The following is a 72,089-nucleotide window of genomic DNA, read 5'->3' as shown; positions in this document are numbered from 1 at the left end:
ATGAGATAGACAAATGGCAGAAGGAAGTTGATGCAATAGAAAGAGCACTCTACAATGTTGGTCTTGGTTTTGAGGATGAAAAGGTGGAACCGATCAAGCAAGTTGTGCGATTTGAACCTACGGTAAGTGTTCCGCCAGATCAAGTTGCAAGTGTTGAATGCAATGACAATTTGAAGCAACCTTCGGTCAAAGAAGGATCTTTGGTGCGTAGCATTGAAGAACACCTTACCCAAGTCAAGGAGGATCCACCCAATAAGGTGAATTGGCGCCCCACAGGGCACGTCAGGAAACCGCGTCGTAGCCTAAACACCGCTAGACCGGGTGAGAAACCACCCAATCAAGCGTTAGGCCAAGGATCCTAGTTATTAAAATGTGGTAAGAGGGTCGTGCGGGACCTAGATAAACCAGCGCTTTGCGGGAGGCAACCCGTATTTCTTGCTTTCTAGACTAGTTTTCCTTTTTTTTTTTTTTACTTTTATTTTAGAGAGGCGAGGAGAGTGAATTTTACCTTTCATGAGTGTTTTTGTACAGGCTTAGATCCCATAGTACAAGGGTTTCAAGAGAAGAAAAGTTAGGCAAAGAAAGAGAAGCTCCAGGCCTGAGTACGGGCCCGATCGGGCAAGGCTCGCCCGATCGGGCGCGCACCTAAGGGTCAGAGATCGAGTTAATTTTGCCCGATCGGGCGCGCAATATTGATTTTATCAGAGCCAAATTTCGCCCGATCGGGCAAGGAGTCCCGATCGGGCGCGCAAGTGAGGGAAGAAATCGAGGGAATTTTCGCCCGATCGGGCGGAATTTTGGAGAAATCAAGTGCCACAAAAAGAAATATCGGGGAAGCTCGCCCGATCGGGCGAGCAAAGGGCGATTTCTAGGTTCGAGTTCACGCTCGATCGGGCGGAGGTCGCCCGATCGGGCGTGCACCTTGAAAATTGGCATTAACCACCTTCGCCCGATCAGGCGAGGCTCGCTCGATCGGGCGCGCCTTTTTGATCCGGGTTTTTAACCCCTTTCTCTCTTTCTCCTTTCTTTTTCTTTCTTAATTCTTCTTTCTCCTTCACACTTTCTCTCTCTAAAACCTCCGTTTTCACACCTTCAACTACACCTTCAATCCAAGATCTCCTCAAATTCACCCATCAAAACCTCAAATTTCTTACATATTCTTAATCCTCACATCTTCCTCTACATTTCCCACCTATTTTCTCCCACTTTCTCTCATATTTCCTTCAAACCCTTAGAGAGAGAAAGCTTCAAACATCAAATTTTTCCACATATAATGGCCTCAAAACGTTCAAGGACTCAAAGGGGTGAAAGTTCGAGGGCACCACAACCAACGGTCAACCCGGACCTTCAAATTCTGGGATGGGAGGAGGTTGTCATAACCTCGGAAGAGCAACGGGCTAGGATGTTGAACCTCATCGATCGACAGGTAATCTCGACCCGTTTTATTCATCATCCCACACTAGCTAGACTAGGTTTAGATAAATATGTGGAAAAATTGTTCAAAGGTATAGGCATGAGTGGTTTCTTTCAAATGTGCTATGATACGTATGACTATTTAACATTAGAATTTATTTCAAGTTTTAATGTTATTAAAATGAATGCACTAATCACTCATGTACAATTCCGAGTATTAAACAACGATGTGAGACTAACTTTTAAAGAATTCGGAAAGTTGTTTGATTTGAAATCGGATAAACCGATTGAACCCTCTCAAGACCACACCGCCGTGGTCTATAAGAGTCTAACTGGAGAGGATTTGGTTAACCTCCAACATGCCAAAGGGACGTGGATGCAACATCTCGTCCCAAAATTTTGGCAAAGATTTGCCGGCCTCACTATTTTTGGGAGGCATGAACCGACAAATGTTAGGGGAGATGAATTGGAACTTTTGGCATCCTATGTAATTCCTAATGCCAAAAAATTGAACATACCTCATAGGATAGCCAATCACTTCCAAAGGGAGGCCAATGCGGCCGAGGCTAGTAGGTCTAGGGCACCTATTTATTTTGGGGGGTTAGTGACCCACATTGCCAAAAAACGCCTAGGTTGGAACTCGGATGGGCATAAGAAAGTTGTAGGATCAAACCTCATGGACCTAGCCTATTTAGGGAGTTTGAACTGGTTGCAACCCGTGGGGGGTGACACTTGGTGGATAGTCCACCGACAATCGGGTAGGAGGGACCAAGCCTTCACCTTACCCAACCCCGCCTTGACCAAATTTGAGAAGGGGAAGCCTTCTTATACAAGGTGAGGTTCAACCACCTCACCCTTCACCACAACCCCACCAATCTCCCCTAGACCACTCCCCCACTCACCATTCACCACACTACCCACCACCTCCACCCTTCACCTATGGCATACAAACTTCCTCGGTCGACTATAACGTCGACCCCAATGCCCTTATGACTTTTCGGCTTTTAGGAGCCAATTAGACCGTATCGAGATGGGGCAAGGGAAAGTTGAGGGTATGATGCAAAACCTAGATTCTAGGTTAAGCACCTTGGATGGGCGGGTAGGACACATAGAGAGGAACCTCGGGAGGGGTCTATACCCCATGTATGATGATTATGCCCGTCGGGGGGCTATTCCCCCCGATTCACTTGTTCCCGATTGGTTCCAATACCCCCAAGGAGGGTATTCTCACCCCGGTGCGTATGGTACTTATGTGGACTACTCTTCAGTCCATGGATATGGGGGTGACGCTCCTTTCAAGGGTATGGGGGGGAATGTAGACCCTAACTACTTTGCAGGTGGTTCGGGTTATGGTGGTGCTGGACCGAGCCAGGGTGGTGCCGGCTCGAGCCATGGAGGAGGATATGAGAGGATGGATGACGATGAGGAGTAGCTCATTCTAGCTACCCTCATAAGTCAATGAGGGCATTGCTTGATTTGGCTTGGGGGGAGATTTCTTGTATATGTGGTAACTTTCTTTCTCTTTTCTCTATTTTTTGTTTTCCTTGTGTAGTTTTTATTGCTTTCTTATATATGAAAATAAAAAAAAAATTGAAAAATAAAAAAATCTAAAAATACGTTCCAATGAATTGTAAATTATGCTTCCCTGTGCCCCTTACTTGAGAAAATTGTTTTTATTCTTGGTATTTGATGATAGGCATTGTGGATTAGTTAATCATGATTTGATGTTTGATTGCCTTGAAACCTTAACATGCGTCAATTTTGTCCAACTACTTGTGAATATAGTGCTTGACTAGTTGATTTGTTTAGGAATGTGTGATAGTTCCATATTTCCTGGTATGTCAATGAATTTGAGTATTGGTTTGCAACTATAAGTAATATTTATATGATTCATTATTATGCACATTGTGGAGGACGAAGGCATTTGTTCTTTTAAGTAGCCTCCAGATATTGTAGATACATTTGTTCCCTTCTTGCTACCCATGTTGTTGCCTTGACTTTTTGTTTTTTATTAGCCACATTACAAGCCTATTTTGCCCCATTGGTTACTAGTCCCAAGCTTGGCTTGGGGGAGCTATTAGTGAGTGAGGTGAGGGAGTTTGTAGTGTGCTTATTATTTGCACAATTTGAGAGGGTTTTGAGAAGTTGTTTTTGTTTTTGATAATGTTTATTTTTGATGAGTTTGAGAGTTATATTTTCTTGAAAAAAAATAAAGCATGATGTTATGAAGAAAAAAAAAAACAGAGAAGTTCAAAGAAAAAAAAATGTGAAAAAAATAAGTGAACTTCAAAAGAAAAGAAAAAAATTGTTCATTGTTCAAATGTTCTAGTTGGAGGTTGATCAAAGAAAAATAGAGCTTCAATGAAAAATTCAAGTTTGGAATATAAAGTTTGTTTATTCACTCCGCTTCTTCATTATTATATTTTATGAGTGAATTTTGTAAGAGTTGGGATTATTTATTATGATTAGAGTATATTTGGTTGATGTTAGAGTTGGTTATGTAGGAGATGTTGATCATTATTTATTTTGATCATGGGTTTTGATAGGATTTGCTCCCTTAAGCATAGCTTTTCTCTCACTTATTCCCAAATTTATCCTACCCTTTACCCTAGCCTTACATTACAAGCTTTAAAGACCTTCCGACCTTTGTGCATAGAATTGTATGAATGTGAAAGTGTTGTTTATTAATGCAAGTTATGATTTGACATATTTCGAGTCGACTAGTAGGTTGAGCGTTCATTGTTTTATACACACGAGAGTGTGAGTTGGGAGGGCATTGTTCACATAAAAGGGGTTGGGATGGAGAGCGATCGAGTACATATTTTACTCGCCACATAAAAGAGAGTTGAGTGTGTGAGCACTAGTCTTGAATTCTATATGCTCTTGTGGTTTGCTCTGTTTGATAATTGTTAGGGAAGATTGGTAATTAGATTGATTTGATTGGTTGATTTTGAAGCATGTTTATTTGAATTACCCTGGATCGTTTGTGCTTGATTTTTACTTTTGGGGTGAAGCATATTTATTGATTCATTGATGAGATCTTTGCTTAGGGACAAGCAAAGGTTTGGCTTGGGGGAGTTTGATATGTCCATTTTATATAGTAATTTACCCCCGTCCCTTGGTCATTATTAGTGGTGTTTTTGGCTCTTTCGAGCCACTTTTATTACTAATTTGTGTTTTCTAGTGTTTTCGTAGTTTTAGTTGTATTTTACAGGAAATTGCACTCTTGGAGTATTTTCCCGGGCTTTATGGATCAACTACGGAAGCTAAAAGGACACGACCACTTTTGAAGCCCAGGATCGGTGAGAGCCGATGATTAAGGGCTCGGTATTAGATACCAAGGTTATTGGATCGTTTAATCAAGACCCGATGAGGAAACTTAGATTGGGCCGAGGAATCGAGCCCAATCGAAATCCGAGCCTCGAAGAAGAAGCTTGCGCCCGATCGGGCAAGCTTGCGCCCGATCGGGCGGGCGCGCATAAGAGAGCACCAGCAAGAAGGCGCACCCGATCGGGTGAGCGTTAGCTCGATCGGGCGCGGCTGCCCCGATGGATCCTGAAGAGAAAGGCGGGCCCGATCGGGCGGCCCTTCGCCCGATCGGGCGCGTGTTTTCTCAAGACCTGATTAGTTAGTTTTAATTTTTGTTTTAGGAAACGTTTAAGTACGAGATTTGTACGTAATTTTTGGGGACCTTCTGCCTTAGATTTTCTCTCTCTACTTAGGATTTTTCTCTCTCTTAACTTTTCTCTGAACTCTTGTTCTTAATTATTTCCATTAATACAGATTTGTTTGGTAACTATTTCTCTTCTCTTAATCTTAGTTGTTTATTTCACTCCTTTCTTCATGGCTTGTTTTATTGCTTTGATTAGTTTAGTTTTTATTATGTGTGAGTAGTTTTCTCTCTAGGGTTTATGGGGATCCATGAATAATATGAAGGGGTAATTTATTGTTGTTGATTGTCAATGCTAGATTAATTTCCTATTGATTGATTTAATGCTCTGTGACTAGATTAGGCCTGATCTTTTATGCATGAGTTTGGCAATATTGATTCGAGATTCGAGAGATGAGAATTGATGTTTAGGTCTAGTTTCAATAGGCAGGTTAATTTATAAATGGTTAAGTCGAGATTCGAGAGATGAGATTTAATACCGGTAAATTAATTGTGTGATTGTAATACGACGAAAGCCCTTTATGATCTGATTAATGTATGCATTGATGAATGATTATTATATTTTACCCTGGAATAATATTTATTGGTGAACCTATGCCCTAGATCCTTTTATATATTATTTTCTCCCTATTCTTGATCTCCATAGTTTAGTTTATTATTCAAATTCACATAATTGGTTACCTAATAATCTAGATCATATTAGTTAATTAGGAATAGAAAGATCTGTTTCTCTGTGGATTCGACCCTACTTCCCTATCTACATTAGTTAGAGGATTTAGGTATTACTTTTGATTTGGGGATACGACTTTACCCTATCATAGAGTCGTCCAAGTCTTTAGTAGTAGCACCCTCACCATCTTATATTTCTACTCCTAGGATAGTTAGTAATCAAGTCCCTGAGGAGATCTCCCTTTTTGATGTAATTATTTCAGAATTTAATAATATGTCTTCTTATTCTTACTCCTCGTGTTTCTCCTTAACCCAAGATGACAAGCATTGCTTAACTAAAAATGAAAATGACAAAGAAATTATTAAATCAATGGAAACACTTGAAAAGAAAACACCGATAATTAAGGAAACTGAGACGGTTGATATCTCAAATGATTCAACCATTAAAAGAGAAGTTAAAATCGGATTAACACTTAATGTAGAAGAAAGAACCGATTTAATTAATCTACTTAAAGAATTTATCGATGTGTTTGCTTGGTCAAATGAAGATATGCCAGGTATTAATAGAGAAATAGCTCAACACACTATACCACTAATTCCAGGAGTGAAACCTGTAAAACTAATGTTGCGTCGAATAAAACCCGACGTAGCTCTTAAAATAAAAGAAGAAGTTTAAAAACAAATAATTGCAGGTTTTATAAGAGTATCCAAATACCCCGAATGGGTAGCCAACGTCGTCCCAGTTCCAAAGAAAGATGGAAGGGCCAGAATGTGTGTCGACTATCGAGACTTAAATAAGGCAAGTCTAAAGGACGACTTCCCTTTACCACACATCGATATTTTGGTAGATAATATAGCAAATCATGCACTTCTCTTGTTTATGGATGGATACGCGGGATACAACGAAATTCTCATGGCAGAAGAAGACATGGAGAAAACAACATTCATAACACCATGGGGTACATACTGTTACACGGTATTGCTATTCGGGTTGAAAAACGCGGGTGTTACTTACCAACGAGCAGCGACCGCCTTACTCCATGACATGATGTATAAAGAGGTTGAGGTATATGTTGACGACATGATTGTGAAATCAAAAGATCTCCCCGGACATCAAGTAGCCTTGAGAAAATTCTTTGAAAGGCTAAGAAAATACAACATGAGATTGAATCCATCCAAGTGTGCTTTTGGAGTCACCTCAGGCAAGCTTTTGGGATATGTCATAAGCTCTAGAGGCATAGAGATAGACCCAACAAAGATAAAGGGAATCATGTCAATGCCACCGCCCAAAACTGAGAAACAAATTCGAGGATTTATTGGCCGATTGCAATATATAAGTAGGTTCATATCAAAGCTAACAACGATATGTGAACCAATATTCAAAAAGCTCAAGAAGAATGTACCAGTAATATGGGATGAGGAGTGTCAAAAAGCCTTTGAAAAGATTAAAGCCTACCTTGAAAATCCTCCCGTACTAGCACTAGCACTTCCAGGGATACCTCTCAGGTTATACCTAACAGTCACCAAGGAGACAATGGGAGCCATGCTTGCACAAGAAGTAGAAGGTAAAGAAAATGCAATCTTCTATCTAAGCAAAAAGATGATCGAGTATGAAGTACGCTATACACTGCTTGAGAAATTATGCCTCGCATTGGTGTGGGCCACAACCAAGCTAAGACATTACATGCTTGTGCATACAGTCTTTGTAGTTACCCGAATGGATCCACTTAAGTATCTATTCGATAGATATACACTCAATGGGCGCATATCAAGATGGATAGTCAACTTAGCCCAGTTTGACGTCAGATTCATGCCTCAAAAGGCTATCAAAGAATATGTGGTCTCGGATTTCCTAGAAGATTTCCCAATAGAAGATTCGACGCCAATACACGACAATGAATTTCCAGACAAGACTTGATGATCACTGAAGATGATACTTGGACTCTATATTTCGATGGAGCCTCAAACCAAAAGGGATGTGGCGTTGGAGTATTATTAGTATCACCTAAAGAAGAGCATATTCGAATCTCCATAAAGCTAGATTTCGACATTACCAACAACGTTGCTGAATACGAAGCATGCATGGTAGGCCTTGAAACAACTTTGGCATTGGGAGTAAAGAAATTACGAATATTCGGGGACTCTTCATTGATCAATAACAAGATTTCTAAAAGATAGAAAGTAAGGAGTGAAAGTCTAGCCCCTTACCAAACTTATCTGGAAACTCTCACTAATTAGTTAGAAAAGGTAGAATACACTTATCTACCTAGAGAGGAAAATCAATTTGCTGATGCTTTGGCAAGACTAGCCTCAATAGTTAGGATTCTTACGGAAATCGAGTAAATGCCTCTAACTATAGAGAAAAGGCACAAATCGGCTTATATTCAAGCTATAGAAGACGATGAAGTGATCCAAGAAGAAGAAGAAGAACCGTGGTACACGGATATACTTAAATATGTCACCAAAGGAGAAAACCCTCCTCACGCTGACAAAAGAGAAAAACGAGCATTATGACTTTTGGCTTCCCAATACGTACTCATAGAAAACGAGTTACATGAAAGGGTACCTAAGGGCCGAGCTCTCTTATGTGTAGGGAAAAAGGATGCTCAAAGAGCTATGAGGATAGTCCACGAAGGCACTTGTGGAACCCATGTTAATGATAAAATGCTGGTCCAAATTATAATGCGAGAAGGATACTATAGGACTACCATAAATAGGGATTGTCATCAATATGTAAAAAGATGCCCTAAATGCCAAATCTACGGCATTTTACAACATGTTCCTCCATCTCTACTTTACACCTACACTTCACCATGGCCATTCTCTACATGGGGGATTGATATTATTGGTAAAATTACCCCTCCAGGATCAGGAGGTCATGAATACATCCTAGTAGCAATTGATTATTTCACAAAGTAGGTTGAAGCACAATCATATGTGAAACTCACTACAAAAAATGTAGCACACTTTATCAAAAAAAATATCATTTGTCGTTACGGAGTGCCATATGAAATTAAAAGCGACAATGGAACTCACTTTCAAGCTGAGTGTGAAGAATTGTTACAAAAATATGGCATTCAACACCATCATTATTCTCATTATAGACCTCAACCAAATGAAGCAGTTAAGGCAGCTAATAAAAATTTAAAGACTATCATCGAGAAAATGACAAAAAATTACAAAGATTAGCCTGATAAACTCCATTTCGCACTTTGGGGTTATTGCACGTCAATTCGCACATCAACAGGAAATACTCCATTCTCGTTGGTTTATGGAATGGATGCCGGATAACCTGTAGAGCTAGAGATACCATCTCTACGCATTGCATTAGAAAGTTAACTAGATGAAGTCGAATGGACTAGAGCAAGATATGAAGAGCTAATTCTACTTGATGAAAAGCGACGAGAAGCTCTACATCATACCCAATGCTATCAAACCTGTATAGCTAGACATTTTAATAAGAAGGTCAAGACAAGAAACATCAAAGTAGGAGACTTGGTGTTAAAAGCATTAAGGAAAAATGTTCTGGATCCAAGAGGCAAATTTAGGCCTAATTGGTCCGGACCCTATATTGTCAATACAATCCTATCAAGAGGTGTACTACCCATAATTACTTGAGTAGAATACTCAAGAGAGCTACGTTTGGCCTGATTCCTCAGGAAAGGATACGTATGCAACCCTTTACAGGTGCGGCCACTTTAATTTTCTCAAACCTCGCATCCCAGAAATAAAAAGAAAATCGACAGAAATTTGACAAAACAGTAGCGTTGCAGAAAAAAGCATGTCGCCGGCAGACAGACTGTAGCGCCAGTCGACAGCGCATGTGGCCAGACAATAGACGGCGGTAGCCGGCAACAGCCATAAAACAACGGCGCCGCTTTTCTGGGAGTACCTAGGCAAATTTTGGTGTTTTCGGAAAATTTTCGACTTCCGTACTCGAAAAAATTTCTAGAAAATAAAACTTTCAGTTTTCATTGCTTTAATAAATTAAATTTGAAGAAGTCGATTTAATTAAAAAGCTAAAATTTCATTAATAAAATAAAATAAAAATTACATTATTGATGGAATTTATATAAAAGCTTAATAAAAAAAATTAACTTTAAATTTAAAACTAAGTCTAATAAATTGGAAGTTAAGCAATGCTTCAATCTTTCTTCTCTTTCTTTTCTCTTTTCCAATTTTTATCTGCATCCTCTTCATCGTCCATGACTTTATCTAGTAGGCATCCTGTAGAGGACCTACATTCAATTTTAAAGTAAATGGTTTCTCCCTTAGCTAGGACTCCATTTTTCTTCTCTACCCAAACCTTCTTCTCTAAAGTGTCAGCTTTTCTTTTCTCTTTATCCTTTGTAGAGTCTTTCTTCGTAGGCATCATAGGTGTTTTGAATTCAATCTTTTCACCCAAGCGCTCCTTAACAAGAATCACTTTGTCACCTAGATGATTCTTCACATTGGTTTTATTCTAATCTTTCTTTATGTCTTTTGAAGGTTTCTTGAGAAGCCACCTTTTTACATCGTTGGGCAAGGAAGGAGGAACCTTTTGGGTAATCACTTCCCATAAAGGTCTAGCGCTCCAATATGCATTAAATTTCTCTACTTATTGTGAAACAGGGAATTTCATAGGGACGAGGAAGATCCCAGAAGGAATTGTTTGAAGTAGGCCGTACTGTCTTTTTACCCCGCAGGGATAATAAAAAGTCATCTTGGTTAAGCATGGAAGACGACAGAAAGGTTGCTTGTTGATACCAACCATCTTCTCTATTTTCCACCAATGGATGACCCACTTGATAGCAAAGTTGCAAGAGGCAAAGACTTTTTTCCATTCATGGCGCCCCATCTTAGAGAAGCGTTTCTTTCTCCTAACAAAGCAATTTGGAGTACATTTTTAAACATTGTCAGGAGGACTAATTAACTCTAGTCTCTCCATTAGCCATATCTGTAAAAATTCAATGCAAATAAATTAATATTACTTTACAAAAATATGTTTTTGATTGATGAAATTAAAAATATTATTTTTCACCCTGTAATAAAATTGGAGAGCCCCACAAAGGTGCTTTTGGATTTCTCTTCAATTCATCAAGACTAAGCATAGTTTCTCCAACAATTAATGGCATTGGATTTCTTCCGGATTCAATTTGCTCCAATACAGCTAATATAATTGCATGACCCTCGTTAGTTCTACCACTAGTGAGAAGATATTGGTTAAGCACACAAAAGAGAAAAGCCCTTTTTCTATAAACATGAAAAGATTCAGAATAAGGTCTATCAAAGTAATGTCGTACAAATTCTTTCAAATCAACTACACTACCATCTACAATATTTGTTAGATCTTTGTCTCTTAAATTAAAGAAGTGCTCAAAATCTTTATAATAATATTCATTTATTCTAGAGATTACCGCAAGATCTAATGAAGGGAAGCCTAAGATGGCACCAAATTCTTCCGGTAAAAGGCTAATTTCATTACACCCTAGTCTAAGACAATGAGTATCTGTGTCCCAATATTCTAAGGCGATATGAATAAAATCTATATCAAGATCTTCCTCCTTAACATCATAGATACCTCCCATGTGAAAAAAGTCAAGTTCTTTTTTCTCTTTAGCAGTTAAAGATCGACACCATTCACGAGTGAAATTGGTAACACTCTTAGTAACTAAAGACATGATTATTTGTTGAGAAACTAAGACAATGATTATCTGCTGAAATTATGAAGAAATTCGGCAGATTAGGGGGCTATTTATACACAAAATCGATGTAGTTTCAATCCGGAAAGGATTCGGAGTCAGCGTACTTCAGCGCCAAACGACAACTCTGTCGTCTGGTGATAGAGTATGTCGCCTGGTGACAGAAGCAACGCCCGGCGCCAGCGCAAAACGCATGGCGACATGTGGCACTGCTGCGTTTTATCAACGAGTATTTCAAACCGCGTTTTTCTGGCTAAGATTCAAACTCGTACAATGACTTTACGATTTTATCCCCTTCTATAAATGCCCTTACATATTAATTTCATATATTTTCCTTCATTTTTTCTTTTTTGGATTTATTCAGACATAATTTAATGTTTAGGTTTGTTGCAAATCCAATTTATTTTTCATTTTTTCTTTTTGGGGGAGAAAGTCAGATACCCTCCATTAATAATAAAAATGACGGAAATTTGTGCGCAAAATTATCACAATTTTTTGCACATACAAATATGCACATAAAAAATGAAAACTAAATTCAAGACAAATATAGTCATAATAGATAAAAATATATATACAAATATGTCTATTAAATGAGTCAATTAGGCAAAGTTTTATACAAGTCAAAATAAACAAAACACAAGTTTAACTACGGCGCTGGAGGACGCAGATGATGAGGGACCCCCATAATATCAAAGAACTGCGCATAACGAGGAGTATGCTCCCCACCAGCTCCACCTCCAGTCTCTCTAAGAGGAGGAAAACTCAGCTCAGGACCTGTCCACCCAAGGTCACCCTGATGAATCGACAAAGGTTGAGGCTACTGCGATGACGAGCCGACCTCGTACATCCTACCACCTCTCGAAGCCCAAAGTGACCTTTCCCTAGTCTACCGGCCCGACCTGTGCACCCTCAGATGAAGAGGCCGATCCCTCTACCGCCTCGGTCTGGAGCGTCAGATCGACCACCCCAACCGCTAGAACTAGTGCGGCGACACCTCAATCTAAACCTCGCCGGCTCTCTCCGGACCTCATGTCTCTTCTGGGTACGAGAAGGAATGGGCTGACCCTGCAAGAAGAAATCGAGTCAGTAGCAATGAAAATAGAAATATAACAATACAGAAATAAGGAGAAAAAGCTACCTCCTGAACAGCGTCGTCGCGACGACACGTAGCCACGTTCTTCAACTGAATGAGCTGGCTCCGGAAGGCGCTATACACCTCGCCATCGACGTAACCACCTCGCGCGAGTTGTGTTTGATAATTTTAAATGTTTGTCATATGCAGAAACAATGCACATGGGCACCTGAGTTAAACGACCATGTGAAGCGTACCTTCGAAGTCAAGTTCGCAGATCGGGTGAAGGACATGTTTCACGCAGTCACACATAGGATGAATGGTAAGAAGCCGAGATGGATGATCGATGAAGTCCACAAGGATATGATGGACGTTTTAAAAAATGATGATACGTACAAGAAGAGGTCCGAAAAACAAGAAGAACAGAAGAGGCGGATTAATGGACAATGTGGTTGAGCCAACCCATTACCAGGGTTCAATTTCATCTGTACAACATGCTAAAAGGATGGTGAGTTTGTTTTTTAGGCAATTGAAAAAGACAACAAATATGGTTACATTGAAATGATAAGCTTAAATTGGATTGGTGCATGTACGTTCAAAGGCGGCGAAAAACAATGGCCAGTTACCAACTGCACATGATCTTTTCAAGAAGACACACTTCAAGGAGATCCCTGGGAAAGGAAAGGTGCCAGCAAATGCCAAAGTCAAGAACATTGCGGTAACAACTTTAATATAATTTTGGCTTTAAACATATTAATTCGGCTTGAAATGTCTTTACTTTAAGAATATGGACCATTAAACTTAGTACATTTGCTTGCTTATGTGATTTCATGTCATAAAATCTTACAAATATGTAAATATGGGATGGTTTGAGAATGAATGAGTTCAAAAGTTAAGAAATAAAGAAAATAGGCATGTAAGAACCCATTTTGGCTTGAAATGGCTTCATTTTGAGGATATGGACCTAAATTCTTAAAAAATTGCTTCATTTACGTGATTTTAAGTCATAAAATCTTATAAATATGTAAATATGGGATGGTTTGAGAAAGAATGAGTTCAAAAGTAAAGAAATAAAGAAAATAGGAATGTAAGAACCCATTTTGGCTTGAAATGACTTCATTTTGAGGATATGGACCCATAAACTTATTAAAATTGCTTCTTTTACATGATTTCAAGTCATAAACTCTTATAAATATGTAAATATGGGATGGTTTGAGAAAGAATGAGTTCAAAAGTTAAGAAATAAAGAAAATAGACATGTAAGAATCCATTTTGGCTTGAAATGGCATCATTTTGAGAATATGGACCCATAAACTTAAAAATTTGCTACTTTTATGTGATTTCAAGTCATAAACTCTTATAAATATGTATATGTGGGATGGTTTGAGAATGAATGAGTTCAAAAGTTAAGAAATAAAGAAAATAGGCATGTAAGAACCCATTTAGGCTTGAAATGGCTTCATATTGAGGATATGGACCCATAAACTTATAAATTTGCTACTTTTATGTGATTTCAAGTCATAAACTCTTATAAATATGTAAATATAAGATGGTTTGAGAATGAATGAGTTCAAAAATTAAGAAATAAAGAAAATAGGCATGTAAGAACCCATTTTGGCTTGAAATGGCTTCATTTTGAGGATATGGACCCAAAAACTTAGAAAATTGCTTTTTTTAAGTGATTTCAAGTCATAAACTCTTATAAATATGTAAATGTGGGATGGTTTGAGAATGAATGAGTTCAAAAGTTAAGAAATAAAGAAAATAGGCATGTAAGAACCCATTTAGGCTTGAAATGGCTTCATATTGAGGATATGGACCCATAAACTTATAAATTTGCTACTTTTATGTGATTTCAAGTCATAAACTCTTATAAATATGTAAATGTGGGATGGTTTGAGAAAGAATGAGTTCAAAAGTTAAGAAATAAAGAAAATAGGCATGTAAGAGTCCATTGTGGCTTGAAATGGCTTCATTTTGAGAATATGGACCCATAAACTTATAAATTTGCTACTTTTATGTGATTTCAAGTCTTCACTTATATGTTTATTTGCTTTACTTGTAACTTATGTTGTTGGTTAATTGTTTAAACTATATATTATTGTATAATGTCTTTATTGTAGGAGAACTACTAGAAGAATGTTGAAGAAGCCACCACTCAAGGGATTAAAAAGAGTCCTAATGAGTTGTATTGGGAGAGTGTGGGTGGTCGCAACAAGAAAGGCCGAGTGAGGGGACTTGGCCAAAGTGCAGAGCTGTACTTTGGAAACCGGACGGGTCGAGGTTCTAGGTCTTCACAACAGTACACATCGTCTGTTGTTTGTCAGATGCAGGACCAGATGGACCAGAGGGTGGAGGCTCTTCGTAGTAAGATCCGCAATGAACTCCGGAGTGAAATACGAAGTGAACTTTGGAGTGAAATGGAAGTTGAGATGCAAGCTCAAATTCAAGCTGAAGTAGCCCAAATGGAAAGGAGAGCCGAGGAGAGGTGGAATGACTTCATGAGACGATTTGGCAACGACACATGTTCCACCATTCAGCCTCAGCGACGAGACCCTAGGGATGACCCGGGTAGTGGAGGTGCAAGCCAGGGTACCCCTGCAGTTTTTTAGCTTAGCTTAGGTTTATGTAGTACGGACAAGTAGTTAATTAGAATTTATGTAGCGTTTGATGATTTTCCCGCTTTTGTAGAATTACTATATATTATGTAGCTTTTGGATATGTTTAACTTCAGAATAGCTTTTGTGGAAATATATATATTTATATTTTCGAAATTGGTTTATGATTTTAATTTTCACAGGTATTAGGTGCAGGAACATAGGTTATTAATGCTGGAAAACTAGAATTTTGGCTTTGTGAATTATATTATGCGACGGAAATAATTAATATTTAGTTTGTCGGAAATGATTTGCGACGGAAAAATGAAGAACATTCCGTCGCTGACAGAATCCTTAACGACGAAAACTTTCCTCGCAAAAAATGAAAGTTTGCGAGGGATTTAAATTCCGTCGGAATATTGCGAGGGATTTTTCCATCGCAAATAATCTTTTTGTAAGGGATTTTTCCGTCGCAAATAATCTTTTAGCAAGGTAATTTTCCGTCGCAAACTTCCGACGAAATACAATTCCGTCACAAATTCTGAACTTTTGCGAGGGATTTTTCCATCGTAAGTGATTATTCAGCGACGGAATTTTCCGTCGTAAATCTGCGACGGATGATACTTGAAAGTCAGATTTTCTTGCGACGGAAGATATTTCGTCGGTATTTCCGTCGTAAAAGACATTTCCGATGGAATTTCCCTCGGAAATTCTTTTTTTTTTTTCCTACGGAAGGTTTTGCGACGGAACGTTACGACGGAATTTCGTCGGAAATGCTGTTTGCGACGGAAATTGGCGTTTTTGCAAGGGAAAATTTCCGTCGGTATTTAACCTTTTTCTTGTAGTGAGTATAATAATAGATAAAACAAGACAGCAGCAACAAAACAAGCAAAGAAAAGCTGAAACGAGAAAAAGAAAAGCCAAAAGCAGAGGCTAACCTTCTGCAAATCATGGCAAGCGGTAGCTGCTGGAAGGCTGACTGAGCTGCGCGTAGAATCCGCAGGGAAACGAACCCCCTGAGTCAGGCGATATCCTAGAGTACCACCCTTTTGAGGGTCGTCTACAAATAAAGACTCATCAGCCCTCACGTTCATCAAAGGCCGAAAGGGAGCGTTCTCAGCTCCAGAAGGACAGAGTATTGGGCGAAGATGAATGTCAATAGGGACCTCAGCAAACTCAATGGCCCCAGTAGGGCGACAAGTCCTTCCAGCAGAGAGTGAGGACGCAGAAAGAGGATTCTCAAAGGCATCACCCAAGAACTGATGAACGCAGCGGTTAAGCTCACTGGAGTTCTGAGTGTCTCCCCCACCAGCGCTCCCACCTGGAAATCCGGTGTTGGTAGACGTGGAAGCAAGAGGGTCTGGGTCTGGAGAAGTGTAAGCCTTTTTCGCCTCTAGCTTATCCCTAGCAGGGGCAGAAGACACAGGATCGTCCTCCAGGTCAATCACTGGACGATCCTGCTGAAGAGAGCCCGTAGCTCGGGAGAGCGCACCCCGGGTAATGCTTCAGAGCCGGCCCCTCAACCCGTAGGACCGCGGCGGAAACCTTGGAAGCTCCAGAACTGATTCATCAGGGAGCTGAAAATCAGTAGCTGCAACAGAAGGAACGGCAGTGCCCTTCGCAGCAGCAGTATCATCAGTAGGAGTAGGAAAGAGCAGAACATGCTCAGTAGAGGAAACGGGTTTTTCACCTGCAGTAGTGGTCTGAATCCCCTCAGAAGGAAACTGGAGAACACTATCAACAAAATCATAGGCAGTAGCCTTTGGTTCATCAGAATCTTGTTCACGTGGCCTTTTGGCAGCAGAAGTCTGAGGTGCCACCCGGTCGGAAGCCGCGACAGACTGTTTCTCAGGGGAAGCAGCAGGCGCCACTGACGCCTCAGAATCTGAAGCCACCATTCGAGGAGCAGGACGAGCATCACGCCTACTCCCAACAGTAGAAGACGAAGGCTCAGGCTCAGCGCGGCTGGACCCAGCACGCTCGCTAGTAGCCACGGTGCCAACAACAGCCCGCAGCTCAGCAGGAGCCAAACTCACCTCGCCCTTCAGGGAACCCGCAAACACCTCCAGCGTATCAAAGAGCTGAGGAGGGTTCTCAGGAGTGGCAGTCAGAGAGTCCTTCCAATTATCGGTCAGCCCGAGCATGCGTTTGTCCAACTTGTCATAGCCTAAAAACGCAAAATGACAAAAAGTCAAAAAAAAAAGAAAGAAAGAAGGAAAAGCAGAAAACAGTAAAAAGGCAGAAGACAGTAAAAGCTTACCAGACTCATGTGTACGGCACAAACGCATAGCAGATAACTACTCATTACCCACGATGTAAATAGAATTGGGCAGCCAGACCTTGGGAAACATAGAGTCACCTGTCCCCGCTCCCTGCAGAGCTTCAAAAGCTTCTGTCTCACGAGCAGGTTTAGAGGGAGAGACTGTGACTCCAGCCATGTTGGTGCAAATCTCTCTGAAATTACGCGGAGCGGCAAAATTAGAAGGCACCCTCACCCAGAAGAACTTGCCAGTCCAGTCCCTGAAACGCCCAAGTTTTGGGTAGGACAAGACTCTACTCTTTTTGGGAGCGACATAGTACCATCCTGATTTAGTCCCAGAGGCTGATCTTTTCAGGCTCATGAGAGACTTGAACAAATGCAGAGACTCAAGGTACCTTCGAAACCTCAAAAACCACAGTAGACAAATCAAATTATGAAGGGAGGCAGGGTGCACCAGAGATATGCAGATGTTAAAAGCACGTAGCAGCTTCTCTAAGGTGGGGTCCAAGGGGAACCTCAAGCCCAAGTCCAGTTGCGAAGCAAACACAGCAATATGACCTGCAGGAGGGGCTGATAACTTCGCACCATTAGCAGGCAGAACCAGCTCGTAGCCCTCCCCAAAACCGTAAAACTTCTTCCCAACAACAGCCAGGCCCAGTCTCTCAGCGTCCTTACGCCAATTGGAGTCTAGCACGTAGTTCTTAGGCCCACAACACTTGTCATCAAGGAAGAATTCAGTCCTGCCCTCCTCTACGGGCTCAGCAACATAAGTGGGCTGACAGCCGAAGTATGAGCGGTCACCAGGAGACTCAGCCATCCTACTTGATTGAATTGCTGGGGAAGGAGAAGGTGATGGAGTCCTAGTATTCTCACTGCGCACTACATAATGATCAAACCGATGCATGTCAGCCATGTCATCAAGCCAAGCAAAACTGTTTAAAGGCTGAACATGGGGAATGAGGTAACAAGAGACACATCAGGGGGATTGGCCTTAACAACATCAGCCAGCTTTTTATGGCGCATTGCGCGCAACCTCAGGTGAGTAAGATGGGATAAGGGAACCCCATCCAGCGTAAGCACTCACTCACAATAAGGATCAAAGAAATCAGGATGGGGTATACGCTAGAAAGCGCGAAATGCACTGACCTCAGCGGGACGACTACTGCCTGACCCAGACGCAGCAGCAGAAGTCGCAGCAGTACCCATCCCGCTTGCAGCGGGAGGAAGATCAGGAGGCATAATAGTTTGTAAAGGAGTAGGAGAAATAGGAAAAGTGCGCGCAGGACGCTCACCTGAAAAAGAAGATCGGGAGGAGGAAGAATCCGATCCTGTGGCCGTTTGAGGCTCTCTCATATTGTGACTATCAGAGGCGTCAGACATTATGAAATCTACAAAGGAATACAGGCTCGCAAAGGAAGGAAAAAGCAATGGGGCACGAGAAAAATCAAAGAATCAATGTAGAAACAATGAAGGAATAAGTAGAAAAAAGCCAAGAATGCAAATACAACAACAAAAGAGAAGAAATGGGAATAACGATAATTGTGAGGAATCAAAAGGCACAATCTTGCGAAGAAAAAGTAAAAAAGCAAAATTGGGAAAATACAAACAAAAAAAGGTACAAAGTAAGTACCTTTAAGGAAAAAGTTGCAAGAGCAACAGAGTACAACAACAATGGAGGAGATAAAAGCCCAAACAAGATAAAAGTCCGAATCTACAATTAAGAAGAACAAAGAAGGAAAAAGTTAACAAAAGAGCAAGAATTAAAGGAGAGAAAGCAAGTAAAGCGAAAGTCAGGACAAAAATAAAGACGAAGAAGCAAGAACTTACCACAACAATGGAGGATCAGAGACGCTTGACAGAGGAAGAGCAAAGAGCGAAAATTTCAAAATGCCTAAGTAACGAAGAGGGAAGATGAAAAATTGGAGGCGTAAAAGAAATAAGTGAAAAAGGGGGGACAGTGAAATTAATATGGAGTAAATGGGCAGTTAGACACAAGGCAAGGCCAAACCGCCATGTCACTTCAGTAAAATCAAACTGATAGCCCGGATTGCCAACACGTGTCCCACTCATGCAAATGCGATTCCCGCCCCCAAAAAAAAATTTAAAAAAAAAATAAAAAATGATAATCATAATAATAAAATAAAATTTTTTGAGAAGAGAACACTTCAGCGGGAGTGATCAAAATTCCTTTCTGCAAGCTAGTCATTTCTCAGACTTCAGCGGGAGTGATCGAAATTCCTCTCTGCAAGCTCGTCATTTCTCAGACTTCAGCGGGAGTGATCGAAAATCCTCTCTGCAAGCTTGTCATTTCTCAGCGGATAGCTCTTGCTGAGCTATTCCTTCCAGCTGGGCTAAGTTGAGAAGAACGTTCTTACAGTCGAAGAGTCGACATGAGTGACCTCATACCACCTCTTGAGGGGCTAGTTGTATAGGATAGCTCCCGCTGAACTATCGCCCAGCCCCTAGGGTGCGCACTCACCGCTGAATAAGCGACTAAAGGAGGGCTTGTCAGCCCGGCAGAGTCAGCCCGCAGGGCTGACCAGGCTAAGCTCTCCAGGAAGGAGATAGTACGCCTATAAATAGAGGGTAAAGTACAACAGAAAGGAGGTTAGACACTCAAGTTATTACACTTTCTATATCTCTCTAAGTACACTTTCTCTCTCTAAACACTCTCTAACTTAAGCTTCGGAGGGAAGTTCCTCGAGCCACCCCCGAGGGCAGTTTACGTGTGCTACCGTGTGTAGGTTGTTGACGGGACCCAGCTTATCCAGCAGAACCCTTGGATCCATACCTGGAACAATCTCCCGCTGAACTATCGCCCAGCCCTAGGGTGCGCACTCACCGCTGAATAAGCGACTAAAGGAGGGCTCGTCAGCCCGGCAGAGTCAGCCCGCAGGGCTGACCAGGCTAAGCTCTCCACGAAGGAGATAGTACGCCTATAAAAAGAGGGTAAAGTACAACGGAAAGGAGGTTAGACACTCAAGTTATTACACTTTCTATATCTCTCTAAGTACACTTTCTCTCTCTAAACACTCTCTAACTTAAGCTTCGGAGCGGGGTTCCTCGAGCCACCCCCGAGGGCAGTTTACGTATGCTACCGTGTGTAGGTTGTTGACGGGACCCAACTTATCCAGCAGAACCCTTGGATCCATACCTGGAACAATTGGCGCTAGAAGGAGGGGATTGGATCATCTAACCTTAGGTTCACCAACTGAGTTAGGGACTAGTTAACCAACCACCATGCCCGGAGAAGAAACTGTATAAACACCCACGTCCAAAACTAATGAGATTAGCCAAACACCACAAAAATCACCCCCCAGTAACCAGCAATCCAAAAGGATCCACCGGAAACCCCAAATCGACCATCTCGCAGAAATCCAACCCCATCGGATCGACATCAGCCACTGCTAAAGCAGCGACAAAACTAGTAGATCCGGTAGGATCCAACTCTATTTTCAGGTACGGAATGTCGTTAAGAGGCGCGAACAATGAGCTTATTGTCTCAGCACCTGCAACCTAGAAACCGCAGCCCGTGAACATGCCAGCCATTCTGCAGAACCTCTCTAAGTGCAGCAAGGAGCAGCTGGCTGCAATGACAGCGATCCTTACCAATATGGGTAAGGGGGCAAGCCCATCACCGACAACGTCAGCTGCGGAGCCTGCAGCGAAAAAGCCGGAAGTCTCAACTCTCACCCCGGAGCAGAGAGAGCTCATTCAGCTGAGGAAAAAGGTATTAAAGTTGGAAGCTCGCAACCTGAATCGGGAATGGAGCGTGGAGGAAATAACCCCCGCTCGAATCAGCCCAGAGAAGCGGGTCCCTCCCAGTAGGTCACCGGCCGCAAAACGAGGACCCAGCCCGGAGAGAGACAAACGAGCGCGAATCCAGGTTGTTCTAGACGATTCCCCATTTTGCCGGGAGATTCTGGAAGAACCCATGGAGAAGGTGAAGATGCCGAGCTGCAAGTACAATGGAACCACAACGCCCAAAAGCCACATATCAGCTTTCGAGAATCATATGGTACTCTACACCATGACGGACTCAGTCTGGTGTAAGGCTTTCACACCAACTCTGGAGGGGCTGGCACCGGAATAGTACGGCGCCATCCCCAAATGTTCTGTATACTCGTACAGCCAGCTGAAGAGAATGTTCATGGAGCATTTCATAACCTTGGTAGACAGAACCAAGATGACAACCGAATGATGTCCCTGGTTCAGGGAAAGGATGAGCCTCTGAGGGAGTTCATCACCAGATTCAACAAGGAGGCAACAACCATTCCAAATATGAGCCAGGAAGTAGCGCTATTAGCAATGCAGAGTGGCCTACTGCCAGGGTCACCATTCAGAGCATATATGGGGCGTAAGAGCCTCAAAACGCTCGCTTAAGCGCTGCGTAAAGCGCATGAGTTTATCAAAGCATACGAGACTAACAGAGCAATGCTAGGTAGGAAAGCAACAAGTGACTCGGTTAAGCGGGCAGAGGTCACCCGGGCAGAGAACACACCCAGGGTGGACTAGCCAAGCAGAGCTGAGCAAAACCGTAGAGAAGCGGACAGGGCAGTGGGACTGAGAAGGTCCGATCTAAGGAGAGGGCCAAGGCCGGGGAAGTTAGATCAGTATACCCCACTAACCCATTCCAGATCTCACATATTCAGCGTAAATAAGGGTGATGATAAGTGGAAGAGGCCTCCAAGGATGGTAAACATGAGTCGTGATACCAATAAGTGGTGTGACTTTCACGGGGACCATGGCCATACCACTGAAAAATGCACGCACTTGAACGACAACATAGAGGACTTGGTCAGGAGAGGATACCTGAGTCAATTTAAGCAGCGTGGTGAGCCTCTCAGAAGAAGGGAGGAGGATAGAGCGGGCCGAGCTAACCGCAGAGGAGGTCAGAGGGGCCCAGCTGGAGACAAGGATATAGATGGGAAGCCAGTGGGCAGGGTGTACGTGATCAGCGGGGGTCCGGTACATGGGGGGACAGTTAATAGAGCGCGGGCTAACCTGCGGGCGATGATACATCAAATAAACGACAATGATAAGTGTAGATGGCCACCTCTTCCCCCGCAGCTGCGAGCCACGTTCGACGAGTATGACCAGAAGGGAATAATTTACCCTCATGATGACCCGCTGGTGGTAACAATGAGAATTGCAAACTGCGAGGTGGATAGAATACTGATAGACGAAGGCAGCTCAGCCAACATCATATACATCAGTGCGTTCAATGAGCTGAAATTGGACAGAAAAGACCTGAAAAGGGTAAACTACAAGGTCACCGAGTTTAGTGGCTCGAGGCTTACCCCAGAAGGCATAATCGAACTCTCAGTCCGGGTAGGAGAGAGGTAAAAAAGACGTGATGTTCGAGCAGAATTTCTCATCATAAACTCCCCTTCACCCTACAATGTAATCATGGGAAGACCGCTGATCCACAAGATAGGCGGGGTGGTTGCCACTTACCACCTGTCCATGACGTACACAACTAAAGTGGGTTGGTTAGCAAAGCTTAAGGGAAGCCAGAAGACAGCCCAACAATGTTACATAACTGCCTTGAAGCAGCTTGCCAAAACCAAACAGGAGTCCGGTTCCGAGAGAAGGCTCCCTGAGCAACCTGAGAGGAAGTCAAGGAAAAGGAAGCGTGAAGAGTACCACAGGGAAAAATATAAACAGAAGTTGGCAATGGAAAACTTTGAGCCTGCAAAAGAAGAAATGACCAGACCACTTCCTAGCGGGGTGCATGTCACAGTTGAGCTCACAGAAGGTGATCCCTCCAGGACGGTGAAGATTAGGAAAGACATTGATCCAGGAGTAGGGGTGCACCTCATAGAGCTGCTGAGAAAGAATAAAGACATTTTTGCATTTTCCGCAGATGAGATGCCCGGAATTGACCCAGCAGTCATGGTGCATAAGCTGAATGTGAAGGAGGATATTAGGCCAGTCAGGCAGAAAAAGCGAAGCTTCTCCACGGAGAAAAACCAGGCAATCAAGGAAGAGGTGGAAAAACTCTTGGAAGCAGGATTTATTTATCCAGAATGGTTAGCCAACGTGGTCATGGTGAAGAAGGAAAATGGCCAATGGAGAATGTGTGTAGATTTCACAGATCTTAATAAAGCCTGCCCGACGGACTGTTACCCACTACCACGGATAGATCAACTGGTAGACTCAACCAGCGGGCACGCCCTGCTAAGCTTTATGGACGCCTTCTCAAGGTACCATCAGATCAGCCTGCACGAGCCAGACAGGCACAAAACTGCATTCATTACCGAAGGGGAAGTGTATAATTACATAGCTATGCCCTTCGGGCTGAAGAACGTTGGAGCAACTTTTCAGAAGGCAATGGATAGAGTATTCCTTCACCAGAAGGGAAGAAATGTGGAAGTATACGTTACGCAGGCTGGACATATCATGGATCTGGAGGAAACATTTGCCACCCTGAACAAGTATAGAATCAAGCTCAACCCGAAAAAGTGTGTCTTTGGAGTGAGCTCCGGAAAGTTTTTGGGTTTTCTGATCAGCGAGAGAGGAATAGATGCCAACCCAGAAAAGATCGAAGTAGTCCTCAATCTGTTCGAGCCTAAGAGCATCAAAGATATCATGCGGTTGACAGGCAGAATTGTCGCACTACCCAGATTCATCAGCAAGTCAGCAGACAAAGCCTTTCCATTCTATCAGCTGTTGAAAGGAAACAGAGAATTCAAGTGGGGGACTAAGGAGAAAGAAGCCTTTGAGGGTATTAAGGAGCATCTGACTAAGCTCCCAACAATGATCAGCCCGGAGCTGACGGAAAAGCTGCAGTTGTACATCTCAGCATCATTACAGACAATCGTAGCCGTCCTGCTGGTAGAAAGACAGAAGCAACAAAGGCCGATATATTTCGTGAGCCACATGCTGACCGAGGCAGGGCAAATATAGCCCCTGGTGGAGAAACTAGCCTTCGCAGTGGTCATAGCAGCAAGAAAGCTAAAACCATACTTTGACGCGCATATAATAGAGGTCCTCAAAAACCACCCGCTGAAGAAAGCATTACAAAAGATGGATACATCGGGTAGACTCTTAAAGTGGGCAATTGAGCTTTTTGAGTATGAATTCGAAGTCAAGCCTAGAGCAGCCATCAAGGCACAAGCTTTAGCAGGCTTCATAGTGGAAGCCTCCTACGAGGAGAAAGAGGATGACGTTGGGGTCTGGAAGGTGGAAGTGGATGGATCCTCAGCCCAAACGGGGAGTGGGGCAGGAGTCATAATGACGTCTCCAGAAGGAAACTTATTTGAGTATGCATTAAGTTCAAGTTCAAAGCATCTAATAATGAAGCAGAGTACGAGGCGACGCTGACAGGCCTGCGTATGAGCCTCGCAGCCGGAGCCCGCAAAGTACACCTGCAGACTGATTCTCAGCTCGTTGCCAGCCAACTGCAGGGGGCGTATGAGATAAGGGAAGCCACTATGATGAAATATGTAACCAAAGTGAAAGAGCTGGTAGCCCAGCTAGTCCATTTCTAGATAGACTTGGTCCCCAGAGCAGGAAACTCTTAGATAGAATTGGTCCCCAGAGCAGGAAACTCCCAGATATTCTATATACGCTGGTGGGGGAGACACTCAGAACTCCAGTGAGCTTAACCGCTGCGTTCATCAGTTCTTGGGTGATGCCTTTGAGAATCCTCTTTCTGCGTCCTCACTCTCTAATGGAGGGACTTTTCGCCCTATTGGGGCCATTGAGTTTGCTGAGGTCCCTATTGACATTCATCTTCGCCCAATACTCTATCCTTTTGGAGCTGAGAACGCTCCCTTTCGGCCTTTGATGAATGTGAGGGCTGATGAGTCTTTATTTGTAGACGACCCTCAGAAGGGTGGTACTCTAGGATACCGCCTGACTCAGGGGGTTCGTCTCCCTGCGGATTCTACGCGCAGCTCAGTCAGCCTTCCAGCAGCTACCGCTTGCCATGATTTGCAGAAGGTTAGCCTCTGCTTTTGGCTTTTCTTTTTCTCATTTCAGCTTTTCTTTGCTTGTTTTGTTGCTGCTGTCTTGTTTTATCTATTATTATACTTTATTTTTATTATTTATTATTTTTTATATTGTTAACTTTGTTTTTTAACTCCCACTTTGGCTGATTCTTCTTTTCTGCTTTTCTTGTAGCTTGTTATGTCTGTGGGGGATTTGTCCAATGCCTTGCTGTCGGTGGAGAAGGAATATCAGAACCAATGTATAAATCTTTCCCAGAAGACTCTGGAGGTTCAGCAGGCTCAAGCTGAGACGGATGCTATGGCCAATGAGGTGACTCCGCTGAGGGAGAAGGCGGATGCCTTGCAGCTCCAATTGGTAGAATTTCAGCTCACTTAGATCAAGCTGAAGGACTTCGAAGAGTAGTTGGGGACTTCTCAGGCCAGGGTGAAGATGTTAGAGGCGGAGGTGGCAGATTTACAAGCTGCGCATGTTGTTGCGCTGGAGGCTGCTAGGAGAGAGGCTCTCAAGTCTTTTGCGCTCTCTCCTGCTTTCGCTAAGCTCCTGGTGACCGCCATGATGGAGGATGGGAAGCTGCGGCTCGATGCATTAGCAGCTTGTATGGTGAGGGTGAAGAGCAGCAGGCTCGCTTTAATGCCTTCTGGGCTAAGGTTGAAGCTGCAGGTGAGGCTGGTTTGTTCGATCTTCCCGCTGATCACCCTCGCGCTGCTGGCTGCAAGATCCCCAACCACGCCGTGCTGAACTTGGAGGTGCCTCTCTGCCCTGACTTTGCTGCAGCTACTGGAGTGGAGTCTCTAACTGATGATCAATAAAGGTTATGGCGGCTGTCACCCTCCTACTCCAGTGGTTCCTCTGAGTTTCCCTCACCCAGATCTGTTGTAACTAGGTAGTTTTTGTTACTATCTTTGGGGTGTATAGCTGCCAAAGATTATGTTCCTCTGTGTATTTTCAGAATACTTTTTCTTTCGTTGCTGGGTCTGTCCAGCTTAACTTGAATTTGTGATCTTCTAACTTTACCCGCTGAGTGTTTCCTTGTCCTGGTGGATGAGGGCTCAGCTTTATTTGTTCTGCGACTGACCTGTTGGATGTTTACTCTGCCTTGGTGGGCAGGGGTTCAGCCTTATAATGTATGCTCCTTATGATCTCCTCTTGTCTCTTTTCTTGCTGTTTATTTCATTGTCTGCATGTTTGCACTTTATTACATTTGGTGGGGCCTCGTAGGTTGGGCCTTCCTGTCTTTTTAATTTAGCGGCCTAGCGCTTTTCTGTTTCTTTTGCGCTCTGCTGTGCTTCAGCAGGGACTTTGTTACACTTCGTCCTTCCTGCTTTATATGCTTCAAGTGTTTGCGCGTTGTGTACTTCACTTGGCTTTGACAAAAGGCTTCGTATGCGTGTTGGTAGACATATTTGATTTAGGGTTATTCGACTTCTCCTTGTTGAGACTTGTTTGTGTCGATCAACTTTTTGTTTATTTCGTCTGTGTCACAAGCTTGCTTTGCTGTGACTTATTTGCGTCATTCAGCTTATTTATGCTGCGACTTGTTTATGTCGTTCGACTTGTTTATGCTGTGACTTATTTATGTCGTTCAGCTTATTTATGCAGCGACTTATTTATGTCGTTCAGCTTGTTTATGCTGCGACTTATTTATGTCATTCAGCTTATTTATACTGCGACTTATTTATGTCGTTCAGCTTGTTTATGCTGCGACTTATTTATGTCATTCAGCTTATTTATGCTGCGACTTATTTATGTCGTTCAGCTTGTTTACTGCCTGCTTATTTCTTTTTGTAAGGGCTTACTGCTTGACTGTCTTATCCTTTCCTCTCCCCCCCTCGAAGAGATGGGTTGGATGGGACTAAGAGAACCTTAGTGTTGCCCATGCAGCTCATCTTATGTCTTCTCCTTTCCGAGGTGGTGCCCTGTTTTGCTTTTTGCAAGTGAAGCGAGGCTTTAAGGAGGGATGCTTTCACTTTGTCATTTTGCGCTAGATTGCTTCTTGCCTCTAACACTTTATTATTATTCTTGTTTGATTTCTGCATGTTAGTATATGATGCTTGGGCATACTATATTAAACAAATTTACGCAACATACCCCTTACGTAGAGGCTTGTATTTCATTGAACAAAAATGGCTCAAATGCCTTAATTAACACATCATTGACTGAATAGAGATTTATCAACTTGAAACAGCTATGTTTCAGGCTATTTAAACAAAATATTTCTTTAACACATCAACATTGAAACTGTTTCTTAAGACCTGACCTTCTTTGTCTATGAGGAGGAACGCACCTGGTCCAACCTGCTCGTGGATGATGAAAGGTGATGAGTGACATTTATGTCACTCTTAGGAAGTATTTTTAGAGTCATTGACGCGTTTATTCCCTTGTCAAATTGGCGCCGTTGCCGGGGAACAACTTCCATTACCGTTATGTTATCTTATTGAGACTAGTCCATTGTATATATTTTATTTTGATTTGTTTTTGTTCTCTTTGTTTTGTTTGAGAAAAAATGGCTTATATTTCTATCCCTCAATTTGATAATGAACCGTTTTGGGTGTATTTCAATAGACTTGAGGATTTCCTAGATGGTGTTAAAGGTTTAACCAAGGGTGATTATTGTGAAATCATCAATTTGGGATTAAATGAGAATTTTAGAGTAGTTGATAATATGTTAAATGGTAAATTTCAAGACATGTCTTCGGATGAAGCTTGGGATTTCTATTCATGGTTAGCTAGGGATAATTATGATTGGGAGAGGGCCAATCATGAGACTTATGTTCGGGATTCTCATGCTTTTAATGTTGATGCTAATTGTCATGATTTGTCTAATATGAATTCCCATAATGTGCTTGATGCTCCCCATAGAGACCATGTAATGCATGATTTCAACTCCCCTCCCTCTATAGCTCAATGTAATGAGGTACATTCTAATGATGATGAAGTTCATGTTCTTTCTCATATTGCATCCGATTTTTGCATGAATTCTAAAGGTGTGCCCCATAGTCCCCTAGATGATTCCAATGAGCAAGCTTTTGACTCGTCTATCCATGATGATTTGGACTCATTTGAGATTATGGCCCAAATATTTCTTGAGTTTCAAACGGTAGCCCATAACCTTATGAGTGAGTTCATTGATAATGCTTCATTAGAAAGAGATGAGTTTGAGAGAAATTTGTCCCCATTCACTCTTGATTTTGAGATAGTAGAAGGAAAGGTTGTTTATTGTGGTGAAAAGGAGGATAAGGTTGATTACCTTGGAGTTTTTGAGCTTGAGGGAGATGTAGAACATGAGGGTTCTTCATTTGAGGATTCCATGATTAATTTTTATTCCCTCATTAGTGATGTGAGATCTTGTGATGAGGAATTAGCTACCCCTTTTTGCCTTTCTCATACACCTTTTTCCCAAAGGTTTAACCATATCTCCTATTATCCTTTGTTCCTCCCTTCTTTTCTCAAAGAACCTCTTAGGGATCCTCTTCCTATTCAAGCTTCCAAAGCCCCTAACTCTTTCATTGTTGATGAGGAAAAGAGTTATAATGCCAACCAAAAAGATTTTTGTGAGGATTTTTCTTTTTCTTCTTCTACTTTTTCTTCTTATTTTCTTGATTTTTCTTTTGATTCTTTTACTTTTTCTTTTCTCCCTTCTCTCAAGCATAAAGTCTCCTTGTACTTTATGTTTGCTTGTCATATGAGCATCGCGTATGCTCTATTTCTTGATATGTTTGCCGGTGCATATGACAAGCTATTGCGTTCTTTGTCGGGTTATTTACTAGATTGGTCATGCTTGGACGTTAAGCAAGCCTTTGCGGGAAGTAACCCGTGTTTTATTGCTTTCTTTATCTTTCTTTTGTGTTTCTCGTTTTTGTTTACTCTCTTGTCTATGTGTATAGGTACTCGATGCATATACTCATGTGCAAGGAATTTGGATTGAGCTCCTTGAGAAGAAGCACACCAACGATTGCTTGCATTTGGAAAAGCAACAAAGACGAGGAATTAGATGAAATTGTGGACAATGTGCTCAATTGGGGGTTTCAACACCCACCTCACATTTGGTTTACTATTTCCTTCTTCCCTCATCTTGGATTTGCTTTCTTAATTGCATTTGGATTGAATGATTATGAATTGTTGTGTGAATGAGTTTTCTTCCTTCCCCTCTGTAGATACCCAAATGTGTCTCCCCAAAACCAAACCCAGTGATGAGTACCTTTCACGTCGAATCATAATCGAATGAAACGAAAGTGTGGAAAGGTCTAGTGTTGCGGAAAGTTTTATTTCTTTTCTTTTCTCTTCTCCCTGTTTTTGAAAACTTTATTTTTAAGAAAACAGCCAATCCAGTTTGGTTGGTCCATGATATGGGTCCAATAGTGGTGTAGTTGGATGGGGTTTGCAAAGACCTTTCCAACGATATATTATAAGCCCAAATCCGATGAATATTGAGGAAGTTATGGCCAATTTACTAAACTGGGCCCGGTTTGAGCTTTAAGTACGGCCCAATGATCTAGGGGAGGGCCTAATATGATTTATCATTCCTAATGTAATTATGATTGGTTTTGGTCTTCTAGAACATTCTAGAAGGTTCTTATCATTCTTAATTCAATTAGGATTCTTCAGAGTTTTAATTAGATCAAATAGCATTTTCGACTGAAATTATATTATTTTATCTTCCAGTACGGTAAAATTATCAGATTTTCGAAAACGCGTTGAATTCCGAATTGGCGTCCAACCCCAGGCCTTGGCGCCTGGAATCGGGATTGGGGCCAGACGCCAGCATTGGCGCCTGGCGCTAGCCACTGGTCCTGGCGCCAATGAGCCAGGGCTGGCGCTAATGTGTTTTTGTGGTCTTCAGACTCTGTTTTGATAAATTATCTTTTTTGGATGATTTTCTCTATAAATATCGTATCAAAAACTCCGTTTTCATTCACGGATTGACCATATTCATTCATATACAATTATTATTCATCAATCTACAATAACATTCATGCATTCTTTCTTCTTTGCTTTTTAATACAAAATTCCGCATTCACAAGATCTAGAAATACCTAGCCATATTCGAAGTTGCCTTCGCCCTAGACGTGAAAGGTTTTAATTTCTGAGGGTTTGGTCCCAAATCTCTATTTCAATTATTTAATTTAATTGTTTTGATTATTATTTTCCTTGAAGTTACTGATGTGTGTATTTTGTTATTAGAAAGAGGTACGAGGCATCCAAGTAAGTACTTTAAGGGATTTTATTGATTAATTGATATTATGATGTAGATATCATGCTTAGATTGTTATTTTGATTCCTAGTATCATGTCTAGGGTAAATTTAATATCAAGTATGATTAAAAGTACGATGCTTCCTATGTTCTTCCTAATATTAATTCACGTTAGTATCATGTTAGGGCTAAAGATTTGATTTTTATCGCTTAGTGACATGCTAGGGTTTGTTATTAATCTTGTTAGTATCATGCCTAGGATCTTGCTATTTTTATTATACTTTAATATTAACATGAATATGATTATAATTATAATTTTTATAATGATTATGAATATTATTATTTTGATGATTATTTTATTTATGATAATTATTTCAATTATTATTAATATGATGATTATTTTCTTTTATGATTATTATAATGATTATTTATTATTATGTTGCTTGATGTTTATTATTTATTGCTTGATCACTTTTATTGCATGTTTAAAAGGAATTTGGTACTTGTAATCACGCTTAATAAGATAATTAATAATCTTGTTAGGGTTATATGATTATAATTCAAGTGATCGCCAATAATAGTTTATTTGTGCATTAAATTCAACCAATATAGATTAAACAGGTTTAGGGTTAACCTATTGATTGTATGTTAATCAGAAAGCGCACATGAATACGAGCAGAATAAAGTAGAGGCCTATTATTAGGGCAGGTTCAATCTCTTTTAGGTTGGATTTGTACCTTCATCCCCGAACACTTATTTGGTTTATGACCTTATGGAGTTAACGATCTCTTGGATCGTTAAGGGGTGTAACCTTCACCTCGTGAACGGTTTACAAGTTCCTTAAAAACTTGTTGGCGACTCTTTTGCTCTATCTTCTTCCCTTTTGGACGCCACCGTACTTTAGTGTATGATCACAGTGGGGTTCAAGCTAGTGGGATTTTAAAGGCTTGAAACTATTCCCCACAGTTTTTGGCGACTCCGCTGGGGACGATTTCTATTTTAATTCCTGAATTTGTTTCGGCAATGATTTAGAATGAGTGGATGAGACTCGAAAAGTTCTAAGTATTTCATGTGCGTAATTTTGATTTAACATTGTGTCATATGCATAAAAAGGTTCTCATTGGAAAGACCATCCGTAATGAGTCAAAAACATAGGATTTTACACGTAGGAAATATGAGAAATGTCTTTCACAACTAGGACTGAAATAACACCGCGCGAAACAGGATGATTTTATTGAGCACAGAAAGCTGCTGAGGCATGTGGGAAGTAGCGTCAGGGGCCAGAGCTTGGCGCCACACTTTTGGCCGTAGCGCCAGACGCCAGTATTGGCGCCAGAAGCTACAGTTAAAAGTTGGCGCCAGTCTCTGTTTGCTGGCGCCAATTTCCCCCAATACCGAGCCAGAAATATGCGTTCTAATTTCGACCGGTTTTTTGTATTGTTTGCTCGATCCTACTTCCTGATTGAATTTTTTCTCATTTTTCTGAAACCCATATGTGTTCTACATATGGACATAACCCTTTGGGAATTCATGCTCTATCTACCTGATTGAACGCTCCTGGCAACAAAGGGTACATCTGAGAGGTTGAATTCACCAAACCATGGAAGTGAGTTTTTTCTAAAAACTCGCGGTGTTCTATCCACGCGCGTTAATCCTTCACGGTTAGGCTTCTACGCGGTGCATCTGGACAATTAACCATGGACCCTATTTGACTAAACCATATCCCGAACTTTAGAGAACTAGAGCCATGGTTAGGTTGCGAACTCATTGCATCATATTGTGCTTACTTGACTAATTATGCATTATTTGTTGTGCATATATATCCTATGCTCCCCTTAACCGTTTGTTGATTTGTGTTGAGATTATAATTAATGACTTAAAGAACTTTGCCTAATTAATTAATTAATTAATTAATTTGAGTCAATAAAGTTTCTTCTTCTTTTAATCGGAATCGACCTAGTACGACTTTAGGCATACCCCAGTTGACTAATAATACCGAAAACAGTCCCAGACCGAGGCTCCAACATTGGTGCCAAAATCTGAGCTGTAGCGCCACTGTATGGTGTGTAGCGTCAGACATTTACTAAAAAGTGTGGCGCCAATCACCATATTGTGACGCCAGTCCTGTCGCTTGGCCGACAGTTCGGATTATTTGTCGAGTCATCGCCTAGGGTCTAATTAACCAGTTTGCTAATAAATTCGGTTAATTTTCGCTGTCAATAACACCTCGTCAAGTCATAAATCGAGTCTGGGTCACATAGTCTAGCCATATGGTCATGACACGAGTCTTAACATGTCACCTACACTCACTAGTCTTAGCACACACTCTGAGTATACATCACCATGGCCATGTCTTAGGTTCATGCATGAGTCAGTCTTTTCCGTCATTTGAGTTAGGGGGTACTTTTTATTCCTAGTTCTTCATATCCCTCCACCTCCATCTTTTTTCTTCATATTCTATTCCAATCTTTCTTCACTTCCTCCATCCATTGCATGTTGAATAAAGTTTGAGTCAAATAATTAACAATAAGTATCCCCAAATTCCTTTCCCACAGTACTTGGTCGAGGAGAGAAGAGCGATTAATCAAGGACAACACCTTTGTTCAAGTCTTACTTTTTGATAAACTGATTCGTCAAAAGAGAAAGGCTAAGAAGATAATGGCAACTCAAGAAGAAGTCAATGAGCTTAGGAATCAATTGGTTATCATGACTGAAACACTGAAGCTACTCACCCTCAAGGTTGATGATCCCGTGAAGCAACAAAAGATAGACCTCATGCAAGAGATCCTAAGCAAGTTGTCTAGCGATTACAAGTTCCAAGAGCTTACATCACAAGGGGTCTCGGTGGATAAAGAACTTCTTCCGCATAAGTTCAATGCCAACGACATCCCAAAATTCAAGGCAACAGATAATCCTTACTTCCATCTAAGAGCTTTTGAAACTATAATGACCATTAAGGGTATCGATAAGAAGGTGTTCCCCTCTCTGTTCCCACTATCTCTTGAAACCGTTTGCCAACAATGGTTCTTCTCCCTTGACAAGGAGAAAACCTCTACCTGGGAATCGATAGCAAACGCTTTCGTTGATAGGTACAAGTGCAATATTCAAGTTGAAACCGATCATAGACAACTTGAGATGCTAAGACAAAAAGAGAATGAAGGATTTACTTCTTTCTTTAATAAATGGAGAGAAACTTCCGCCAGGATGATTGAGGTCCCCACTGAAAAGGAATCTGTGAGGATGTTTATCAAGAATCTCCAAGAAAAGTATTCAAAGCACTTAAAATATCAACACAACTTGAATACTTTCAAGGCCGTCTATGACATAGGTATCGAGATCGAAGATGACCTCGCAAAGCAAAAAGCTACTAATAATAGAAACCACGGTGGATGGAAAGGAAAGAAGAACGACAATCCTTCTTCTTCCAAAAACGCCCACTCTAGTGACAATGTTAGTACCTTTGATCTCAGTGAAGTTTTAGCCATAGATAACAAACAATCTAAGAAGCAACTAAGGAAAGACTTCACCCCCATTGGGATGAGCTACGATACTGCCTTCGATCGACTCCATGCCAAAGGACTCATTACTCCCATTGGACATATTCAAGATCCCGCACCTGAAAAGAGATTGCCTAGTTGGAATCCAGACGAACACTGCAAGTATCATCAAGGTAGGGGTCATACTACTGAGAGCTATTGGAAGCTAAAGGAGGCTATCCAACATTTGATTGATAATAACAAGCTTCCCATGCCTCCAGTTAACAAGAAGAACGAGTAATGATAAGGCAAACACAAGACAAGAGGCGAGCTTCAATGACAAGATTTCATTACTTCTTTTTCTATTTTCATTTCACTCTTTCCCCAATAAGTCTAGCATAGGCATCTTTTCTTTTCCCTTAGATTAACTTTGTAGATTCTTTATTTTCCTTTAATAAAATGAGCATCTATGTCCTTGCACATGATCATCACATTACATTATACCAAAAAAAAAAATTAAAAAAAAAAAAAAACCATGTCGAATTAAGCACAAGGTATACTAATGATTTGAGGCACCCCTTGTAGCCACATCATATCTCCTTTCGCCCTTCAATTATACAATCCTTTCTTCATAAACCACTTTGAGCCTCGTCTAACGATAGACCCTTCTTTTTTCAACCTACATCTACCTAACCTTGGGATGGGATGGCGTGCAACTTATGCAATTCTAAAGAAAGCTTGATCAAATTCAAAAAATAAGTATGAGCAAAAAATAAATAAAAGTGTACAAAAGGGTAAGTGTTCCAATGTCTTTGATGTGAAAATATCTTCGATATGAGCACGTCTCAGATTGCGTCTCTTATTGAGTGCTCGGTACCGTGCCTGAGAAACATGAATGCCAAGTGAGTGATAGACCGCATGATCGGAATTGCTCACACTTATTAAAATAAAATAAATGCTAAAACAAAAGAGCTAAAAAAAAAGAGTAAAAAACCTCAAGCATAAAAATACAAATATTCAAAAGCAAGGATGCACACCTTGGGGGCTTATCTAGGGTCTTGAGCCTTTATCCCCTTCTTCTTCAATCCTTTAGCCTAACCACGTTACAACCCTTAAAAAGACCTTTTTGAGGTATACACACTTGTGCGAGGTTCGGCTAGAGCTACGTTCGGCCTGATTCCTAACGGATACGTAGGCAACCTCCCATTGAGGTGCGGCCGTAATAAACATGCATTCATATTCACATTCACACACTTGCACCATGATCATATCAAGGGATCTCCAATGCTCATCCCTATTCACTTAGAGCTAGACTTGGGGGCTTGATCCTTATATCATTAGCTTACCTAGCCTAAGAGTCACCATCATTTGACTCTTCAACAAATAATATCTTTCCACACACTTAGCTCTTGTGGCCTAGCTTTAGTGTCACTATCACACACTGCACAGATACATTACCATATACTTTCCCTTTAGGAACCCTTTGTCATGAAATCTTAATGCTGAAGCATGCCTTGTCATATCAAAATTCAATCATCAATCATAATTGTCATTACATAGAAGTATGAAGTGCTTAGCCTCCGTGCCTAAGTTACCCAAACACTTTCATCATGGAGTCAACAGTTGAGATATCCTAGGATGGATTAATCCTTGAGCCTTGAGAGATAGTATTAAACAACATTTGACTAAGTTCACTCAACATGCATCTTCAAACTTTTGATTTTCTTTTTAACGTCTTTCTTTTTCGGGAGAAAGTCGGTACCCTCCAAAATTGACGGAAAATGTTTGCTTTTTTTGCATTTTTCGAGTCGCACGATCACATAACAATGCACACACGAGTCATGTACACATTGAGTCATGTCGTGTCAGATAACTTTGATTTGAGTCTAACTCATGTCATTTCACTTCGAGTCGAGTCAACCTCGAGTCAGTCAACATATCGAGTCAAGTTTATGCCTTGAGTCGTGTCAAGTCGATGAGTCAAGCAACATTAAGCCTTAAGATCAACCCTAAGATGATTAAAAAGATTGGCAAAGTTCTATAGTCAAAAATAAACACAGGTGCAGAACAGGGAAGACCCTATCACAGCATTCGGCGACAGAGTCAATTCTTGGCTCCAGAAATATTTCAGCAACGACAGAGCTCGAAGCCTCCCAGAAAGGTGATTTCGACTTCATACAGCAATTTCGGGTTCCTTGGTACGCCAGTTAGCCTCTATAAGCAATTTGACATGATTAAGTAGTCAGTTGGATTACAATTGCAATAAGTGATCGACCTGATGAAGATCGTCTCACTTAGCTTAAAGCGCCTAGGCATTGGCTCAAAAGCAGAAAAGGCACCGACATACAGGTTCAAAGCAAAAGAGCGCCGACGTACAGGCATAGCGGAAGCAAAGTTCGAGCGAGCTTTAAAGATCGACAAGTGTTGGTCTTCGGTAATTTTCTTTGGAATATTATCGCAACAACTGAGGATGACTTCAAGTAAAGTTATTTTCGACAGCGTTCGCTAAGATTGTGGAAGTTGTCACCAAAGATTTGAGAAGATAGCACGAGATGGGCGGTCTTCGACAGCGTTCGCTAAGATTGTGGAAGTTGTCACCAAAGATTTGAGAAGATAGCACGAGATGGGCGGTCTTCGACGGCATTCGCTAAGATTGTGGAGGTTGTCACCCAAAGATTTTAGAAGATAGCACGAGATGGGCGGTCTTCGACGGCACTCGCTAAGATTGTGGAGGTTGTCACCCAAGATTTGAGAAGATAGCACGAGATGGGCAGTCTTTGACGACTTTTGCTATGATTGGAAAGGTTGTCACTATGATTCAAGAAAAGGCTCAAGATGTAGAAACATTGATCGACGGCGTTCCCTAGATTGCGGAAGATCGTCAAAACAAACAGCAAGGTGGCGTTCCCTAGATTGTGGAGAGTTGTCACAAACAACTGAGGATTGTTTCAAGTGAAGCAATCTTCGATGGTATTCCCTTGGACGTGAAATATTATCAAAGCGGAGGAGGATAGTTTCAGGCGAAGCAATTTTCCAAATTGGAAGAAGTTACGGGCGTAACGGTTTTCAAGCGGGATGGCATTCTCTAGCTTGCAGGAGGTCATAAAAAAAAAGCAGCAACAGCGACAATCGGTTACTTTCAGAGACGTGTGCTCGACGGTGCAAGATACGCGTTTCTTAACTCTCTTATCTGTTTAACTAATGCTAGTTTTGCAGGTATCGGCGTTACAAGATTGATTTAGGATCGCAGAACGTTCTGAATCATTCTCCGTCCCTATCGATACTTTGACTTTCGTTTTCGAAACTTGCGTTTCTCCAAACTCAGTCAAAGTGGGGGCTTCTGTAGACACCCAAATGTGTCTCCCCAAAACCAAACCCAGTGATGAGTACCTTTCACGTCGAATCATAATCGAATGAAACGAAAGTGTGGAAAGGTCTAGTGTTGCGGAAAGTTTTATTTCTTTTCTTTTCTGTTCTCCCTGTTTTTGAAGACTTTATTTTTAAGATAACAGCCAATCCAGTTTTGTTGGTCCATGATATGGGTCCAATAGTGGTGTAGTTGGATGGGGTTTGCAAAGACCTTTCCAACGAAATATTATAAGCCCAATTCCGATGAATATTGAGGAAGTTATGGCCAATTTACTAAACTGGGCCCGGTTTGAGCTTTAAGTACGGCCTAATGATCTAGGGGAGGGCCTAATATGATTTATCATTCCTAATGTAATTAGGAATGGTTTTGGTCTTCTAGAACATTCTAGAAGGTTCTTATCATTCTTAATTCAATTAGGATTCTTCAGAGTTTTAATTAGATCAAATAGCATTTTCGACTGAAATTATATTATTTTATCTTCCAGTACGGTAAAATTATCAGATTTTCGAAAACGCGTTGAATTCCGAATTGGCGTCCAACCCCAGGCCTTGGCGCCTGGAATCGGGATTGGCGCCAAACGCCAGCATTGGCGCCTGGCGCTAGCCACTGGTCCTGGCGCCAATGAGCCAGGGCTGGCGCCAATGTGTTTTTGTGGTCTTCAGACTCTGTTTTGATAAATTATCTTTTTTGGATGACTTTCTCTATAAATATCGTATCAAAAACTCTGTTTTCATTCAAGGATTGACCATATTCATTCATCTACAATTATTATTCATCAATCTACAATAACATTCATGCATTCTTTCTTCTTTGCTTTTTAATACAAAATTCCGCATTCACAAGATCTAGAAATACCTAGCCATATTCGAAGTTGCCTTCGCCCTAGACGTGAAAGGTTTTAATTTCTGAGGGTTTGGTCCCAAATCTCTATTTCAATTATTTAATTTAATTGTTTTGATTATTATTTTCCTTGAAGTTACTAACGTGTGTATTTTGTTATTAGAAAGAGGTACGAGGCATCCAAGTAAGTACTTTAAGGGATTTTATTGATTAATTGATATTATGATGTAGATATCATGCTTAGATTGTTATTTTGATTCCTAGTATCATGTCTAGGGTAAATTTAATATCAAGTATGATTAAAAGTACGATGCTTCCTATGTTCTTCCTAATATTAATTCATGTTAGTATCATGTTAGGGCTAAAGATTTGATTTTTATCGCTTAGTGACATGCTAGGGTTTGTTATTAATCTTGTTAGTATCATGCCTAGGATCTTGCTATTTTTATTATACTTTAATATTAACATGAATATGATTATAATTATAATTGTTATAATGATTATGAATATTATTATTTTGATGATTATTTTATTTATGATAATTATTTCAATTATTATTAATATGATGATTATTTTCTTTTATGATTATTATAATGATTATTTATTATTATGTTGCTTGATTCTTATTATTTATTGCTTGATCACTTTTATTGCATGTTTAAAGGGAATTTGGTACTTGTAATCACGCTTAATAAGATAATTAATAATCTTGTTAGGGTTATATGATTATAATTCAAGTGATCGCCAATAATAGTTTATTTGTGCATTAAATTAAACCAATATAGATTAAACAGGTTTAGGGTTAACCTATTGATTGTATGTTAATCAGAAAGCGCACATGAATACGAGCAGAATAAAGTAGAGGCCTATTATTAGGGCAGGTTCAATCTCTTTTAGGTTGGATTTGTACCTTCATCCCCGAACCCTTATTTGGTTCATGACCTTATGGAGTTAACGATCTCTTGGATCGTTAAGGGGTGTAACCTTCACCTCGTGAACGGTTTATAAGTTCCTTAAAAACTTGTTGGCGACTCTTTTGCTCTATCTTCTTCCCTTTTGGACGCCACCGTACTTTAGTGTATGATCACAGTGGGGTTCAAGCTAGTGGGATTTTAAAGGCTTGAAATTATTCCCTACACCCTCCCACCCACCCTTTGTGCCTTTATTTTGAGCATTGAGGACAATGCTCCATTCTAGCTTGGGGGAGTAGCTATTCGCTAGCTTGGGGGGGTTATCTATATCTCTTGGTGGTTTCTTAATCCATAGTCCCATGATTGCTTGATTTATTTCTCTCATACTTGCCAAAGTCTATTATTGAGATTGGTTTTCTATGTTTGGATGGCCATGAGCGCCTTATTGAGTTGACTTTTGGTATTTGTAGCTTTGATTGATCATGCTTTCATCTTGCACAATTGTATATGCATTCTTGAGTATTGTTGGTTTTGTTAATATTTGTGTGTATAGTGTCTTTCCATGGCATTCAAGGCAAGTTTCAAAATGTTTTGTTTTAAACTTGGACATAATTGGGCTTTAGCACCTAGAATACCCTCTTTGCTAGTTGTTAGAGGTTTTCGTGCACTTGAATGTCGAGGTTGGTTCACACATATAACATTGCCAAGGTAGTAGAACTTAAGGGCTATGAGACGTTAGCTCACTTGGTTTGTGGTAAGATGGTTGTCGCTCTCTAGCTAGTTGAAGCTTTAAAGGTGATTTTTGCTACTCCACTACCGTCATTTTTGTGAGGATGTGTCTATTTTGTTCTAGCCTTCTACATTTCTTGCATGTGTGGCGTTTGGATCCTTGGCATTGCTAGCTTATATCGAGAATTTGGCTTAATCTACCCAAGATCGAGACCGAACCAACCTAGGGGAAGACGAAGGCAATTAGGATTTTTGTTTTGTTTTATTATTTTCTATTCTTTTATTTTTCTTTTGCATTTGCTCATTTAGTAACCCAATTTGAGCCATTTTCCCTTCTTTGGCATAACCACATTACAAACCAATGGACCTTTGCTTCATTTTCACCTTTATTAGTTTTTGTGAAGCATTCTCGGGACTTGATTTGTATTTTTGGTTAATGAAAGTGAGAAAAAGAATGAAAAAGAAGTGAAAAACTCAAATTTTGGTACTTGTGTTTATATTTTTTATGATGAATGGTTTGAGTAAATGAGAAGAAAATAAAGGAAATGAAAGAAAAATCCGCTCAAAGTTAAAAGAGGCGAGAGCAAAGAATAAAAAGAAATGAAAAAAAAAGAGAAAGAAGAAAATATTGAGAAAATACAAAAATATTTGTTGTTTGGTTGAAAAAGAATAAGCTTGGGGGAGGAGTTGCTAGAATTTTTGATTTGAAAGTTGGTAGTTTTTTGAGTTTGAATTAAGGAATGATCAACCTTGCTTCACTTCTAAGTTTACCACCAATTTCCAAATTTATGTCCACACCCTTTACCCTAGCCTAAACGTTTCGACCCTTTTAAGACCTTTTGACCTTAGTAAGGTTTAGTTACTACCGATGGAGGGTAATCAAGCCAAGCCTATTGAGCGAGCTATCAATGCCAAGATGTCGGGTAGCCTAAATGTTTTTCATTGCTTATTTTGTTCCGATTCCTTCGAGGAATCTCGAGATATCACCTTAAAATTGGAAGAAAAACTAGTGAGGATGCGGAAGTTTGGTTGGAGATAAGGAGGAATGTAAGTCCCTCTAAGTTCTCTACCCTTTGCATGCTTTATGTGTGCATCAACCTTAGCTATTCTTTTGCTTGGCTACCTTTAATGTCTAGAAAGGATTGTATTCTTGTGCATTTAGCCCATTGTTTGTGTTTGGTTTGAAATATCAAAACTCGAGTTTTCTTGATTTCACCTTTGCCTTGAATGTTATGTGTTGCAAAGAGTTGTGGGTTAAACCTCTTAGGAAACCCTCACGAGAGCTTACTCGTCCTCTTTGGCGACATAAGGGTTTAAAGGGCTTGATGCATACGCTAAATGCATCCGTGATTCCTACGACAGTGAGTTAGTGTACATTCTTTCTCTTTGTTTCTATTTTGTTTCTTTTGCTTTCAATAATTCCATCTTGTTCTCTTTTGCCTTAGCTTTGCTCGAGGACGAGCAAAGGTTTAGCTTGGGGGAATTTGATGAGTGACATTTATGTCACTCTTAGGAAGTATTTTTAGAGTCATTGACGCGTTTATTCCCTTGTCAAAAGGACCTTCCCAGTTTGCTGACAGCTTTCCATGCCGATTTCCTCTTCCAACTGCTGCTGTCCTCCTGAGGACTAAGTCTCCTGGCAGGAGCTCTCTGTGCTTGACCCTTTTGTTGAAAGCTCTTCTGGGCTGCCAGCTTAAGGGCTGCTTTTAGCCATACTTCCGGCAGGAAGTCTAGCTCTTCTAGCATGCGCTTTTTATTTCCTTGCTGCTCATAGTGCTGTATCCTTAGGCTGGGGATTTGCACTTCCACAGGGACAACTGCATTAACCCCGTAGGTCAGGGTGAAAGGGCTTTTACCGGTTGACTCCTTCTTAGTGGTCCTATTTGCCCACAACACCTCTGAGACTAAGTCTACCCACAGGCCCTTGTACTCCTCCAGCTTCTTCTGTAGGGCTGTCAGGATCAGCTTGTTTGCTGCCTCTACTTGGCCATTGCTTTGCGAGTGGCAGACTGAGGCACTTGCATACTTGGTGCCCATATCTCCCAAGTAGTCCTTTATGGTGTCACAGTCAAATTGGCACCCATGATCAAAGACTATGCACCGTGGCACCCCGAATCTAGTCATGATGCTCTTCCATATAAATGTTCTAACCTTAGTTGCCTTTATGTACTTGGTGGGCTCAGCTTCTATCCACTTTGTAAAGTAATCTACTGCCACAATGAGATACTTCCTGCCCGCCGACCCAGTGGTGAAAGGTCCCAATATGTCCATTCCCCACTGAGCGAACGGGATCGGGCTGAGGATTGGAGTCAGATCGTTTGCTGGCTGATTTATGACTGGTGAATATTTTTGACACTTGTCGCATTTTTTGACATATGCTAGTGCGTCTTGAGTGAGAGTTGGCCAATATGCCCCTCTTCTAAGGACCTCTACTCCTAATGCTTTCCCGTCGATATGGTTGGCGCATATTCCGGAGTGGGCTTCTTCCATAATGCCCTCCTGCTCCCATTCTGGAATACACCTCAGCAGCGGCTTTGAGAAGCCTTTCTTGTTGAGCTCTCCATTCATCACTACATACCAATTTGCGTCATTCTTCACCTTTTTAGCCTGTGCTTCATCATCGGGTAGCGAGCCATGAATTTTGTATGCCAAGATGTCTAAGAACCAGGCTCTTTGACTCCTGACGCAGTTTACCTGCTCCTTTTCAGCGATGCTTCTCTCCTCTAACACTTCGACCATCACTGTTCTTGTGAGGCTTTGTAAGGTGGAGCTGGCTAACTGAGATAAGGCGTTATCCTGAGAGTTTCCTCCTCTAGGGACCAAGTCTATATGGAAATGGACTAGCCGGGCTGCCAGCTCTTTCACTTTGGTTACGTATTTCATCATAGTGGCTTCCCTTATCTCATACGCCCCATGAAGTTGGCTGGCAACGAGCTGAGAATCAGTATGCAGGTGTACTCTGCGGGCTCCGACTGCGAGGCTCATACGCAGGCCTGCCAGCGTCGCCTCGTACTCTGCTTCATTATTAGACGCTTAGAACTTGAACTTGATTGCATACTCAAATATGTTTCCTTCTAGAGACGTCATTATGACTCCTGCCCCACTCCCCGTTTGGGCTGAGGATCCATTTACTTCCACCTTCCAGACCCCAACGTCAACCTCTTTCTCCTTGTAGGAGGCTTCCACTATGAAGTCTGCAAAAGCTTGTGCCTTGATGGCTGCTCTATGATTGACTTCGAATTCATACTCAGAAAGCTCGATTGCCCACTTTAAGAGTCTACCCGATGCATCCATCTTTTGTAATGTTTTCTCCAGCGGGTGGTTTGTGAGGACCTCTATTATATGCGCGTCAAAGTATGGTTTTAGCTTTCTTGCTGCTGTGACCACTACGAAGGCTAGCTTTTCTACCAGGGGGTATCTTTTCTCTGCCTCGGTCAGCATGTGGCTAATGAAATATATCGGCCTTTGTTGCTTCTGTCTTTCTACCAACAGGATGGCTGCGATTGTCTGTATTGACGCTAAGATGTACAACTGCAGCTTTTCCGTCAGCTACGGGCTGATCATTGTTGGGAGCTTAGTCAGATGCTCCTTAATACCCTCAAAGGCTTCTTTCTCCTTAGTCCCCCACTTGAATTCTCTGTTTCCTTTCAACAGCTGATAGAATGGAAAGGCTTTGTCTACTGACTTGCTGATGAATCTGGTCAGTGCGGCCATTCTGCCTGTCAACCGCATGATATCATTGATGCTCTTAGGCTCGGGCAGATTGAGGACTGCTTCGACCTTTTCTGGGTTGGCATTTATTCTTCTCTCGCTGATCTAGAAAACCCAAAAACTTTCTGGAGCTCACTCCAAAGACACACTTTTTCGGGTTGAGCTTGATTATATACTTGCTCAGGGTGGCAAATGTTTCCTCCGGATCCATGATATGTCCAGCCTGCGTGACGCTCTTAATAATTGAGTCGTCAACGTATACATCCACATTTCTTCCTTTCTGGTGAAGGAATACTCTATCCATTGCCTTCCGAAAAGTTGCTCCAGCGTTCTTCAGCCTGAAGGGCATAGCTATGTAATTATAAACTCCCCCTTCGGTAATGAATGTAGTTTTCTGCCTGTCTGGCTCGTGCAGGCTGATCTGATGGTACCTTAAGAAGGCGTCCATAAAGCTTAGCAGGGCGTGCCCGCTGGTTAAGTCTACCAGTTGATCTATCCGTGGCAGTGGGTAACAGTCCTTCGGGCAGGCTTTATTAAGATATGTGAAATCTACACACATTCTCCATTGGCCATTTGCCTTCTTCACCATGACCACATTGGCTAACCATTCTGGATAGTCACAGGGTTCAATAAATCCTGCTTCCAAGAGTTTTTCCACCTCTTCCTGGATTGCCTGGTTTTTCTCCGTGGAGAAGCTTCGCTTTTTCTGCCTGACTGGCCTAATATCCTCTTTCACATTCAGCTTATGCACCATGACTGCTGGGTCAATTCCGGGCATCTCATCTGCGGAAAATGCAAAAATGTCTTTATTCTTTCTCAGTAGCTCTATGAGGTGCACCCCTACTCCTGGATCAATGTCTTTTCCAATCTTCAACATCCTCGAGGGATCACCTTCTGTGAGCTCAACTATGACATGCTCCCCGCTGGGAAGTGGTCTGGTCATTTCTTCTTTTGCAGGCTCAAAGTTTTCCATTGCCAACTTCTGCTTATCTTTTTCCCTGTGGTACTCTTCACGCTTCCTTTTCCTTGACTTCCTCTCAGGTTTCTCAGGGAGCCTTCTCTCGGAACCTGACTGCTGTCTGGTTTTGGCAGGCTGCTTCAAGGCAGTTATGTAACATTGTTGGGCTGTCTTCTTGCTTCCCCTGAGCTTTGCTGACCAACCCTCATTAGTTGTGTACGCCATGGCCAGGTGGTAAGTGGATACCACCCCGCCTATCTTGTGCATGAGCGGTCTTACCATGATTACATTGTAGGGTGAAGGGGAGTTTATGACGAGAAATTCTGCTCGAACATCACGTCTTTTTGACCTCTCTCCTACCCGGACTGAGAGTTCGATTATGCCTTCTGGGGTAAGCCCTGAGCCATTAAACCCAGTGACCTCATAGTTTACCCTCTTCAGGTCTTTTCAGTCCAACTTCAGCTCATTAAACGCACTGATGTATATGATGTTGGTTCAGCTCATTGTCACCACCAGCGGGTCATCATGAGGGTAAATTATGCCCTTCTGGTCATACTCGTCGAACGTGGCTCGCGGCTGCGGGGGAAGAGGTGGTCATCTACGCTTATCATTGTCGTTTATTTGATGTATCATCGCCCGCAGGTCAGCCCGCGCACTATTAACTGTCCCCCCATGTACCGGACCCCCGCTGATCACGTATACCCTGCCCTCTGGCTTGCCATCTCTATCCTTGTCTCCAGCTGGGCCCTTCTGACCTCCTCTACGGTCAGCTCGACCCGCTCTATCCTCCTCCCTTCTTCAGGGAGGCTCACCACGCTGCTTAAATTGACTCAGGTATCCTCTCCTGACCAAGTCCTCTATGTTGTCCTTCAAGTGCGTGCATTCTTCAGTGGTATGGCCATGGTCCCCGTGAAAGTCACACCACTTACGGGTATCACGACTCCTGTTTACCACCTTGGAGGCCTCTACCACTTATCATCAGCCTTGTTTACGCTGAATATGTGAGATCTAGATTGGGTTAGTGGGGTATACTGATCAAACTTCCCTGGCCTTGGCCCTCTCCTTGGATCGGACCTTCTTAGTCCCACTGCCTTGTCCGCTTCTCTGCGGTTTTGCTCAGCTCTGCTTGGCTGGTCCCCCTAGGGTGTGTTCTCTGCTCGGGTGACCTATGCCCGCTAAACCGAGTCACCTGTTGCTTTCCTACCCAGGATTTCTCTGTCAGTCTCGTCTGCTTTGATAAACTCATACGCTTTACCCAGCGCTTCAGCAAGCGTTTTGAGGCTCTTACGCCCCATACATGTTCTGAATGGTGACCCTGGAAGTAGGCCACTCTGCATTGCTAATAGCGCTACTTCCTGGCTCATATTTGGAATGGTTGTTGCCTCCTTGTTGAATCTGGTGATGAACTCTCTCAAAGGCTCATCCTTTCCCTGAACCAGGGACATCAGTTCAGTTGTCATCTTGGTTCTGTCCACCAACGTTATGAAATGCTCCATGAACATTCTCTTTGGCTGACTGTACGAGTATACAGAACATTTGGGGATGGCGCCGTACCATTCCGCTGCCAGCCCCTCCAGAGTTAGTAGGAAAGCCTTACACCAGACTAAGTCCGTCATGGTGTAGAGTACCATATGATTCTCGAAAGCTGATATGTGGCTTTTGGGTGTTTTTGTTCCATTGTACTTGCAGCTCGGCATCTTCACCTTCTCCATGGGTTCTTCAAGAATCTCCCGGCAAAATGGGGAATCATCTGGAACAACCTGGATTCGCGCTCGTTTGTCTCTCTCCGGGCTGGGTCCTCGCTCTGCAGCCGGTGACCTACTGCGAGGGACCTGCTTCTCTAGGCTGATTCGAGCGAGGGTTATTTCCTCCACGCTCCATTCCCGATTCAGGTTGCGAGCTTCCAGCTCCAATACTTTTTTCCTCAGCTGAATGAGCTCTTTCTGCTCCGGGGTGAGAGTTGAGACTTCCGGCTTTTTTGTTGCGGGCTCCACAGCTGCCGTTGTCGGTGATGGGCTTGCCTTCTTACCCATATTGGTAAGGATCGCTGTCATTGCAGCCAGCTGCTCCTTGCTGCACTTAGAGAGGTTCTGCAGAATGGCTGGCATGTTCACGGGCTACGGTTTCTAGGTTAAAGGTGCTGAGACAATAAGCTCATTGCTCGCGCCTGTTAACGGCATTCCGTAATTGAAAATAGAGTTGGATCCTACCGGATCTACTTGTTTCGCCGCTGCTTTAGCAGTGGCTGATGTCGATCCGATGGGGTTGGATTTTTGCGAGATGGTCGATTTGGGGTTTCCGGTGGACCCTTTTGGATTGCTGGTTACTGGGGGTATTTTTTGTGGTGTTTGGCTGGTCTCATTAGTTTTGGACGTGGGTGTTTGTACAGTTTCTTCTCCGGCCATGGTGGTTGGTTAACTAGTCCCTAGCTCAGTTGGTGAACCTCAGGTTAGATGATCCAATCCCCTCCTTCTAGCGCCAATTGTTCTAGGTATGGATCCAAGGGTTTTGCTGGATAAGCTCGGTCCCGTCAACAACCTACACACGGTAGCACACGTAAACTGCCCTCGGGGGTGACTCGAGGAACCCCCCTCCGAAGCTTAAGTTAGAGAGTGTTTAGAGAGAGAAAGTGTACTTAGAGAGATATAGAAAGTGTAATAACTTGAGTGTCTAACCTCCTTTCCGTTGTACTTTACCCTCTATTTATAGGCGTACTATCTCCTTCAATTCGTCGAGAGCTTAGCCTGGTCAGCCCTGCGGGCTGACTCTGCCGGAATGGCGAGCCCTCCTTTAGTCGCTTATTCAGCGGTGAGTGCGCACCCTGGGGGCTGGGCGATAGTTCAGCGGGAGCTATCCTATACAATATCAATACAAGACAGATATGAACAAATAGCAAGTAAATAAACTCACCCGAGTCTGGTGGCGAGGAATTGATCGCTCTATATTGCGCTGATCCTCGGGAGCCGGAGGAATCATCTCCTCGATAGGCTCGTATGTCCCCTTGTACTGGATAGACATACGAGGGGGCACAAACTTAGTAGGCCCAGCCTGACAAAAAGAAAACAAAGTGAGTAAAATATCACTTGGGGGGCTACTTAGCGAAAGGTAAAAGATAAAAATCATATCGTCGCCTCCGTAATAATAACAGGGGCTAGAGCTAACAACGACAACAACTCCTCCTCGTAGCACCGCCCTGGGATTGCATGAGATCGCCAAGAGGTACCAGTAAGCTAGCTCTCCGATATGCTGAGCAGCCTCACGTCATTGAACAGGTGACGTAGTGGAGAAGCAGGGACGATAAAACATCCGAGGAGTGCTGAATAGAAACCCTATCTCCCAGGTATGCCGCCGCCCCATACGTCCCTGGAAAGTAGCGACGCTCAGTAGTGTACTGCGCAGCTAGCCCAGGGACAACCAAACCGCCCCATGGCCGATACATCACATCAGGCTCCTGCGAAGAATGCCTATGAGATAAAAACTACTAAAAAGAAAATACAAAAATGTTTAGCTATGCAAAAGATCATACCGAGAGGATCTGCTCTCGAACAAGGGAAATAGATGCCCGGATGTGGTGGCCTCCCCAGCAGGCGCTGACAGGAAACTCACGTGGCGATGGCCTCGCCGACGCGAGTGAAGGAAAGTACTCGTAGAACCAGATCTACAAAAATACAGATATCAGCAAATGCTAATCAGAGCTTAGAGATAACTTTATAGGAGACAAAAGTATACCTCTACGACTCTCTAGAAGCCGGACAGAGCGATTTCTCCTGTGTAAGACAGGTGTCGACACGAGCCTCGCAAGGCACGCAGAAAATCGGCATAGGCCAAGCTGGCCCAGTCATAAGTCCCGATCAGGTGAAGATCGCGGACAGCAGGAAAGTAGTAAAGCAACGCTCTACTACCCTTGTCAGGGGAAAACGTCCCTGACAGCAAGATAAGCGCAAAGATGCGCAGCCGCTGCTCTCAAGTGGTCGCATCATCCTCGAAAGCTGTCGCTAGAGTCGACCGGCGAATACTCTTGGCGAATACTCTTAACTCCACCTCAGCACGGGCCCGAACAGCGATGGGACCCAGCAGCTCATCAACCTCAAGAGAGTAAAGGCTGATGTTGCTATCAAACGGAAGTGTAGTAGAAATGAGACTGAACTCGGGTGGTGTAGACACCTAAAAATAACTCCCCAAAACCAAACCCCATGATGAACAACCTTTCACCGCCATTATTGGTCGGGTTGAGTAGTTAATCTTGGAGTGCTTCAATCCATATGTACATTTCATAAACCAACCCAAATTCTAGCCCATTTCCCCAAACCATAACTTATTTTCCTCTTTTCGTGCCTTTAAACCCAAAATAATTCATTTCGTATCCTTTAAAATCATTCATTTCGTGTCCTTTTTATAAAAATATTTAATCCAGTTTATTTTGGTCAATTATCTAGGTCCAATGATTAAATATTTGGATAGGGCTTTAAAAGAGCTTTCCAACGATATATTATAAGCCCAAATCCGAGTTATAACGAATAAGTTATGGCCAAAATATTAAACTAGCCCAAACCGAACCTAAGCCCACCTTACCTACGACCCAATGATCATGTGGAGGGTCCAAATTATTTGATCCAATTCCTAAACCAAATAGGATTAATTAGTAGCTTTTATAAGTTTCTAAAAGATCTTAATTATTCATTTTTGAAAAGATAAGATTAAAGAGTTTGGAATTGAATAAAACTCATTTTTTTAAAAGTCCTAATTCTATCCGAATTGAAAGACGTTCAAAGATAGACAGATATAAATTTCGTGCCTAATTTTTTTTATCTTAATTTTATATGGTTGGATAGCCCTTGAAATTATATTTCCAATTATATATTATAATATCAATTCCGAGCCATAACGGAAAAGATATGAATAAAATGTCAAACTCTATCCAAAACTGACACCGTCTCACTATTTCGGCCATATCTTTTATTCTATAAAATATTTTAATCTGATTCTAATTGGGTTAGAAAGGAAAGAGCTTTCCAACGATATCTTATTTATCTCATTCCGATTTCTGGATCAAAAGATATGATAAAAACAAAAACCGCAAAAATTGCAGTCTATCGAGTTTTATTCCCATTTAATTCGGATCTTATCTTAATTCTTCGACCCCTCTTTTTTCTCTATAAATAGAGGTCATATCACCCCTTTTTCAATAATCAACAATCTTGATGATCAAATCCTTCTCTCTTTCTCTCTTTCACACCAAAAATCATTCTTCTTCTTCTCTCTCTCTCATATTCTAAGCCTTAAACCTATATTCCTAATTACACCATTCTTCCCTTAAGCACTCCAAAGAGTCCATACAATACCCGAAGTTCTATACTTAAACCAAGGCGTGAAAGGTATAATTAACTGAGGGTTTGGACCAAATTAACTCTACTTTTATTTAGTTTAATGTAATTTTCATTTGCTTTATATTTTTTTTTTATTGAAGTTACTAACAATTACCTCATGATGTAGCAATGTAGCAATTTAAAGGAACGCGCGGAATGTGAGTAATTAATTAATTTAATTACTTATTTTATTTTTTTATATTTCTAGTATCATGATTAGGTTATTTTATATTTCATTTGACAAACAATTTATTGTAAAATTGCTTCCAATATTAATGTTGATTCTATTATTTATTATGATTACCATATTGCATATTTAAAGGGAATATGTAATTGAAAATCACGCCTAATAAGATAATTTGGACAACCGGTTTAGGATCATTTTTAATCTTGTTGTTAATTGAAGTGATCACAATATTTTAGAATTATGTGTTGCATTAATATTAAACCAATTTAGCATAATAATAGTTTGGAGCAAATTGAATCTTTGTTTGCATGCCTTTGAGATCGCAGGAATCACTTTTCACTATAAGAATCGAGTAGAGGCCAATACGGGTGAATGTGACTCCATGACTCACATCGTACCATCATCCCCGATCCTCCTTTTGTGGTTCCGAACCATATGGAGTTAGTAATCTCATGGATTATGAATAGGATGTAACCTTCACGGGTCAATCGTTGTTGCCTTCGTTGTCCCTTTATTCGTGGTTGCCTTTTATGATCCGTGAACGGTTTACAAGTTCCCCAATAACTTGTTAGCGGCTCCCTACTTTTCTTTGTCCCTAATCGTAATGTCAATTCCCACTTCCTATGATTATCAAGCATATTCACCACATGCTTTTACGTAGGCGCACTTCGAGCGACGCCTACAGGTGGGGTGACCATCATCTCACCCCAAGGAAAGTGAAAGGTGTTGGTGGCGCCCAGAAGAACTCCACCAGAGCACTGACCACGCGATGACCTCCGTCAAAAAAGCTCATGGCCTGCGTAGCCTCAAATAGGGAAGTTATCCCACAAGACTCCTAAAGAAGTCTCAACTTCCCATCGACGCTGAAGATCGTCCTATACAACTTGCCCAAGGTATCGTTCTTCAGTGTGGGCTAACTGCAAGAAGTGGAAACATGTACTACCAGCAGTGATCCCACGACGCACCCTCTCAGAATTGTGGTGGTCGGGGGCAAAGTACAAAATCTACTCATCCCCTCGGGTAAGGGACCAAGAGAAGTGGACGGGTCGGCATCCTCCTCTACGGGCTCATGCTCCCGTCGTGTGTCTCGGGACCGTGAATCCGAACCTCACTGTCTAGCCATACTACATTGTGAAAAATTGACATAAATTAAGGTTCTATAGTATCTAAGGTTCGCCTAGCCGCATGATACTATGTTCGCAAAAACAGAGTACGTAGTACTAAAACAGAGCACAATTTCAATTCGAGCATATATGGCATTTTTCAAGCATCAAAACAACTTCTTGCATTATTATGAAAATTATTGTGACAAATTGGACAAGAAATTGCTAGCAAAAACATAAAAAGTAAGCCACATTGTCTTCCTGACCTCAAGGGGTCCAACAATGGTGATTTGTTCGTTTCTTCACCAAATTGAGTCAAACAAGTCTCAAAACACTCCCAAGGCAATATACAAGCATAATCAAGCAATTTCAAGGCATAAAATTTGACAAACAAAGCAAATTAAGCATTATAAGGTTCGAATTTTTAAAAATTTGTGAACAAAAACGCACAAATTCAGCAAAAACCGGGATGAGTTTGAAGAAAACTTACATAGATCGAGAAAGTATATGAATAAAGCTTTGATTTGCAACAAATTTGAGCGAATTTGGTTGAGAAACGAATAAGTTAGAGCAAAATGAAGTTCCGCGGCGATTTTCGAGGGCAGAGAGCAACAGCGGCGAAATGAAGAAGGAAAGAGAATATATACGGACTTCCCGATTCTTGCGCCAAACGACATCTCTGTCGCCAGGCGACATAGTTTAGCGTCTAGCGACAGAGCCAAATCTTAGCGCCAACGACATTTCAGCAGCGACACAGTCCTTAGTAACTCAGATCGGTTATTTCGACTTCTTACAACAATTTTGGGTTCCTTGGTATGCAAGTTAGCCCCTATAAGCAATTTGACATGATTTAGTAATCGTCTCGGTTACAATCGCATTAAGTGATCGACCTGATGGATGATCGTCTCACTTAGCTTAAAGCGCCTAAACATTGGCTCATTGCAAAAGCACAGACATAATGGTTCATACATACGCAAAGGCACCGACATAAAAGCACTGACATACTGGTTCACGATTCAGAAGAACCGACTAACGCGTGGAAAATTATTTCTAGCGCCATACGATGGCTCTGTCGCCTAGCGACAGACCTAGCGTCTAGCAACAGGCGCGTGTTTGGCGTTGCGGTCGTGTTTTATTATTTTCGAAAATCTGATTTATTTTTTTATCATATCCGGCTGATTTTCTCTATAAATAGCCTCCTAAAACCTCCGTTTTCAATAATCAACTTCTATCAATTCTTAGGAATTTTCTCTAATTCTCTCTCTCACAAATTCTCATAAAGAATTTTTTGATTGCTCTCTCTCTCTCTCTTTTCAAAACTAGCCTTTTGCATACAAAATTACGCAGTCATGAGATCTAGAAACACCTAGCCAAGTTTGAAGTTTTCTTCACCCTAGACGTGAAAGGTTTTAATTTCTAAGGGTTTGGTCCCAAATCTCTATTTAAGTTATTTAATTTAATTGTTTGATTTTATATTTTCCTTGACGTTACGAACGCGTGTATTTTGTTATTAGGAAGAGGTACGAGGCATCCAAGTAAGTGCTTTAATTTTTTTTATTGATATTATGATATAGAAATCTTGCTAGGTTGTTATTACGATTCCTAGTGTTATGTTAGGGCGTTTTGGTCTTCGTGGTATCATGTTTAGGGTAACAACTATAATTTCTAATATCAAATATGACAATTATGATTCCTGCGATGCTTCCTATTCTTTTCCTAATATTTATTATAGTATCATGTTAGAATTAAAGCTTTGATTTTTATTGTATAGTGACATGCTAGGGTTTGTTATTAATCTTGTTAGTATCATGCCTAGGATCTTGCTATTATTATGCTTTAGCATTGATTTGATTATTTTAATTATGATAAATATGATTATTCTCATTATTTATGATTATTATGTTGCTTGATTATATTTATTTTTATTGCTTGATCACGCCATTTATGCATGTTTAAAGGGAATCGATACTTGTAATCACGCTTAATAAGATAATTAATAATCTTGTTTAAGTTTAATATGATTATAATTCAAGTGGTCGGCAATAATAGGTTTTTTTTGTGCGTTAATATTCAACTAACATAGATTAAACAAGTTTAGGGTAAACCTATTGATTGCATGTTAATCAGAAAATGCACATGAATACGATCAGAATAAAGTAGAGCCTATTATTAGGGCAGGTTCAATCTCTTTTAGGTTGGATTTGTACCTTCATCCCCGAAATACCAGTCATGGTTCAAGACCTATTGGATGTAACGATCTCCTGGATCGTTAAGGGGTGCAACCTTCACCCTGTGAACGGTTTACAAGTTCCTAAAACTTGTTGGCGACTCTTTAGCTCTATCTTCCTTCCCTTTTGACACCACCATGCTTAAGTGTATGATCACAGTGGAGTTCAAGTTTGGGGTAATGCTTGAAATATTCCATACATAGAGTCAGCTTTTCTTTTCTCTTTGCCTTTAGTAGTGTCCTTCTTCTTAGGCATCATAGGAGTTTTGAACTCAACTCTTTCACCTAAGCGTTCCTTAGCAGGAGTTATCTTGTCATCCAGACGGTTCTTCAAATTGGTTCTACCTTTATCTTTCTTCTTGACCTTTTTAGACTTATCAAGAAGCCAATGCTTCACATCCTTGGGCAAAGAAGGAGGAACCTTTTGGGTAATCACTTCCCATAAAGGCCTAGCACTCTAATTAGTGTAAACTCTCTTTACTTCTTGAGAAACAGGGAATTCATAGGGACGGCGAAGATCTCCAAAAGGAATTGTTTGAGTAAGACCGTACTGTCTTTTTACTCTGTAGGGATAATAAAAAGTCATCTTTGTTAAGCTTGGAAGACGGCAGAAGGGTTGCTTGTTGACACCAACCATCTTCTCAATTTTCCACCATGGGATGATCCATTTGATAGCAAAGTCACGAGAAGCGATTAGTATTACTGTACAAAAATATATGTTCTTGATTTTTGTAATTAAAAATATTATTTTTCTACCTATAATAATAAAATCGGAAAGCCTTGAAAAGGTGCTTTTGGATTTTTCTTTAACTCATCCAAACTAAGCATTGTTTCTCAAACAATTAATGGCATGGGATTTCTCCATGATTCAATTTGTTCCATCATAGACACTAAAATTGCTTGACCCTCCCGATTGTTACCACTAGTGTGGAGATATTGGCTAAGCATGCAAAAGAGAAAAGTCTTCCTTCTATAAACATGAAAAGACTTAGAATATGGTCTATCAAAGTAGTGGCGTGCAAACTCTTTCAGATTAACTATGCTACCATCTACAATATTTGCTAGATCTTTGTCTTTCATATTAAATAAGCGCTCAACATCTGTATAATAATACTCACTAATATTAGGAATTATCGCAATATCCATGGAGGGAAATCCTAGAATGGCACCAAATTATTTCGGTAAAGGACTAATTTCAGCATAGCCTAGTCTAAAGCAATGTGTGTCTGGATCCTAATATTCTAAGGCAGTATGAATAAAATCTATATCTATATCTACCCTCTTAATACCATAAATACCTCTCATATGAAAGAAATCAAGCTCTTTTCTCTCCTTAGCAATCAAAGAACATCACCACTCATGAGTAAAATCACTAAAACTCTTTGACATTATTGCGTAAAGAGAATTAAACTATAACTATTATTTTTCTTTCTTTGGGCTAGAGCATGCCGCAATAAAAGGATGGTTTTAATCTATTCGAAATATACAAAACTCGACAGATTTGGGGGCTATTTATTAACAAAATTGATGTATTTGTATTCTGAAGGGATTCGGAGAAAAAGAGTTCATCGCTAGACAAAGGAACAACGCCTGGCGACGAGGCTCGTCGTCTGGCGATGGAATCAGCGTCCGGCGACGACACCAGCGCTGTGCGACATAAAGTCGATTCGACGATCAGTTTATTAACGCTATTTAGCCATATGATTTTTTTTCGATTACAACTCGATTTTCGTGCATTGACTTTATATTTTGACTTCTTTCAAACATGTTTTCAATTAATTTAAGCTTAATTAAATTTAGACTTATGTTACTCAAATTTTTTTTTTCTTTTTGGGGGAGAAAGTCGGATACCCTCCACTCATAATTAAAAATGACGGAAATTTTTTGCTCAAAACATAGTCACAATTTTTTGCGCACACTCACATGCACATAAAATAAAAAAAAATGCAAAGATAAAATTAACATAATAAAGTTGTGTATATAATATGTCTTATATATACAATGTGTCTAATAAAGAGTCATATAAATTAGCAAAGTCTTCTAGGTCAAATAAAAAAGCACAGGTACATCTAAAGTGCCCGAGGACGCAAATGAGCAGGCACTCCCAAGGTATCAAAAAACAAAGTGGATCGTAGAGTGTGCCCCTCACTAGCCCTAGGATCGCCACCATTTTGGATTGACATTGTAGGACCAGCCCATCCCGGCTCGCTATGATGCTCAATAGCCAATGGCAGAAGCTGCAGAGGCTGCTGCGACGACGAGTCAAACTCGTACGTCCCACCACCCCCTAAAGGAGTCGATGGCATGCCTCCCTGGCCGGCAGACCATCCGATCTCTCAGGAGGAGCCGTCTCCGATCGGCCACCCTCACCCCTTGAAGAGGTACGAAGACACCTTGAGCCGAACCTCTCTCTCCTAGCCTCAGGTCTCGGCCAGGTATGAGGAGGAATGGGTTATCCCTGCAAAAATAAGTCATGTCAGATGCAAAATGAGTAAATTAAAACATAAACTAAGGGTAAAAGGGATACCTCTGCAGTGTCGTCCCGACAACAAGAAGCTCGATCCCTTTATCTCACCAGATGGTGACAAAAGGCGTCTAAGCCCCTAGCCATCATCGTCACCACCTAGAGAGAGAACTGTCAAAAGACAAGTTAGTAGCGATCGATAATATAAATGCAAATAAAAAGTCAAATAAATGACTCACCAAAGTCTGATGTCGTGGTATAACCTGCTCGATAAAACGAGGATCTGAAGGAGCTAGAGGAATCATCTCCTCGACAAGGCCATACATCCCTTGATAGGTGATGGATACAGGTGGAGCAACAAACTCCGCACGCGCATCCTACAAGATAAACTGAGTAGTCAACATCTACTTAGGAGCTACACAAAAATCAAATGCGCAAAATAAGGAATACCTTTTTTTCTCCCTCCGGCTAAACAGGTGGTGGAGCCAAAAGTGGAAGTAAAGCCTCCGTATAGCACATCTCCGGACGAGCGTGCGTCCGCCAAGACGTGCCCTCTGGCGCTCTGCTCGCCAAATATCTCAACCTCGCCTTATCGAACATATGCTGAGGTAGGCGAGCTGTAACAACAAAGGCATTCGAGGAGTGCTGAATAGCCACTCTCTTGCCAAGATACACCGCAACACATCCCCTGGAAATAGCGACGCTGAGCGGTGTATTGCGCAATAAGCGCAGGGATGTCAAAATCGGCCCACGGATGAAACTCTATGGCCGGCTCCTATAGAATGAAAGCTCATGAGACAAAACCCTACTAAAGGTATAAAAGAGCAAGCATCTAAAAAGAAAAACATACCAAGAGGATCAACTCTCGAATGCGCTTAGAAGTGACCTCTACACTGTGACGACCTCCCCAACTAGCAGGAACAGGGAGCTCGGCGCAAGAGATGGAAAGTACTCGTAGAACCAGATCTACGAAAGCAAAAAATGTGTCAACATATGCTAAAATTAGTCCAGAGCTAACTTTAGAAGGAATAAAATGTACCTCTATGACTCTCAAAAAGCTAGACAGTGCAAGGTCTCCCTTGAAGGAGCCGTGACGACTAGAAAGTCGCAGTCCAACCAGGAAGTCAGTATAGGCAAAGCCGGCCCAATCATACGACTCGACTAAAGCGAGGTCGTGAAATAGCAGGTAGGTAGTAGAGTAGCACTTGACTACCTCTATCAGGAGAAAAAGTTCCTGGAAAAAGGATTAGAGTAAAAATGCGCACCCGCTGCTCTAGGGTGGTCACAAGATCCTGAAAAGCTATAACAAGCGTGCTCCGGCAGATGCATCTAGTACTGAGTTGCGTCGGTCAATGATAGGTGTCATAAATGGCACCCATTTGATGACCATTTAGGTTGATTTCACCTTCTTTTCATGGCTTTCATGCTTAATAAAGGCTTAGTTTTATGTTTTTTTATCTTAGTTTTACCTTTCCTCTCTTATTTTGTAGCTTTTGAGAATTTCTATGGTTTTTCTAGTCTTTTCTCCTTTATTTGCTTTATTTTCGTGGTTGTAGGTATGGTACGAGGTTTAGGTCTTGACATTGGTTATTTACTAAGGTGGAGGAAGCCTTTGGAGCAAGCTCATGGCAATAGGAAAGCTCAAGATGCAAGGAAGTGGATTTTCCAAGTTCTAGCTCTTGCGCTCTCAAGCCGTGCTCTCATGAAGATGGGGGTGTTGAACACACAATCAAGTGCAATTGGGACTGCCTCTCTTAGTATTCATCATCATCATAATCGTGCGACCTTAGAAAAACGCACGAAGCCGCGAAAAGATCGGAAAAAACCCAAAGAGACGTGGGCGCGCCACCTGCAGGCGTGGGTGTGCCACCCCAGCAGCGCGGGCGTGCCACCCTAGCAGCGCGGGCATGCCACCCTAGCAGCGCGGGCGTGCCTTCCTGGGTATTTGCTTGCTTGGTTTTTGTTTTCACGCCCTCTATAAATATCATTGTAATCCGAATTTTGGGGTAAGTTTTAAAGAAATATTATTCTAGTTTTTGATCATATTCTTAGCTTAGTTGAGAGCTTCTCTCTCAAGTTTTAGGGTTAGTATAGGAGTAGATTTTAGAGAGAGAAAGTGAGGAATTTCAATGGTGATTAAGAGATTGAAGATTCAATGTTGACAATTGTGTTGGAGATCTTCTCTATTATCAATAAGCATTCTTAACTTAATCTCATTTTATTGCTTTGTTTAATATTCAAGTTTGTTTGATTTGATTTTTATGTTTGATTGTTGATTAGTGTAATTGTTCTTCATATATTGTCCATTCTTGATTTCTTTAGTTTTTTGTTGATTTGATGATGCTGTTAGAGTAGTTGTTTGCTAGGAACTGGGTGAAACTTTTATGATTGATTGATTGTGCTTAATTTGGGGATTGTGATGATTCATTGTTGAGATTAAAGTGATTAATGAAAGTTTACATATGTGTAATTCGATTAGGCCTTGAGAATTATGCTAGATTGCGTTGTAGTTTCTAATGATATGGACCATTGATCTAGGAATTGCAATTGTCGATTAAGCTTGACTAGTGATGCTCCTAGTAAGAGTCTCTCGTAGTTGGTGCGAGTTTGACCTCTAGGAGATAGCTTGTTGACTCTTTTGATTATGCTTGCCATTAGTCTTCACAACCATTGATTTGCATATTGTTCTCGAGTTGCTACAATTGTCATGATTACTTGTTGATCCTCGTTCCTAGTATTTTATTTATTTGGTTCTTCATTTTGTTAGTTGGTTAGTGTTTACCTTTTATCCTTAGACTTCGACCTAGCTTAGGCGCATAATTGAGAGAGCTTGAACATTACCGTTCCTTTGGGTTCGACCCTTAACTTGCCTCTATATTCGTATTTAGGTTTGTTAAGTGTTTATAAATTTAGTTTGACAGAGGGAAGATTAGATAACGACCTAGTTTTACCCCTCGCAAAATTGGCGCCGTTGCCGGGAACGGTGTCTATGTTTGAGTGTTTTTGATTGCTTGAGTCTAGGTCTTTGTATATACTTTTCTTTTATTTGATTTTGTTTGCTTTGTAAAAAAATGGCATGTCTATCTTTTCCTCAATATGACAATTAGCCTTCTTGTGAATATTTCCATAGCCTTGAAAGTTTTCTTGACTATAATCATTGTCGTCTTTGGGAGGCTTGTGAGATTTGTTATTTTGGTTTGAATGAACGAACTAGGAATGAAGTTTAATGCATGCATAATGGTAGATTTAGAGCATTGTCAATTGATGATGCTTGGGATTTTTATGTTTGGTTTGCTAGGGATGTTTATAATAGGGGTATTCATGATTCTAATATTGATGTGCAATGTCTTGATTCTTCTTATATTTAGCATAAAACTCCCATGAATTGTCAAATTATCCCATGAGTGAACCTAGAACAAGTGCTTTAGATTTTATTTCCCCTTTTGTTCATGATGATGAAGTACATGCTCAAGTGGATGCTAATGGTGTGTTTCAATTTTCTTCATTATTTGCCATGTCTTCTTGTGATGTAGTCCATTCCCTTAATAACGAATCTTATATGCTTGATTGTGCCCCTTATCCCCTATTTAACGAAAATGCTCTTGATTTTAATGTGCATGGTCCTACCCTTGATTGTGTCTCTTCTTTTACTATTGATCTACCCTCTTTACCTTTTCATTCCCCAAAGTGACGAGTCTCTAGTCCCCTATAGCCAAATTGATGAATCTTTGACGAAATTAAAGATGAATCCTAATTTTAGGTCCTTAGAGAGACAAATAATGGAAACTTTAAGGAGCCAATTGGAAATGATTAGAGAGGATGATGATCTTTTTAATGAATAATTGAAAAGAAAAGAAGAGTTGGAAAATGAATTGTCATCCTTGATGCTTGTATGTGAAAAATCCCTACCCAATGTGTGTGTTGAGGATGATGATGATGATTTTTAGCAACCAAGAGAGGGTGAGGATTCCTTTGGTGAGCATATAAGTGACGGTGAAGGAGTTGAGAATAAAGAGAGAGTTGAATTTGAAAATCCTAACCTTCTTTCCCATCTTGATGAGCCTCAAGTGTATGTTTGTGAGCCTTCAACCTATGAATACATAGACTCTTTTGAGATAATGTCCCATTTGTTTTTTTAGAGTCATATGAAGATTTATAGATTCTTGGATGAGTTCATCGAGAAAGATTATTGGGATTTAGATGAGTTTACGATGACTGTACCTCCACTCATGCACGGTTTTGAGGACTTAAGTTTTGAGATAGTTGAAGGAAAGGTGGTTTATTGTGGTGCAAAGAAGGATGAGGGTGATTCCCTGGAGTTTTTGAGCCTAAAGGAGATGTAGATTGTGAGAGATCTTCATTTGAGGACTCTATGATTGATTTTCATGCTCTCATTGGAGATGTGAGACCTTGTGTTAAGGGAGTAGCTACCCCTTTGCCTATTTCTCATACCCCTTTTTCTCAAAGGTTTGACCACATCCCTTCTTGCCCTATTTTTATCCCTTCCTATCTCAAAGAGCCTATTGGGGACCCCCTTTTCTATGATGATCATAATGTCCCTCATTAGTCTATTGTTGAGGAAAAGGGTAATGTTGCCACCAAAAAATATTTTAGTGAGGAGGATTTGCCTTTTTCTTTTTCTTTCCATTCTTTTATTCCCCCTTCTTCCTTTTATTTTCTTGTTTTTCCTTTTGATCCTTCTTCTTCTATCTTTTCGCATCTACCTACTCACTTGCGTGCAACAATCTTGTTGCATATTCTTATCCCGTCATTTGCCTACCGTTTATTTTATGAAATGATTAGTAGTGCATTTAACAAGCTCTTGTGCGAGTTGAATTATTATTTTCTAGAGCAGTCAAGCTTGGACCTTAAGCAAGCATTTCTCGGGAAGTAACCCGTGTTTTATTGCTTTCATTTTCTTTTCTTTTTAGAATAGATTTTCTCTCATGGAAATGTTTGTGTGTCTTTTTCTAGGTACATGACTTGATATACTTTGGTGCTTCGATTTGGATCAATAATTAAGGAAGTTTGACTCCTATTTTTGCTGGCATATGGAAGGCAAGGTTCAATTCTTGAGGAAATTAGCTTAAAAGGTTTAATTTGGTCATTTGAGGGTATTTACACCCACCTAATATCCGGTAATATCCTTCCTTGCTCTTTCTGAAGTAGGTGATGACTTGTTAGATATATGTTAGTTTGTTGGATTGATCTCCTTGTTTTCCCCTTGCATGGTTTCTATGATTTATGTTTGAGTGCATTGTCTCATTCAAGCTACGGGGAGGGTATTCTATCATGTTTGATGGGATGTTGATTCATATATGCTATGCACCTTTTTATATGCTTTTCTATGTTCTATATTTTGAAAAACTTCAAAAAAAAAAGATTTTTGTTTCTATCAAGACAAATTTGCAATGTATTTTTGTTTTGTTCTTGCTTTGGACATAATACTTTTGGACGTGTATAGTTGAATGCTTTTCTTCTTAAATGGTAATGGTGTGCACGGTTTGAGAGTACGCTTGGTTGATCCTAGGATGAAGCATGCTAAGGTAGTTGGTTAGAAATAGTGGACCATAAAACCGGATACTATTTGTTTGTGGCATGTTGGTAGTTGCTTCCTATAGTCGAATTGACACCAATAGTGAGTTTTTGCTACATCCATGTGAGGTTCATTATTTTTCAAGCCTTCAACATATATTCGCATGAGAGGCATGGATCCTTGACTATTGCGGACCTAATCTAGAATCTTGACTCATAATTCTCTAACTCGAGACCGAACCATCTAAGGAGGACAAAGGCATCTTTTCGGGGTGGTAATTTTTCTTTTCTAGTATAATTTTATTATTTGTAGTTCATTTAGGTTTACATTTGTCTTCTTGCTAACCACTTGAGCCTTTTCCCTTCTTTTCAAGCCACATCTTTAAATCTTGAGCCTTTGTTTTCATTTTTGTTTCCATTCTTGGTTTTTGAGAAGCAATTGATCATTATTGTTGGAGTTTGTGGTGGAGGAGTTTGGATATTTGGTTCTCTTGAAAGCAAGTTTATGTTGTGGTATTTGTGTGAACAATGGCAAAAGAATAAATGAAAAAGCCGTCCAAAGTATTGAAAAAGAGGCAAGGACATATTGCATGCAAATTTGTAAAAGTTGTCCTTATTTAAATAGGCTTGGACAATTGCCATGAAAGAAATGAAAAAAAATAAAAAAAAAATTAATTAAAAAAAATAAAAAAAAAATAAAAATAAAAATAAGAAAAATAAAAAATATTTTGATATGATTCTTTTCTCCATTTCAAGCATTGAGGACAATGCTTCCTTTAAGCTTGGGGGAGAAGCGTTTACGCTTTTTGTATATATGATTGTGTTATAGCTTTGAATAAGCTTGGGGGAGTTAATTTGTTTTTGTTTGGCGATTTCTTGGTTATGAGGAGAAGGCTTGATCACCCTTTGCTTCACTAATTAGGAATACCGCTAAATTCTAAATTTTAAGCCTATCCTCAACCTTTTTTCCTTGCATTACAACCTTTGGGAAAGTCCTTTGACCTAGAGGTTGAGCCACATACCGAGGGAGGGCATTATGAGTTAAAGCCTAAGGAAAGGGGATGCATTGTCAAGACGTCGAGTAGCCCAAAATTATCTCTTTTTCCGGTTCCTTCGTGGAACTTTTGAGATGCTCACTAGGGGAAGATATGAGGCTAGTAGGGAGAACACGGTAAGACCATTTGGGATGAAAGTAAATTGCGTTTCTCTAGTTCCTATGCTTAGCATATTTATGTTTCAATTAATCTCGTGTATCTTGGAACATGAACTCCCTTACTTGTTTAGAAAGGTTTGCATTCATTTATGCTTGTACATTTGGAAAAGTCCTTTCATGAACTTTTGTTTGCTTTTCTTGTATTTTGGTTTCTTTTTCATGCTTTGCCTTGTTTGTATTACTATCAGAGTTATAGGTTAATCTCTTAGGAAACCTTTACGAGAGAATCACTCGTCCTCTAGGGCGATCTTGGGATTTAAATGGCTTGTCTTTAGTTGCAAAAATTGATCGTGATTCCTACGAAAGTGAGTTAGTGTATATTCTTGTCTCTTCTCTTCTTTTTGTTTGTTTAAATAAGCTCATAATTTCTCCCTTTGTTTTGCTTTGCTCGAGGACGAGCAAAAGGTAAGCTTGGGGGTATTTGATAGGTGTCATAAATGGCACTCATTTGATGAGAATTTAGGTTGTTTTCAACTTCTTTTCATGGCTTTCATGCTTAATAGAGGCTTAGTTTTATGTTTTAGGTCTTAGTTTACCTTTCCTCTCTTATTTTGTAGCTTTTCTACATTTCTATGGTTTTTCTAGTCTTTTCTCCTTTATTTGCTCTATTTTCGTGGTTGTAAGTTTTGTACGAGGTTCGGGTCTTGATATTGGTGATTTACTAAGGTGGAGGAAGCCGTTGGAGCAAGCTCATGGCAATAAGAAAGCTCAAGATGCAAGTAAGTGGATTCTCCAGGTTCTAGCTCTTGCACTCTCAAGCTCAATATGAAGATCGGGTCTTGATATTTGATAGGTGTCATAAATGACACTCATTTGATGAACATTGCATCATGCATATGTATAGCAAACTTTAAGCATTGGGGATTGCCTCATTGATTAGGGGCTGCCAACACTAGGCTTCTATCCTGAAATCAATAACAATCATCCCACCCATATCGTCAACAAAATGTTGAGAGGACGATGTCATGAGTCAACACATTGAGTGATTGATTTGTGCATCATTTCTTAAGATATAGTACCTTTGGACAACCAAGCCTTGACCTTAGAATGACATTGTATGCCTTGACGGTTCCTTTTATGTGCTTATGTGACTACATGAATATGTGCTTCGTGTCTAATCTAACTTATTCCAACTTGTTACCTAGAGATATATAATAAAATAAAAATTCGCAAAAATTATGGTTTGACAAAAAAAAAATGTTGTCGAACCTACTAGGTGGCACGCGCAACTATCAAAGTTGCGCGCGACACCTCCGCGCAACACTGTGTCTTGCACGCACCCACTTTTCAATGTTGACTTTGACTCGTTACGAGAAATATCATACAGAGAAAACAATACTACCGCTTCAAGGTTAATCGTTAAGTAGGTGCTAAAAATATCTCTTTGGCTAAACAACGTTGTCTAACTTTTACTATGATCGTTTTTTCCGAAAAACATGTGTTTTTTTATCGTTCTTTTTGCGTTTTCGCAAAAAAAATATATAAATATATATATTGCGTTTTTGCAAAAAAAATAAAAAAAAAAATAACCCGCATGTGGTAGATGCTACTCTTGAAGATGCACTTTCCACCTTAGCGCAAGACGGTAAATTGCGTGCGATACTATTTTTGATTATGATGATTCATTTACGTACTTGATAATTGAGCTAATGATATTACTTCTTATGAGGTTCATCATTAGAAGTTCGCATCTCTTAATAGGACGTCATCAATATGTTTGTTCTTCAACGTGCCTATTTTCGTGTTCATCATTTTTTTAGTTGTAATTTGTCAACCTTGATATAAGAGTATAATTTATTTACCTCTTCTAAGGTTTAAAAAGAAAATCCCGAGAACTTTACTTGGGATGATTGCCTCACACACACACACACAAAAAAAAAAAAAAAAAAAAAAAAAAAAAAAAAAAAAAGAGCGAGAAAATAGAAAAAAAAAAAAAGAAATGTCGTTCTTAAAAAAAAAGAGTATGATACAAAAAAATAATATATATATATTATTCTCAAAAAAAGAGAGAGAAGATAATAAATGATAAAATCGAGAAAATGATTTTATTATTTCTTGGATTTTACATTCGGAGGCCATCATTCTTTTTAAACAAATAGTAATATATTATCCTTTAAAGATAAGCAATATGAGAATCATAATTAAAAATAAAAAAACAATATTGATCTCTATTGTAATCTAAATGATCAACAAATACTGTAGTATATTTGATCATTTTAAGGAGATTGTTCGGGTTGATTAATATTCCTAAAATTTGATGAGCATTTTCAATCCAACTTTCTTGACTTTGCCTTCTACCTTTTTCGAAAACAATTCATTTAAAGTAAAATCCTTAGATGATTACCTTGTTGAAGTCAACACAAATCATGACATTCCATTAATGATTGTTCGTGAATTTTTTGACATTCTTCATCAACAAACTTGCTTAAAGTGAATTCGTATTACAAGGATTAAAAAAAAGAAATAAAACAATCATTTTGACTTTGGTTCTTTGTTTGAATACTTGGCAGAAAATGTTTAAGTGAACGCGCTCAATTTCTCGTGATACACATTACTAGATCATCTTCCACATTCGCATACTAGTCCAATCATGGGGGACAAAGCAGCATTGGAGAAACTTAGAGAGAAACTCCAAAACCTAAAGGCCCTACGGGAAGAAGAAGCCCAAATGAGGGCAAAGCAAGAGCCGAAAGAGTAGAGGCCTTGGAGAAACTTGTATTTTGAGCTAACTCAAGGAATAAGTACTTCAATTATGAGATTGCACCACAACCTAGTGGCAAGACTCTCCCAGAAAAGTTCTTGACTACGGATTTGCCAACCTTTAAGGTTACAGACAATCCTATAACTCACTTAATGAGCTTTATTGGAATTATGGCATTGAAAGGGGTTGAGCCAAGCCTATATGCATGTACTTTTCCTCTTTAATTAGACCCAACTGCTAGATCATGGTTTTATAACCTCGATGCAAAACAAACTTCCACTTGGAGTGACGTTGTAAAAGCGTTTTTAACCCCATATGGAGATAACATCGAGCTCACAACTACCTTGCGCGATCTCGAATTGCTTAAGCAAAGTGAAGAAGAAGGCCTCATTGACTTCTTTTCCAGGTGGCGATCAAAGGTTGCTGTAATTCCACAAAGACCTCCGGATCATGAACTTGTCCCAAAGTTCATAGACAATATGTCTCCACCATAAAAGTGCCATTTACAATACCTTGGTTTAGGCACATTTCAAAAAGTCTATACTGTGGGAACATTAATTGAAAGGGACTTGATAAATGAAACCATGAATCATATAGATGGACTTGATTTTTAGAGAGGATTTCACCTACGTCAGAAAAGGACAAAACTCGAAGACGAAATCTCAAGAAGTTGTAAAAAATTCAAGATATAGCACCCTAGGTCTTGTTTTGTTTCTTTACTTTGTTTTTTTATGATAGACTAAGAGATTCATGCTGTCGAATCTACTTATTTTGTACTCTCATTAATTAATTAATATAAATATATTTTCAAGTATGTTTATCTTGTTCTCTTTTCAGTCTCTTTATTGTTATTGACTTGAATTAAATAAAACGTATACATATAAACAGGCAATATCAAAAGACATACATACTCAACACTTTAAGAATCTTGATGAACTTTGGCTTACAAGATGTATTGAATAAAAAGAGGCCCATCTTAGGCCCAAAAAGAAAGGATATGATGATTTCACCAACACGGGAGGCAACTTGAAACTCCATAAATATAATTCCATGTTCTTAACCTAAGAGAAAATCCATCTTTTTGGCAGCCCTTTTGAGCCTCTTTAATTGAGCGTTAGTTATTCAACCTACATTATTCCATACCTTGGGATGGGAATGGTGCAAAGATACAAATAGAAAATTGGGGGAACGAAACATAAGAGAGGGACACAAAGTTAGTCAAAACCTAAAAGGAAAGATCAAATCCAAAAGAAAAAAGAAAAAATCGTTCTAGACCTAAAACAAAACTTGTCAAAAAAAAAAAAAAAAAAAAAAAAAAGAAAGAAGAAGAAGAGATGTCAAGGAAAAGGCACCTAATGTAGGAATTGTCACACAAAGAAGAAAGGTTCTAATTTGATAAGCACCAAAAGTAAAGGACTTCGGGAGTATACTTGAGCTTGTCCATTGTTCATAACCCCAAGACTAGCCACGTTACGACCTTGGAAAGGCCCTCCTTGAGGTAGACCATAACCATATACCAAAATCATCATTCCATGAAAATATGGCCAACCTTAGGCCTTTGCACATATGGACCAACTATTAATTAGTCATGCCCATATAAAAAATGCATGAAGTGTTGAGTTATGATTACAAAATCATGAAAAAAAAATCAAATGATTTGGATGATTTGATAGCCATTGGCTTGATGACACCAATTTAGTAAAGCAATCGAATCTAGCTAAATTCGATGTTTTCCATATCTTTTGCCAAGAAAAACGAGATGACTATCACTCTAAAAAAAACAACAATCATCTTATTTTCTTTTAATAATAGGGCTATTTATTACTAAGGTAATTCAAGTTCTATATACATTAACTAGAAAGAAAAATAGTTAGTACAATAAATTGATTTCATATATCGACAACCTCGACGTTAACTCTAGACGGCTTTTACAACTATTAAGAAATGGTCTTCTCAGTTATATGTCCGCCGGCGTAGGATATCTCCATCTTCTCTAAGCGAGGAACATTGATTGAAAATGATCGCTACATGAAAAATGATTGTCATTGCTATCACACGTATTAACGTATACCTCACTGCCAAGTCATCACGATGATTCAAATATTAAGTCAATAATTCTTGGTTTTCGAAAACATGTCTAATTCTCTTTCTTTATGGTTGTATGGGAAAGTTGGATTCCCATTCCTTTTTATACAAATCAGTCTTTTTGTTCATTTCTTTTTTAGGGGGTAAGTCGGGATGATCCCTCCCATTTGGCAACAAAAATACTCAAAAAAATAGTTTAAGTTTTCGCTCTTTGCATCAAACTGGGGGCTAAAAAGCCAGGACATTCCCACTCCTCTCTATTTAAAGATTTGAACACGCTATTTATCCTACGAAATTAATGTCATGCAAAGCTTATTACGTACCATCTTAATAACTTTAAATGACGAAGGGAAGAATACCATTTCCTATTATTTGACCAAGATAATTAATTATGTTACTTGATCAAACAATTTGTGATAAACATATGCAATATTACACAAATTAAAAACACAAGTCTTGGGGATTTAAATAAACATGAGAAACATCCCCTAGCGTATGTATACATGAATTCCAAAAGCCACCTAAAGTCTACGCTTGGGGGCTTCAAATTAAAAATATAGGTCTCACCTTAACTTTCATTTTAAAATGAGACCAAATTTTAGAAAGTGATTCGAATGATTTTATAAATTATTCTAACACTTCACCAAACCTAAGTTTGATAAACATTCATTTTAAATCCATGGTACTATTTAATTAAAAGAACTTCACTTTTAATTAGAAAAATATGACAATGATGACAAGTAGAAAAACATAAAAAAAATCAGATATACGAAAGTTTTCTCACATTTTCATATCTTTGTTGAAATAAGTTGCAAATTACAACTTATCTTCATCAATCTTGGACAAAAAAGTCACAGTCAAGTACGAGCTAGGCTTTTCTTTCCACTTTGGGTCCAATTTTGAAAATAATATAATTGGATCCCATTTTAAATTTTGAATTCTAGTTCAAAACAACATGTTTCTAATAAAAAATAGTATTCAAAATTTCCTTTCTGAATTTTTGTTTTCTCAAATAAATAAATTTTCAGATTATCTATAATCGTTTGGATAATACATGTATTTTTCCAAAAGGAATGAATTAATATTCAACTTCTTCTTGACTCAAACTTGTTCTTGCTTAGTTCTCCTGGGAATATTGGCTAAGAAATGGTAAACAAACCCCCTACTAGACCAAAATCAAAGCTTGATAAGAACAAAAAGAAATATTTGATGTTCTAAATCAACTTTGAGAATAAAATCACCACAATGATCTTTACAAACGTTTAGACATTAGGTATGATATACTAAACCTCAAACACAATTGTTTTGGTTTATAAACAAGCAAAGAACTAAATTTCTTTCTTGAACATGACTTTAACTAAAATGTGAAAGCCATGTCATTGTCCTAAATATCTCAAAACAAAATAGGACGTATACATAGGTCCATCTCAGTATCATATGAATGGCCTAAATGATAGCAAGTCATTAGAACTACTCAGAATTGAGAGCTCCAAGACTTGTGAAATAGAAAGAATGCGCATAACCTGACACATGGAGGCTCCAATATCCAGAAGAAAAAAAAATAATAAACGAGATATTCATGCCATTCGATCTACTTTCGGGAATCACCTAAGCTACAAATGCTACGAGATCTCGAGCCTTACAATTTTCAAATGCATCACAATGATTTAATGATCATTTTGTTCCTTTGAAAACAAAGTTTTCAACTGAACTTGGCCATTAAACAAGTTATATACTCGAGCCAATTTCAAGTTCAACTTCAAAAACTAATCTTAGTGCATAATTGTTGTTTCAATACTTCAATTTACTCTAGAGATTAGAGAGTATCACTAGTGTAGAGCAACAAAATCATGATACTTGCTCATACGAAAGTTTAGTACTCAATCATTCATCATGAAAGTTGTATCAAGACACATTATCAATATAAGACAAACAATTTCATGAGTTATAATGTAAACAAATACTCCTAAATTCTAAATTAATGAGTCTTCATTTCAAATTATTCTCCATTGTTGCACACATTGGAATTTTGCAAGGAGGATAACATCTACTTTTTTTTTTTTTGAGCTTTAAAACAGTGACAAAATTTGAAATCAAAAGAAAGAAGTCAAAAGTAGCAAGAATAGACGAAAAAATTATTGAACAACAATTCATTTTTCCTCTTACTTGTTCTAATGAATGACCAATATTACTAGACTTAGCAAATTTCTTAGTTTAAAATAAGAATGGTAAAAAAACGATTTAAACACACTAGTTTATTCGTTTCCAAGATCCTAGGTGTTATCATAATAAGAAAAAACACGGGATTTCTAGACCCATTTCAAGCAACATGAAAGGGTCTAATTATTAAATACAAACAAGTCATCGAAGTCATCCAACATTGGGGGCTACAATATTTGATGATATAAGATGGGGGCTCAAAAGCCCGAAGTATAGCCAAACTACTCTATTTCGATGATGTCTTCAAGAATTCCATAAACTAACTAGTTTTGTGCAAATCTTGAGATCACAGTTTTATAAGTGAATAATAATAACCGTCAATTATTTTTATCATTGATAAAACCAATTCTGAAACTTACGCATGAAATAATAAACATGAGTCGCAAGAACAAATTCATGCTATTATAAAAGTTCAAAATTTCATTGATAATTCTAATGCATAATTGTTGTTCTAAACACTTCAATTTACATTAAAATTAACAAGTATAGTCTATGTGAGCAATAAAGTTCAAGCACAAAGTCAAAATAAGAACAAAACAAAATATATATATGCTCGGCATGCTCATACAAGATCAATGCTTTGTCACATTACATGAAATTTGTTGCAATTTATTGCTTAAACATGTCACAACGACAAACAACAAATTCATGAAAACAAGTCGAATAAAAAACCCCCAAATTCAAAATTTGGGGTTTAACGGTTCGAAAATCGCCCAAATTAAGCCAAGAATTAACGAATTATGGCAAATATGAATAAGGGACGAGATCTACTTCCTTTAGCTTCGAAAAATAAGAAAATCCGAGCTCTTTAGAGAGAGAAATAAGAGAAAATCATGAAGGAAGGAGAGAGAAAGTAAAATGAAAAATCGTGCTCAACGATTCTCTTTTCGCAGACTTAAATGTCATGCGCAACTGAATTAGTTGCGCGTGATAGACCAACGCAACTCAGAATGATGTGTGCGCCTGGCCATCGCGACCTACTGAGTTGCGCGTGGATACTGATCACTAATATGACCGGTATCCGAATTTTGAGCCGTTTGATCATTTTTCAACGGTTTTTGCTCGTCATTAGACGTAACGTCGCGCAAATTATCAAAATCTTTTTAATTGCTTTGCATTTTGTAGTTTGTTTTCTTCTTTGTTATATTTTTGCATCATCCTTCATGCACACCGTTCTTTGTGCCTTCCCCAAGCATATGGTTTGAACGTTTTTCGTAGGAGTGCCTTATGACGTTCCATGGTGGTGTTTTATGTAAAAGCACCCATAGACAGGTTTGTCATTTTACTAAACGGACGTTAAAAATGTCCATGTTTTCTCTTTTTTCACGTCCGAAGCAAAAAGGAAGGCGTTTTCATGCAACGTAAAAATGCAAATGGCGTATCGTACGACACAAAATTGTACGGCGTAGGTGTTGCGAAAAATTTTACTTTAGCCCAAGCTTTGCGAGATCAACCTCTCGGAACTAAAAGGTAGAGAATTACTGTAGGCGTTAGCTCACGAGTCGACAGGCGCGCCGAACCATCAGGAACAGGCACTTATTGAATGGAAGCAAATACGGTAGTTAGTGCGCTTACTAACTTACCGGACAATTAGGGTGTCCGACCACCCCCTGTATAAAGAAGAGATGAGACGATGTCGCGCCTATGTAGTCACGTGCCCCCAGTCCTGAGACACGTGTACTCATCTTGTGGACAAAACTGCTGAGAGAGTTGTTGACTTTCTTCCCTCTCACTAGATTTGGATATATGCCTCCAGTCCAGAGACATGTATTTCTATCTTGCGGACATCTGGCTCGAATACCAGACCATTTTGACACGAATACCGAAAACACCTTTTTCATCTTTTTACTTTGTTAAAGTTAGTCTAAAGTTTAAATGACATATCAAGGGACTTTAGATCAACGATGACATGATTGAGAGGAAATCATCCCCTTACATCCTTTTAAAACCGTTATCTTCTCATGACTTGACATCACCCTGAACACCTTTACTTGTAAAAGCGTTCTACAATTGAAACGGATCAATCTAGTTTCTTTAGCGAGTTAAGACTAGGAAAAACTTTTTCTAGCCTTAATAGCTACTTGTTTCAAACACTTAGCGAACCAAGGATCGTTTCGACATCCTTAATATTTCTGAAAGATTCTCTATTCTTAAGGAACTTTACAGAATGAGTCTCGGATTTATTTCCTTGAATACTTTGATCATCGTCTATTCTAGACTCGATCAAAGTGGGGGCTAAATGTAGACACTTACTTTTGGCCTCTTGTCCCGAAAGGAAGTGCGATGATGTTACAAAAATCCGTTTTTCATGTAAGATCAAAGTTGAAGTGTTTATGGACTACGAAAAGCATTATAAAGTAAGTTAAAACCCATATTTGAGACCAATTTATATTAGATCCTTGTGTGATTACTAATTAGGCCTAAAATGTGTTCTGACATGTTTAAACTTGATTAATAACGGACCTAAATGCGTCAAATGCAATG

The sequence above is a fragment of the Chenopodium album genome, chromosome 6, assembly GCF_948465745.1.
Source record: "Chenopodium album chromosome 6, dcCheAlbu1.1, whole genome shotgun sequence".
Lineage (NCBI taxonomy): Eukaryota > Viridiplantae > Streptophyta > Magnoliopsida > Caryophyllales > Amaranthaceae > Chenopodium > Chenopodium album.
This window is presented reverse-complemented; position numbering follows the sequence as displayed.